The sequence below is a fragment of the Orcinus orca genome, chromosome 10 (genome assembly GCF_937001465.1).
Source record: "Orcinus orca chromosome 10, mOrcOrc1.1, whole genome shotgun sequence".
NCBI lineage: Eukaryota > Metazoa > Chordata > Mammalia > Artiodactyla > Delphinidae > Orcinus > Orcinus orca.
The window spans coordinates 84,410,272-84,482,181 of record NC_064568.1 but is presented as its reverse complement, the minus strand read 5'-3'; the positions used below and the strand labels follow the sequence as shown (position 1 = coordinate 84,482,181).

Sequence of the window (71,910 nt, the reverse complement as noted above, 5' to 3'; positions counted from 1 at the left end):
GTGACCTTCAAAGGAAGGGGTCCGAGACCTCTCCTGCCTTGTCTTTTCCAGTTAGGACAGAAATTGCTCGCCCCCCACCCCGCCCCCTCATTCCGAACTGTCGCCGCAGTCCAATTTTAATCGTTCTTTTGGAAGCATGTCAGTTTGATCCATGGAAGAGATTCCTGATTTAGATTTTAAACCTGAAAGTAAACATAGATGACTCCCCACCCCCACCCCCGCCATTTCTCGCACGTTCCCTTCATTCGAGTTCCTTCTCCCATTGGTATTTGCGACTGGAGGTTGTTTAGAGCTCACTCTAAACTCAAAGTTCCCCTTCAGCAGGTTCCCGAGAATTAGGTGTGATCGTGCGTGTCCAAGATTATCACCGGCTTTTGGACAAGCTCCAGCGTCTAAGAAGTTCGAGTCGCTTGTCTAGGAGCATTTTATTGAATTACATCACCAGCTGGCTCTTGATTTGCTCTAGATGAGCTCATTCATTCTTGAGGGAGTGGCCTGGACAGGGCTAAGAAACTTTTTGTTGCCAGACCTACTGTTGGGGAACGTGCCACATATCCACCACTAGTTTTCACTGTAGCGCACTAAACAGTCAGTAAGGTGGTAGTTGTGGCCGAGTGGTTAAGGGGCTGGACTTGAAATCCATTGAGAGTTTCCTGCACAAGTTCGAATCCTGTCGACTAAGATTTTACCAGGAACTCTGCGTGGTTAAACACGCCTGAAAGAACATTGCAGTCCCTCTTGCTACTATAAAAGCACAGTGATATTCTCCTACTGTTGATTTGTCACTATGGTCAACCAAAGGGCTGTCGGGTTTCATAAAAAGTAGCGAGACGGACCATTTTTGTTGAACACTTAAGATGTGATATAAACAAGAGCTCCATAATATTTATATCTCCATTTGGTATTTAAACTGTGTGATGGCAATAAATGTATGCAGTAAAGATAGAGTTACAGTTGCAGAGTAGAGGCGTTTTTTGCATTTTCATCTGGGAAAGAAAATTTATGTATCAATAAATACAAGAAAGATAAAGCAAACTTCAATTCTGACCAAACTAAAAGTGATCTGTGCAGTATATGAATGATGGAGCATGAAGAGTAGATTCCACATACTGTGAAGGTCGAAGGGCTGTAATGAGACCATAAGCAGTGTTTTCCCAGTACAGCATTTGCAAAAAACAAACAAACAAACAGGGGTGCATAGTGTTTCACAGTTAGTGGCACTGTGAGAGAGAAAACCAACACTCTCTGGTTTTGAACAATGAAATATGTTTACATGTGGAAGCAGGAACTTCACAGAACTCATTTATTATGAAGGAGAATCTACATATGAATGTTTGGATAAGCAACTTACACATGGGCAATGTTAAGAAGAAGCAGACAGTGAATAAGATCAGTGTATGGGGGGAGAATCTTCATTGTGAGCACACTTGGAGTTAGTGATATGTGTTGTTGTGAGAAAAAAATTTTGCTTAAAAATTCCACACACAACCTGATATCATAAAGAGACTGTGTGTGTGTGTGTGTGTGTGTGTGTGTGTGAATCTTCCCAGCCCCTAGTCCATGTGAAATGCCTGCAAATTTCTAATTCAGGAAAACAAAACAAAACAACTCACACTTCATCCAAGACAAATACTATACTAAAAAAAAAAAAAAAAAATTTCCTGAGACCTGGGCAAAACAGTACAAGAACAAATGAAGAAAGGAAAACTTATATACAAAGAATGTAATTAGTAAAGAAATCATTCATTAGCATAAGTCACTCATTTTATCTGAGAAAAAAGGATGTTTGGTGTTTTGTGCATGGCACAATGACCAGACGAATATTGCAATGAAAATATCATTATGGATTCCCCCCCAATTTTAACTTGAAGTGTGTTAAATCTGTAGATATTTTTTAAATGTAATAATGAGTGTTGCATGCCCTTTTACTTAGAGTCACCTACTTTAAGATATTCCATATTTAGATCTGCCCCCCCCCCCGCCCCACCGTGTCTGTGGTGTCTGTCTGTATTTAGTATATATAAAGCACTTATATATACTGGGTTCAGTGGCCTTGTGGGTGGGGTGGAGTGCGTCAGAAATTGTGCAGGTAGAGGTCATGGGCAGAAGAGAAATTTGCTATTAACTGTATATTATCCAATACTATTAGATTTATTTATTTCCCGTATTTGAAATATTGAACAATTTCAAATATTCTTTTTAATGTGCACAGAAAATAAACTTTATTAAAAGAGCGTTATTGCTTTTTATTAGAGTTGGTTTTCTAGTCGCAGCAGAGTGCAGGGGTTTTGTTATCTTCCACCTGTACTTAACTTACTTCTGATACTTCTTTTATTCCTTATAAAATGAATTCCATTAAACCAGAATGGAATTCCACTTCTGCCTCCTCACTCAGATACAGATATGTTTGGACTCACAGGAGCTCACAGGAGATATTAGAGGCAAAATTGATAGCGGTCTTTTAGGTGGACAGTATTTTCCGGGGGAAAACAAGTGAAACGGAAGGACGAAGCAGGTTCCACCGAGACTTGAACTCGGATCGCTGGATTCAGAATCCAGAGTGCTAACCATTACACCATGGAACCGCACACGAAGCACTTCACCTCATAATTGTCCATGATATGTCTTAGTAGCTCTACTGAAATCATTTAGCTTAAACAATCAAAATTTTTAGTCTACGTCCACTCAGGTCACTTTCGAAGAAAATCCTAGGGGATTTAATTTTATATATTTTTACTTTTCATCCTATTTTTTGCCAAGGAACCCATAGTGTCTGCCCCCTACCATTAATTCAGAAACTTGGCAATCCTAGCCCTCGCTTTCTTCATTAAGAAAAACAGAGTGAGCAGTTCTTATATACACCAGCACTGAACTGAACGTCTTATATCCATTATATGATTTAATACTTAAAAACTCGCTGAAACTTTTTTAGTCTTTATATAGACGGGAAAACTGAGCCTTAGAAATTTCAAGTCTTTTATCTGCACCTCTGCCCAATTTCAGCCATGTGATATTTTTCCCCACAGAGATTATGTAGTTATCAGGTCCATTGCCTCTAGGAAAACAAGCTTTAATGTGTTAATTTCTGGCACATTCACAGAAGAAACCTTGAGAAAAGCTATGTTTTCGAGAAAATGGAAAAGGTATGCTTGAAGAAAAAGTCTGAATTTTGTCACCTGTAGCGATCTGTAAGGGACGCGATATTTCAGGATCAGAGACATCATACTCGCCTTCATCGAGGAGAAGGTGCCCAGTGAAGGCTGCCAAATTGTACTAAAGACTTTGTGGGGTGTTTTTGTTTGTTTGTTTGTTTTACTGCTATTCCATAGACACCTTTTTCTTAGACCCAGCGCGCTTCCTTAAACACTAGGTTTCTTGGGCGGTGTCGGTGGATCCGTCCGCGTCTACGCAGCCAATAGAGCCCCTGACTCCCTTTCAGCTCGCCTGGCTTCTCGCCTCCTTTCGGCTGCACTCACCGAGGCCTCCCAGCAGCAAGTTTCTGTTGAGATTTCCACAGAGCTTTAGCCGAGTTGCGCTCTGGAATTTGTGTTGGTTGAATTCTGGGGACGCTGGCTCCTTTCCCAGCACTCGTCCCAGTGGATGTGTATATAGGCGTTCTCCTACGACTGCATAATGACTTCTAACTCCATGGAAGGACATCTGCCCCCTTAAATGAGGCGGCGCAGTGACTACCCGGGGAAAACAAATGTCCGCCCTCAGGACTGTTCTGAGAGTTCAGTGACAGAGGCCTCTGCGATGGCAGCGAGAACGTCGCCACGTACGGCCCTCTGCCTCTCACTCACAGCAGCTTCCTGCTGTCTGGTGCACTCGCCCACGCGGCGGAAGATAACAGAATGGAACTCTCCTGCTAACTGAGATGAACAAAATTGCAAAGAGGGCCCACTTCTCCTTCCAGTAGTCTCAGTGGTTACAAACAAACACACGAGGAGCTTGCAAAACATCAACCCCGTGCAAAACCCTTATAGTGCGGACCTTCTAAAGGCTATAGGAACTTGCACCAGACTCTGAGTTGTGTTCTCCCAACACAACTGCATATGATCTTCAGCGCGTGAATAAAGTATTATCCTGTAACTCACAAGAGCACAGAACAAAAACCATAGCCAAAGGAAATAATTTTAAAGGGAATGTAGAACTAACGCTTGCAGAGTCCAGAGATAAAACCTCCCCACCTTTCCTAAATAAGCCATTCTCTCAGGCCGGGTGATAGAGGATGTCACCTCTTTGGCTAGGGCTACTCTCTCTCTCTCTCTCTCTCTCTCTCTCTCTCTCTCTATATATATATATATATATATATATATATATATATGTGTGTGTGTGTGTGTGTGTGTGTGTGTGTGTATCAGAAAATCAGGAAGAAGCAATGGGATAAGAAGAAATTAGAAATGAAACAAAAAATTCAAACAGATTTTTTTAAGTTCTTATTGTGGAAAAAAGTCATTAGATTAGCACCTTTTTCAAATCATTTGTTTAGCTAGTTTTACTGAATTCCTGTGAAGGTGCTGGAGGCATAAAGATAACCAAGATAAGCGTGCAACCCCTGTCCTTGTGGAGATGCGTATCTACTAGGAAGGGAGCTCTATCAACGTGTACATAAAACAAAGCCTAGCCAGGAATAGGTTGGAGAAAGCGCTTGTAACGCAGACTAATGGCACAGGTATGATGGAAAGCTAAAATACAAATAAAATGGAATTTGGTTTGTACAAGAATTAATACTGCTACTCTGCAGAAAGTGCTGGTCCATGATCTTCCATACACAAAATGCACAATAAGAGTGCAGCACATGGATCCTAATTGTAAAAGATGGAGTGGTTTATCTTGGGCAGCAACAATATAGTAATATATAAAAGAGAAAATAAAGAATAAGCTCCATAATGGACTTAGAATTATGGCTCAGACAAGCCCCATTGCTGTTTACTTTTAGGGGGACATGCCAGCATCAGTATGTGAATGTGAAAACCAAGTAGGGCACTGCTGGTGAACAGAGGAGCTTCCGGTGGGGCTTCTATCCTTAATATATTGGTGAGCATTGGTTGCCATGAGGGAAAAAGGCATTGAGCCCATGTAGAAAAGCTGCTTGTACTAGTTAAAAAGAATTTGCTTGGGGCCTCATGGCCACCAAAAGGCATTTAATGCATTTTTCAAAATAAGAAAATTAAGTTGGCATTTTCCTCTCTCTCCCTTTAATAGATTGTGAAGTTATTAGGGAAGACTTCTAAAACCTTTGTTTGTTTAGCACCCCATGGCAAATGGAATGGAAACTTAGGCACTTTCTCACACCAAGATGAACCTAGACACAAAACACAGCACTTAGCAAACCATACCAGGGAATTCACAAAATTATTGAAGACTCTATGCCTTAGGCTAAGAGTTTCTCCTTTATATCATGTAGTCTAATTGTAACTATTAAAAAATGAAATCACTCAAGTAAAATTAGGCATAAAGCTGCTAAAGAAACATTTTTAAATTCAGGCTCCACGATTCATTAGCCCCAATATTGTAACTTACGAGGCAAAGTTGCACACACGCCTGAGGCTGAGATTCTAGTCAAACCAGTTCTGAGTGCCCCTCTCATCTCAGAGTGGTTGGTTATGGGATGTGGGTTCCTGACTATGCAGTTTTGAGAAGCCAGAGTTAGACATCTCTAGGTCAGGACCAGTGGATGGAACCAGGTTCATTTTTAAGCACAGGGTGATCAGAATCTGCACTGCAGCTTATCCTCAGTCTTTATCCAGAGTTTCCCATGAGACAAATTATGTTTGAATTACATTTTCCTCATTTCTTTTGAGGAAGGAAACACATAAATTTCTAAGAAGCAGCATGTCCCTAAAGTCTCAATGGATATTCTAAAGCTTGTATAAATTAAATATATGTTTTTCCCGAGGCTTTTCTTGTTGCAGTTGTCCAATTGGAGGGAGCACCTGGTATCTCCAAGTCCTAGCTGTTAAATAAATCATGCTCTATGCAGAATTTCTTGTTTCTGGAAGTTTAAGAAATGGAGAAGAAAATCCAGAAATTGATGGAAGTACAAAGAGAAATATAAACATCACAGTCATGGTGGGATAGTTTTGCACAATACACCTCTCTGAAAAACCAATTAAAAGCACACATGAAAAAATAGCCATAAGACAAAGGAATGCAATTCATATAATATACATACATATATAAGGAACAGTGCACATACCAACTTCTGGATTCCAACTTTTTCCAGACACACATGGAATTATCTCAAACTTGACATTTTACCAGGCCACAAAGCAAGTCTCCAAAAACATAACAGGGTTAGATACATGCTATTATTTCAGAACAATAAAATTGTGCCAAAAATCAAAACATAAAAGTTAAAATTTGTATTTGTTTACAAAATAAATATGCTTCTAAATAATTTATGGTTTAAAGACCAAATGTCAATCAAAATTAGGAACTATTTTACATAGCATTGTAAGTCAACTATACTTCAATAAAAATATTGACAAAAAAAGAAAGAAATTAAGAACCATTCTGAAATAAATGATAATAAAATAGTATATGTCAAGACATATACTGTGCAGCTAGAAGGGTACTTAGAGGGTAAGTACCCTAGATATCCTAGAACGGTACCTTAAACACATATGTATAAATAAAATAAATGCTAAGGAGTAATTAAGCATTCGTTACCTGAAATTAAGAATCAGCCACTAATTTAATTCAAATGAAACACTAGGGAAGGAAATAATGAAGCAAAGAGCAGATAGTAATGCAATAGAAAATAAATACAAAATGGACTCAGAGTGTTCATCGAAAAGAAAGCACAGCTAACACTTTTAGGAATGGAAATGGACTATGTTGAAGACAAATCATCCAGTGAGTTTGTGTTCATTAACCCAAACAACAAAGACACAAGTGGCTGTGGAGAAAGCTTTAACATTTGACTCCTAGGGACTACTCAGGCTGTAAGCTCCAGGAGCGCTCATGGAAACCCTATGGCTTTCTGAAGAAATCTTGTGACAGTCACATACTTAAGGTTTAAAATGTATGGTTGCCTTATGAGTAATGCATTTTAATGCAAAAATTAAGTAATGCATTTTGAAAATGAAAAATAGCCAACAAAACTAACAACAAAAATGGTAATCTCTTTTTGATTTTTTATTGTGACAAAATATGCGTAACATAAAATTGACCATTTTTAAGTGTACAGTTCAACGGCATTAAGCATATTCACATTGCTGTGCAACCATCATCACCATCTATCTCCATAACATTTTTCATCTTCTCAAACTGAAACTCTGTATCCATTAATTAATAACTGCCCATTTCCCCCTCTTCCCAGCCCTGGGCAGCCGCCATTCTACTTTCTATCTCTATGAATTTACTCTAAGTATCTCATATAAGCAGATTTATACAGTATTTGTCCTTTTATTACTGGCATATTTCACTTATCACAATGTCTTTTCACTCATGTTGCAGTATGCACCAGAATTTCACTCCTTTTTAAGGCTGAATAATATTTCATTGTATGTATACTTTGTATGTATGTACATTTTGTTTATCCATTCATCCATCAATGGACACTTGGATTGCTTCTGTCTTTCTGCTGTTGTGAATAATGCTGCTATGAACATGGGTATACAAATATCTGTTTGAGTCTCTGCTTTCAGTTATTTTGGGTATACCCAGAAGTGCAATTGCTGGAACATATCATAATTCTATTTTTAATTTTTGCAACTTCATTGAGATATAATTGACATATAACATTGTGTAAGTTTAAGGTGTACAACATAATGATTTGATATATGTATATATTGCGAATGATTACCACAATGAGGTTAGTTAACACTTCACCAAAAGGAGTATGAAGGTGGCAAATAACACCCAAAAGGATGTTCAGCATCATTAACCATTAGGAAATGCAAATTAAAATAACAATGAGGTATCATTACACACCTATTTAAATGGTTAAAATTAAAGATACAGACAACATCAGTGGCTGGTGAGAATGAGGAGCAACTAGAAATCTCATTCATTGCTGATAATAAAGAAAAGTACAGCCACTCTGGAAAACAGTTTGACAATTTCTTATAAAGTTATACACTTGCCATGTACCCCAGCAACTGCACTTCTAGGAATCTATCCAAGAAAAATGAAAATGTACATACGCTAATGTTAATAGCTTTTTCCCCCACAATTGCCAAAAACTGGAAACAACCCATCTGTCCTTCAATGGATAGGTGAAGAAATAAAGTGTGGTACACCCACACAATGGAATTCTATTCAACAGCAAAAAGGTACAAAATTTTGATATATGCAACAACTTGCATAAATCTCAAGGCGTGTTGTACCTTAAGTGAAAGAAGCTAATCTCAAAAAGCTAATGTTACATTTTGTATGATTCAGTTTCCATAACATTCTCAAAAAGTCAAACAAAGCAACAGAAAACGTATCTGGTTGTCCAACTGTTACGTACGGGATTAAGAGGTGACTATAAAGGGATAACACAAGGGAGGTTTATGGATTGATGGAACTGTTCTGTATCCTGATTATGGTAGTGGTTACAGGAATATATGCGTATAATTTCAAAAAGCCAATATTACTCTATGACAAAATTCTTAATAAAATAGAAATAGCTTAACACTTTCACCAACGTGTTATTTTAGGGAGGGTTTTGGGGAGAGAAAAGTCGGGCACCCTTGAGCCTTGTACAAGGATGGGAACGGGGGATTACTAAGGCTCTACTGAGGGAGTAATTTGCTCTCTGTTTTTCGCCGGAAGCACGTTTTTGCCTGGTTGGAGCAGGTGCACTCTCCGTAGGTTAAAATTTCGATCGCAGTCGGCAGGATTCGAACCTGCGCGGGGAAACCCCAATGGATTTCTAGTCCATCGCCTTAACCTCTCGGCCACGACTACTCGTACGGGAAGGGAGGGGTCTCACTATAAAACGATATGTGGTAGATATAAAGATAAGACTCCTGTGTAGATAAAAGTGTGTGCAGCGAGTTGGGCAAAAACACTAAGGTGAATGAAAGCTTGGGGAGGGAAGTCAAACTCTCTCCGGCAGCCCCGACATTTAGGAGAACTGGGATGAGAGTACTCGCTGTACAAGTATCATTGTTCAAAGTTCAGGTCAGTTCACCAATTAGCGCCTGCCTCCCTCGCGGATGAGTTGGTTTCATGCTGGGTGCTGGGGTCTCCGAAACAGGAACCAAATTTACTCAGCACCGAGGGGAAATCAGCGTAATCCTACTTTTAGGCGTGGTGGGACCAACACTTCTGCTAGAACTTCTAGCCTGCTCGATGAATGATACTGTGCACAACGGGTTTCAGGGAAGGAAATGCTCCCGCTGATTTGTGTCTAAGGTGGGAGGAGAGAAAAACGACGTTGAAAATCTCCTCTGGATTCCCTCACTCGTTGTTCCTAGGCTCCTAATTTAGGCCCAAAGTATTAATCTCACTGTGTTTGGGAAAGTGCTTTGCAGATGCAAATACGCTTTCACTTTCCACACACATTAAGAAGAGGCATTGCCGGTCCATGAGTTTCATTTTCTGTGAGATCATAGCTGCTTTCTAAAAAATGGATTACGTACGTGTTCAGTTTTTTGGGGGCAATGCAAGGGCTCGTTTTCTCTAACTGTAACTCACACTGCACGTTTCCTGTTCTCCTTTTTACATTTGTAACTCACTGGTTCCTTCAGCAGAATTTCCAGATGCTCTGCAGAAACGATTCAGAATAGAATGGTTAAATGCAGATGCTGGATCCCAAGATGCATATATAGGTCCCCATTTTATGACCAACAAACTGTTAATGTGTAAGAGGTGAGAGCTGATGAATACGATGTATCCTTGAGAAAGATGGTAGGTAATTGCTTGGATTTAATACATTATATTTAACCAGAGGTAACAAAGTGTTCTTTAAATAGAGTTCTATTCAATTCAGATATCACTGAGAAAGCCTTATGGGAGGGGTAGATCTAATTAAATATCAAATAATTTACTTTTATCTATATCCAGAAAAGATCAATAATGCCATGACTGACAGAAGAAATCTGGTCATGAGAAGCAAGTGCATCACTCACTCTGTGTGCTCATAGATTCAGAGCATTTCTAATGTGTTTTTCCATTGGCAATTTTTGGAAAATTCCCAACCATGTGCATTAAGAGATTGCCAAATATATTTAAAATCTTTATCTTCTGTCCCTGTAGGAGTATTTTTGGGGCAGACCTGTGTCATGAGGGTTCCTAAAACGTTTTTTTAAAGTTACAATTTTTTTGTTATGAAAATAAAGGCCCATAAAAGATTAGTTTATCAAAGTATGCATACAAAATAATTTAAAAAGTCTAATTAAATATTAGCAGGTGATGGGGGGGAGAGACGCCTCCATGGCTCCTACAAACTTCTAACTAGCATCAATTATTCAAGAAACAAACTCAAGGCCCACGTGATTGTGAAGGGCATTGAAAAAGACAGTTGCTCAAACCAAATACTACTGAGGTAACATTCAGTAACCTCAAAGTCCTTGAGTCTACGTTTAGAGAATTCATCTTTCTTGTGCCAAGTAAAATAAATTTCTCCTTCTTGGGAAAACTTGGGTAATGATGACTAACACACTGGGGGTCAGGGGGGCATGGAGAGAAACCAGCAACAGCAGCACTTTGGTTTATCTCTCCCTCAGTATTTTGAATGCAGAAAAATGTGGATAGTTGAAGTCATACAGGATATGAATTGTGCCAATATCTTCCAGATAGAAACCACCAGGAATACATATGCAGTTGAACAAGTTGGGCATAGAGCTCCTTGTAGCAATTGAGAACACGGCGGGGACGCATGGGTACATCCTAGTAAAAGAGTACTAAAAAGTACTCAAAGAATTTAGTCTTGTGTTGGGCGATTTGGGAAAAGAGTTAAAGAATCAGGACTTTGTTTTAGATTAAATGTTGTCTGGAAGTAAGGGGTGATTCTGTGATTAAATAGCTTAAATTTAAGATTAGGATTTAAAATCCTATCCTGAAGGAAGGAAGAATAGAGCAATGCTAAAACTATGATTGGCAAAAAACCTTAGTCATTTTTTGGCATGTGTATTTACCAAGATGAGGTTTGGGGTCATTTTTGTGGTTTGAACAATGCTTTTGTGCAAGTGTATGTGTGTGTGTGTGTGTGTGTGTGTGTGTGTGTGTGTGTGTGTTTCATGTTTGTGTTCGTGTTCAGGCATGATTACAAAGTGATCTTAATTTTGTCTTGATCAACCATGGTCATAGAATGGCCTTGTCTGACATTGGTGCTCTGTGAAATTGTTTCTGTTCAATAAAAGAACATCAAGTCCTAGCTGATAGTACCAGGTCAGCTCCCAAATGTCAAGGGCTGCTTTTATCTCTCTAAATTGTGTATTTTACTAATTTAATTGAATATTATATCAATATTTTTGCAGGAGCTTTCTAAATATTATTTCAGTGGCTTTGTAATGTTCCATTATTCAGATGAAGTAAGAATTAATGAAATATTCCCCTTTGTTGGACTGCTATGTAATTTCTGCTGTGCTACTGTTATCAATGTTTTAAAAATACCATCATTGTTTTTGTGCACCAAATGTTTTTCTTCACTTAATATTAATTTCCTAGAACAGTGTTTTACAAAACGAATTACTGATTCAAGTGTTATCAAGCTTAAAATTAGCTGAAATGACTGTATTTGGTAAGTGCTATGGTTTCAGGAACAAATAACATCTTGTGAGATTATAAAGAAGGGAATAATTACTCCTGTTACAGCAGAGGAAAAGAGAAGCTGGTGAAATTTAACTACGAATGAGAGTTTGGGAGATATGGACTTGAGAAAACTTTTCCCTTGTAATCTGAAAATGTGTTGGTATTTACTTGTGCCCTAGCAACACACTTCGATTCCCAGAATGGGGATTGGGAGTCTAAATTAACTGTCCCTGTCCTGTTTCCCAGTAGCAGGGAGCTGGCTCAAAATCCTCCTCTCATGAACCACATAATCTCTAAACCCAGAATCAACCCTATTTATAATAAAACTTAATTCTGCATAGCTTTATTTACATGTTTCTACCTGTCCTTTGAGCTTTGTGCGCGACAGAACTTCTGAGCGGGTTGGAGACCGTCCCTGAATCCTCCTTTTCAGTAAGGAAGGGAGCTGGTCAGCCCCCCACCGACTCTTAGCCAGCATTCCCCCCACGTGAGACTTCGAATAGTCCTTTGGGCCAGGGGAAGGGCAACCCAGTTTACTGTTATCAAAGTCAGTTACCGGTTAGCTGTGAAAGCAAACGCAGACGACCCCGATTCTTTCGAGTGCCCTTCATTCCGGGTCCTTCTCCCACTAGCATTTCCAAGTCTGAGGCTGCCTGGAGGTGCCACTCAGCTCCGGCCCGCGTCTCCTCAGTTCCCGAAACTTGGACTTGAACCGACACGTCCTCAAAGACAAGAGGCTGGAGTATAAACTCTGTGGTCAAGGAAGCTTGACCAGATCTACCTCCCACCTCCCCAGTCCTTAGGCTGCCGGAAGGAGCTGAGGAGCTAAGGGAGTGATGCGCGGCGTGGTCCTGGGAAGAAGCCGAGCATTGGGAGAGCAACCACGGCCCGGAGGAGAGGATGCGGGAGTGGGCTGCGGGTGTGAACGCGCAGGCCCTCAATACCCAGGCTCCTAGACTCTAGGGCTGCAAGAACTTTTTCACTCAACTCAAACTTCAGCTCTGGTCTAACACGTCCTTTTTCTGCTTTGCGTTTTTCCAGACAGTCGGTTCAGAGATCGCGTTTTGTCTTGTAATTTTCAGAACTATTTTCATTTCTGAAATAAAATGGCCTGAGCTTTCTTCTCTTCCTTCCACAACCCTCCTCCAGTTCCTCAGATCACAACCACTCGCCTGCTCCGGGTCAACAAACCTTGGACTCTCCTGCACTTGAGTTTCACCCTTAATGACCTCACCTGTAATTCATCCCTTTCTGTCTTCAAAGACATCAACCCACGTGACCGACGGTCGCTAAATGAACCAGTGCGACTGGACCATACGGTGTCACAGAAAAGCGGCAGCGAATAAAAAGGCGTCTTTTAATCTCAGCGCAGTCACCAAAAGAAAATTCCCGAGTTAGAAAACCTGCGATCTTTCCAAAGCTCCCTGGACGCATTTAAAAACTGTAGTCCTTTCCTTCAAGAGAGAGGGCGACAGTGGGATTGCGTTGCTCCATGAGCCCATTGGCAAAACAACATACGAACTCACCGTTTTCAAAAAGAACACAAGTACGAACAAGAAGGGCCCCCAGATCGAAAGAGAGGACTCCAAACTGGAGGAAAGGGAGTGGTGGGGCTGGCCACATATTTACAATATCTCCCAACGTCATTTGCTGGAAGTTCCTCAAATTCCATGTTTGCGAAGCCAACCGTCCCGAGAGTGGACTTGGAGAGACCAAATGAAACTGGACAAACTATTTCTTATTTCATGACAATGAATGACATTAGTCACTGAAAGGCTCAGAAATTCCCCTATGTTGGGCACTGCGTGTCCCTTGCACTGTCTTATTTGTTTTTGTGTTTCTTGAACTTTCACGGTGACTGGAACAGATTAAATCTCCACGAATTGTATTTATTGATAGGCAAATAAATAATCACCAGTCTTTGGGAACCAGCCAAGCCCCATGCATTGTCAGGCTCTGTGGCGCAATGGATAGCGCATTGGACTTCTAGTGTGGAAACGAGGTATTCAAAGGTTGCGGGTTCGAGTCCCGCCAGAGTCGCGGATGTTTTGTCACCAAGTGGATGCCCTTGCCAATAGTCGGTCCGTTCCTGTATGAATTGAACGTTTTCTCCACAGTCAGCGAATACCAGGTCCCTACATTTCTCACTGCCGATATTTCTACTTTCTGGTGTTTACATTTGAGGAGCTTCTTCATAAGCATTCCCACGTGTGTCAACAGTGATTTGATGAAAAAATTATATATCCTACCCATCTTTTGTGTGTATATACATGATAGCAGGAATAGAGAAAGAATCAGAAAGCCAGATATCAGGGAGAATTGTTGGAGCTTAAATTATACTTGAAATCCTATGGGAGGAAAAGTAGATTCTGTCATTCTCAAAGTTGAAAGTGTCATTCTCATTCCTTGGAGTGGCTACATATTGTAAGTAGAGCTGTTACTAGAGCCCAGGACTGCTAAACAAGAACTTTTAAGCACCCAAAATTGGGTCAGTGGATAGACAGATTGTATTGTTACTAATAAGAATGCAGTAATAAGGCAGAAGTAGAAACGGGTGTGTGCATGGGTCATTTTCTGGGTCCAAAGATAAACAGTCACATATAGGACATTCATAAGAAATGTGGTCTGTCACAATGAGAAAAAAAAAATTTTTTTTTTTTTGCTTGAATGCTTTGCTTAGTTTTGGGGAGTTCATTCTAAAAATGCCAACGTTTCAGGCCATAACTGTTTCTTATGTCACTTCTGTGCATTCCTTAGGAAACCATAATTATGAGTAAAAGTAACTGATTCATAGGAGAAGATGCTGGTGATCCTTTCCCGGAAGAAAAATGTGAGGTAACAGGATGTGAACCCAGCCGTGGAAGTAATGGTCCTGGCTTCTGTACTACGATGACAACACAATGTCTACAGTTCTGTGGCAGAAAATTGGAAAAAGAACAGAATGCTAGGAATCGCTTGGAGAAGAATGGCACCGTGCAGAATTTAGTGGGAAATCAAGAAAGGGCCAATGATGGCTCCTGCAGGAGGTCAGTCAGCATCTCCTCAGTCTGGACAAGGCACAGCTGCCCTGGGCTCTGGAATCCTGGGCTACTTTCACGACAACATCTTATCACTTGGAGAGCAGTTGTTTCTTTTTCCTTAACATACTCGAGACATTAGTATACTCTATCTGCAGAACCCCACTTGAAACCTTACTTCTCATTGTTAAGAGTATTTTGTCTCTAAGAAGTTTTACTTCAGAGCAATGCAAATTCATTTAAAATTAAATAGGCTAAAATTATGCATTTGAAAGCTAAGATGTGAATATGGCTAACTCAGCACCTGGTCACAGGGGAGGAGACTAAAATTGGCTCTGGTCTTGGATGAGAACAAAGTCTTTGATGAAGGAAAGATCATAAGTTTGGACTCTAATAACTAAAAGATTAATAATAATCCAGAGAACCAAGGGAATATAAGATCTGCACAGACTTGAAGACAGTACCAAAAATGTCTAAGTAAGTTTTAGTGACCACTCTTGCTTGGCAAAGAAGGAGCTTCTTTGGGAGGATAGGGAAAGGAGGAAGTTAGTCTATGAGAACAAGAACTAAAGTGGAGGGAAATGGCTTTGCCTAAAAAGGATTTAATAAAAAAAGTTTTTAAATGGCTTTGCCCAGTTCCGCATCTGGAATAGTGGACTGTCATTGACAAAAAAAAAAAATCCACAGACATAACCATAAAGTTCTATTTTCTGATCCATCATCCATAGACAAAATGGTCAAGACACTACCAAAAAAAAAATCAGTTTCCTTTATAAAGTGAAATGGCCACTTCAATTTTCTTTTAAAAATAAACGATCTAGACAACATTATTGTATTATAATCATCAAACTTGCTAAGAAACTAGAACTTAATTACTCAAACACTAAAAAGAAATCATAATTACTCTAAGCTAAGAAGTTAGCCTACTACAGTTTCATGGATACTGGCAGAAGATATGAGACTCCTGGATGAGAGACAAAGGACAATGTATTATTCACCACAATATCAGTAACCTGATAACATCATTTGAACTGATTCCCCAAGTATCATATCCCCACAGGGATCACTGGGAGGACATCTTGGAGGCTGGCTACCAGATATGTCTAAGTGTGGTCTTTGTATTTATCCACCTTGGTTGTAGTAGGGCTTTTTGAATATTCAGATCAATTTCCAGTTATTATCTTTTCAAATGTGGCTTCTTTCCAATCTTTTCTCTCCTTGCCTTCTTGGCTGTAACTGTCAATGTGTTATACCTTCTCAACTTCTTGATTGTGTTTTCCTTTAATAACCTTTTTATTCTGGATAATTTCACCTGACCAGTTTATTAACTCTCTTTTTGCTAATTTGTTTTAAAACCCATCCATTACATTCTTAAATTATTTTTTAAAGTTTTGTTTTAAAGTTTATATTTTCTTTTTCTATTTTCAGGTGGGTTTTTTTTGAGGCAAAATTCTTAATTTTGTGTGTCATTTCCTTTGACTATATTAAGTGCAGCTAATTTTGAATCACTTTGTTGGACTACCATTGTGTGCATTCCAGGAGGGTCGGTTTCTACTGTCGGATGTTTCTCATAGTTTTGGTCAGTTTTTTTGGTGCTTTGGAAATCTGCCATCAGAAATGAAGTGTTTTACTAAAGAATAATGGATTGCATACTTTTCTTTTAAACCTCCCCTTGCCATGGGACCACTGGTAAAGTAAAGTAAGATCACTTGAAACAATATGTACTGGTTTGAAGACTATGCTTTTAAGTCATAGTATGCTTTCCAATAGTCATCAAATTTTGGAATAACTTGAAGCATTGCTAGCTTGATTCAGTTCAACTTAAAATTTTTAGATGGGTTAGAAATTACATGGAGTTTCTATAACAAACATTATCCATATTAAATTAAGATATTGTTGAGACTGAAATTACATATTTTATTGTATGTCCTCCGAAAACTCACTGATACTATAGTAAAAAGACTTTTTAAAGCACAACTATGGAAAGAACACAAAAGAAGTGAAAAGCAAGAAACATTAAAGCCAAAAAACAGGTGGACAAATAGTAATAAACTTCACAGAAACAACCTGATTTATACCAAAGATTCTTCAAAAAGCTCTGGAACTGAGAGCGCTATGTACTGGAGGCTAAAGGGAAATTTAAGCAGATTGTCTAAAATTTGAGAAGCAATTAGATTCCTAAATTCTCTGCACTTATATATACTGACTGTTTGGTCTTCCACCGCCCAGGAAGAAATCTGGAGATTTATTCTTCAAAGAAAATAAAGAATGGGGTTAGACTCTTACAGATGAGGATCTGAGTACCATAGTGAGAACGGGAGAGGTTAAGCATTTTGGTGTATAGGAACGCTGAAGGCCGAAATGCCTAGCTCTTTTTCTTCACCTTACTCTCAGATCTCTGCCAGTTAGGGCTTTACCCTGCTGGCAGGACTGAAAAAAACAGACTTTCAAAAATGAAAGGTAAAAATACTAAGGATCTATGTATGGGGCAACCGATGTAAGTTGGGAAAGTCTAACATAACAGATAAGCATATTGAAGGCTCTCTTCACCATTACCTCAGACTTTGAGTTATTTTTATAACCTAAAAAATAAAAACAAAAAACCCTTGAGAACACTCTCCACTAAAACAGTGGAGCAATTAAACGAACAAAAAATAGATTATAAACAGGTGAGCAAAGAGAAGATTCAGATGACAGCTGTGCAGCAGGTCCACAAAGCAACCAGTTCAGACTGCAAGCAAGTAGAGGTCAACTGGAAAAACAGCTTCAAGAAAAATGTTTGAACTGATGTATTACCTGATTTGATTGATCTTGTGGAAAGCTCTACTGAAAGCTATTTGGCAGTTAAGGAAGAATTAGCAATTACCAATAGATGCGAAGGAACTTAGGCACATTAAAATTTTTCTTTTTAAAGTTTGCTTTTTTAGGCAATTATTAGCATCCAGTAAAGAATGGAAACAGAATCATAGCTCACAACAATGCTGTGTATAATACTTTCATAGGAAAATGACATAAACAATAAATGTTGAATTAAACAAAAGCTGAAATATAATTATTTTGGAAGGATAAGGAGTAGTGGGTGATGGTGGTGTAAAACAGTCAACTAATTAACATGATGGAAAGTAAGTGGATAATATCTTAATTGATTAATCAATAATAGCAGTTATACATATTATTTAGGAAAATAGAGATCTGTAAATCCAAGAAGGAAACAGTTAAAATGTTAATTTTGGTGGCATCTAGACAAGATAATTTGAGGAATTAGGGGACGTAAGACTTATGTATTTCACAATAAGACTTCTAGTAATATTGAACCTTTCAAAGCATATGCATGCTAGAGGAATTTATACTGAGACATTCAGAAAGCACTCATTTTTATTTTTAATATAAGGACTATTTATAAAGATGTATACAGTTAGAGAAAAACCACCAGGGAGGGTGTAGTTCTCCAGCACAAGTAATAGTAGGGGTATTATTACTCCTATACCTGAGGAGGCATCGAGAGAGTGTAATTACTTGAACTCGGAAGAAGAGAGCCTTGTAGAGAGGGCTACCTTGAGGTGTGGCCCCCCGTCAAGTAATGCAGCTCATCTGGTGACCTGCAGGGAGAGAGACAAGAAGTAAATACCTGCCACTCATATCTCCTCCTGGGACTCCCACTGACCTAACCCAGCTGGAAACCAAAGAGCTCGAAAACCCATACAGGCCAGGTCCAAGGGCTATATCAGCATGCAGTAGGGTGAAGAGCCACACACACACACACACACACACACACACACACACACACACAATAAAAAAATATATATATATATATGGCACAAGCACAAAAGAGAATTGACAATAAAAAAACAGCAAATGATATAGAGGATATCAGAAGAGAACAGCAAAAACAGAACTAAAATTTCAAAAAGGATTAGGTAGAAAATGATATGTAAAAAGAAAAGCAAAGAAGATTCAACATATGAATTTCTGGATTTACCAAAAAAAAAAATCAAGGTAATAAAACATATATTTAACAAATAATTTAGGTTCTGTTAGGTAGAGCCACCCTTAGGGGCAATGGGACCTGGGCAAGTTTTTCTTTCTTTCTTTCTTTCTTTCTTTCTTTCTTTCTTTCTTTCTTTCTTTCTTTCTTTCTTTCTTTCTTTCTTTCTTTCTTTCTTTCTTTCTTCTTCTCTTTCTTTCCTTCTGTCTATGAAAACAACTTGATTTAAAAATTACTCCTGGCTGAGAATCACTGTTCTACTCCTTCTGTCTCTCACACCTCTCTTACCTTATGCCATAGAATATATCAACCTCTTCATTTCACAGCCCATACCCTTAGACTAGCAAAGAGACGTGATGGGAGAAGGTATGCAAGAAAGGAAAGAGGAAGGAGAAGAAAAAAAGAGAGTCAGTTGAGGACAGTGGAGAGGGAGGGACACGCAGGAGAGCTGTGGAAGAATATTCAAAAGTTATCCTTACAGAACAGTTAAAATACTGAATATAGGAACTTATAACCATCACCTCAAATATATTTTAAGACCTGCATTTTAATACTGATATATTAGTATTATTCCATAGATATTCATAAACATGCAATTTTTATTGAAAGAAAGAAAAGGAAAAGAGGGAAGGAAGGCGGGCGTGATGAGGGAACAGACATCTAAATCGCACTGGTCTAAGAAGGGTGAAATATGGATGGTATTGGGTAAGATTTGACAACGCCTCATACGAAGGTAGTTGTGATCACTCACAGAAGGTGCAGAATTTGGGCGTGATAAGAACAGAACAACCCCATCTCAGAAGTGGGGTTCGAAACCACGCCTCCAACCAGAGACCAGAAACCCCGAGCTCAGGAAGTAGAAACCTGAGTCTGGCGCCTTGGACCGCTCGGCCATCCTGACATATTTGCTTTTAAGTGTGGTATAATCTGCTGCTGTGATTAACAACCAATGAAATTTGTATTACAACCAGAATACGTGGGGTGAAACACAAAGCTCTGAACGGATCGCAAAACGGAAGAGGCAAAAAGACAATTTTTGATAGAAGCTGGAGGCTGTTGCTATGGCACAAAATTAAGTCAGCCCCAGAGCCCGGGAGCCGGGGGTGTTGATAAGCCGCTCCCACCACACGTCCCCTTACCCCTCCCGCACCGCGCTGCCTGCCTCCCAAAGGCCCGCCAGGCCACGGCCCACGACGGTCCCCATGGTGTGGGAATTTCACAAATCATAGAAAAGCCCACAGAACAGAATTAGCGCTGGTTTCGAAGACCGCTTCAGCCTGCTTCCCGCAGTGTTCATGCTCTCGCATTCCCACAATAAAATAAAAAGTAACATAGGCAAGGAGAGAGCCCGTGAGAAGGGCTAAAACCCTCCTTTAATAAACCTATTTAAAAAAATAAACCTATTTAAACATTAGAACTGTCCGTCTAAGAGTACGAGGCAGGCGTATTTCACACTCTTCCGGTGTTTCTCCCCATAATCTTCACTTCTCCTTCCATATCTTCTCTTCACTGGCTTTTATCTCCCTCATTTCTTTTCTCCCATTAATTTCCTCCCAATGGCCTAGGGAAAGGGGATGCGATGTATTATGTGATACCGGATAATAGATACACGAGTTAAAAGGGTTGATAGCCATTACCGAGTAACAAATAGTTTCTCTCTCTCTCCACCCCAGCCCCCCAGCCCCCAGTGGTAAAGGTGAGAGGTTTTTACTCTGTTGTTTATTCTTCATTTTGTGTCAAGCTAGTTCCTACTGTCCTTGCTTCCATTTCCTATGGTTAGGGCTCCCAGCGTTGTAGACACCAAGTGTAAATCAGTTATTGCAGTCTACTTTGTATATGGACAATGGCCAAAGGGGAGTTGATTTTACTTTTGTTGTTTACCTGTCTGTAATTTTTTGTCTGACTGAGCACCTAAGATATTATTTGCTGCTTTCCTGACCTTCCCTTCCCAAGAATGTGACTTTCTGCTTTCCTATGGATAAAGCTGACTCGATTTATTTTTTATTCACTTATTTATTTATTTAACAATATTTATTTAATGTATACTCAGATTCTGTAGTTGGGTCCAAGGATACAGAAATGGAGCAGTTGGGGGCTGGGGGCAGACGGTACCCCAAGCCAATGAGTGCCAAAACACACTCCTGCCAAAGTCTGCCAGTGACACACCTGCAACTGAAAAAGCTGGTTTTACTAACTATTGCAGCAAGAGAGAATGCACACCAGGGTAACAGTGGAGTGTCTCAGTCAAAGAGTGTTAGAAAGAACTGATTATAGGATTTGGGTTTTGGTTAGGTGATTTGGGGGAGGGTTTAAGGAAGTATGGCTTTGCAGTGGTTTGTATGCTGTCAGGAGGTGGGGGTAATTCTATGGTTGGATATCTTAAATCTTATCTAAAGGGAGGGCAAACTAGAGTAAAAATAGAGCTGGAATTAGTAAAGAAGCAGCAGTCGTTTATATGAAGTGGGAGAGGGAAATGTTTGGTATTCTGTGGCTTGGACAATGTTCATGTTTTCATTTGTGTGTAGGCACTATTATGGAGTTGTCTTGTTTCTGTCTTAATTTACTAGAGAGGTCTTGTCTGATATTGATGTTCTGGGAAATTGTTTATATTCAACAAGAAAACATCAAGACATAGCTGTAAATGCCAGGTCCGCTCCTGGATGTCCAGGACTGCTTTTCTCTGTCTCATAATTAATATATACAGACAGCTAGATGGTGGTAAAACCCATAAAGAAACATTAAGCAAGGAAGAGATATGGGATGTGAGGGAGATTTTTGACATTGTTGAATAGTGTTATTATTGACGGTCTCATTGAGAAGGTGGCATTTGCTCAAAGACCTGAATGAATAAAAGGATTGACTCATGTGAATATCTGGGATAGATATTTCCAGGTAGAGGGAATAGCAAGGGCAAAGTTGATAAAATGGGATGAGGCCTGATGTTTTTGAGTAAAGGCAAAGAAACCTATCTATCTGGCAGAGAAATTGTGCAACATATAATCTCATTGCTTAACCTGTCTCCATCCTTTCCCAAATCAAGATTATCATCCCTTCCTGCCCACTCCTCCATCCCTAGACCTCACTGGAGCTCTCATCCTATTCTTTCTTCCACGTCTGATTTTTATCTTATCAATGACCTTGAGAGTCAGAAAAAGTACCTAAAATTGCATGAAGCTCAGAGATATAGAGAGGATGCTTATTTTATACATTACTTGGACATTGGGAGGAAAAATATTCTGCAGGTGTGGTGGTTTGTATTTTTTTGGTCAAGTCAAAATGACCTCTGATCACATTTAGTAATATCTAAATGTTATTCCCCAGGTATATAATTGTCACATTATATTTAATTTCTGAAATTCTGTGTGTAACTTATATAATAAAATGACATTTGCACACACATTATTTCATAATGGTTAGTATTATACGTAATAAGAGTTTTATGCATTATTTTCTTCATATTTGGTCAGGATTGCATTTGGCTTCATGTATAGAAACCACAATAAATAATGCCTTAAATAATAGAAGGATTACTGATTCAAAAATAAGTAGTCCTGGGTTAGGCAGTCCTCATGAAACTAAGCACTTCCTATCTTCCTCTTCTGCCACCTATGCTTTGGGATGTTTGTCCCCATGATCTCTCTACGGGTGCTCAAAAACTGTGTCATGAACAAATAAACATGGAATGAAACAAGAGCACTATTTCCTTAACTGCCAAGTCATTCCTGTCTTTGGAGGAGTGGGCCTCTAGATAAAATGTGGAGAAGAAAATTAGAGGACGTCTTGGATTTTTTTCCCCTAGCCCTGAAGAACCCAGACATCCCATTTCTGAAACTGAGGGGAAAATACCAAAGGGTACAACCAGATTTGATTCTCCTGCATTAGGTCCACGTTATGAACCTCATTTCTCCCCATCTTTTCATTCTTTGGAAGATTCTCCTCAGTTACTCCAGTCGTTCCTAAAAATGGTCATCTCCTCTGGGTTCCCCCACAGGTTGGTGAGGGAGCCTGTGCATCTTCTCTTCAAACATATCTGAGAAGTAAATATGGTCTCCGAGGGTCCTTCTGCCCAGATCTGTGAATCCCCTTCGGCAATAATTGACTCTAGGAATAATCTTCATTCTCCCAGCAATTAAAAAGTGTGCTTGAACGTACATGCAGAGGTTAAATGTTCTGCTTGGTGAGTAAATGATTCAAGTGGTCAAGCCACACTTTTGGAAGACCTTAGTTTTTCTGAAGCCATGGATTACTCCAGCTCTTCCTGGGCATTGAAATTGCTAATGGAATTTGGTTACTTATAGCATGAATTAAAACCCATAACAAGTGCCTTGATGGCTCAGTTGGCAGAACATCAGACTTTTAATCTGATGGCCCAGGGTTCAAGTCTCTGTTCAGGTAATGGTTCCTGTGTTTTTCTTTTTCTGTTTTTTTTTCTTTTTCTTTTTTAGGCAACGCACATTGACGTATTTTGGAGAAAAGGGGGAAGGTTTATGTAATGTACTTTAAATGACTCAGAAAAATATAATATACATAGAGGAAATAATAAAAACAAATGGAGTAAAATGTTAAGAAAAGGTGAATCTCGGTAAAGGGTGTTCCCTCTAGTATTTTTATTTTTGCAACCTCTTGTAAGTTTGAAATTATTTCCAAATAACAATTTTACAGTTAAGTATATTAGTAAATGTAATTGTATAAACATCAAGAATCACCAGACTTTGAAATTTTAAACTACAAGTTCAGCAATTTTTACAGGTTGTATATGTCCAAATTTCAAAACATCCAAGTATAAAAGAAACCAGCACACTGTATATGTTTAGGTGTACTGTATAACTTATGTTAGCTAGCACCTAATAACAACAACATTATCAGGCTTTTTTTTTTTAACCAACACAATAGGTTTTCATTTTTACATATAAAAATTAAACTACTTTAGCAAATTAGAGCTATGGAAGGTGTCAGCTCAAATGTCCATATTTTTACATGAATTGAAACATACTATCCCCGCTGCACACTTTGACACTCTGTGGTGGCTCCATGATTTGGAGAAACACAAAGTTACTTCTGTTGTTGCTACATAATGGGCAACAACAATATAACAATACCATCTATGTTAGATCACTAGTGGGTTTACTTTTTTTATAATGCTTTACAAATAGTTTAAATTTTATATTAAATACAATAAAAAATGGAATATGTTAGTAACATTGTCAGAGTAACTAATGACAGAGAAATGACCAGCGGCTCCCAAACTTTGAGGCATATTGAAATCACCTAGGTGGCGATTTTAAAAACCTACTGAAGCCTGGCTCTCACCCCCAGACATTTTAAAAGCACCCAGGTTAATCTAATGTGCATCAAAATTTGGGGACCATTGAGAGCTTTCCAAGGGCGGTTCCTGCACAAGCAACATCTCCATCACCTCAGTCAACAAATGAAAATTCCCACTGCAAGATCCTGGAATATTTCCAGAGCCAAACGCGCACATTTTGAACCGCCGCGCTGAGGGTAAATTCTTCCAGAGAGAAGGCGGCCGTGGATTCCCATCTGTAGGCCTTTGCTTGCTTGGTGGACGCATTGATAAACCAACACGCAGGAATTCGACATAAAACAAAACAACAAAAAGAGAGAAACAAAGCAGCAAGATTCCCTTTCTGTGCAGTTAAAGACTGGGAACATCGCCTCTCCGTGGGGTAATCGAACCCCGGCCCCCTGTATAACAGGAAGGGATACTCACTGCTGCGCTAACGAGGAAGACGTAACCATTGATTCAAAAGAATCTCAACTGAAGAGACATTTACGCTTTGTGTCCTGAACTCTTTCTGGGCAGTGAATTCCTGGGAGTTTCACCAATCTTTACAATAAGAATCTGTTATAAGAATCTATAAAAGGGAATTCCCCACTTATCTAAATCTGAAAACGGCCCTGCAAAGGATTGCAACATTGCTATAGTTTAATCACTAATAGCAAAGAAATGTTCTTTAATAGGCATTAAACTTTAAAGCAAACAAACAAAAATCTCCCTCTGCTCCAAAGAACTTCCTTTCTTCTTCACCTCAAGCTTTTTCCTTATTTTATAATTACCTCAAGGGTCACCTTCCCCTGGGACTTTTTTTCACACCAGTGTGATTTAGATGTGTTTCCTCTGTTTCACTTTGTCATGATAAGATCATATATAGATGTGTGAATTTCTATGTGGAATAAAGGTAAGGGTTTAGTCTTAAAATCTAGGTCTTAGATTTTTCAGGGTGGGCATTAAATGCATGTTTATTTTTGTGTAGCCTCTTGGTAGTAGAAATTCCACTGTTAGGAATAGTCCTTAGTAAAATTCCAGCTCAGTTCCATAGGTGGCTTTGCAGAGGACAGTCATTGTAGCAATTCCAGGCAGCAGAGAATTGGAGACAACTTGGATATCTAAAATGAATGTGCTACACAGAGAGAAAAACAGTAAGTTTTCTAGGGCTGCCAGAACAAATTACCACAAACTGGTTGGCTTAAAAACAACCGAAATTTACTCTCTCTCAGTTCTGAATACTAGGAGTCCAAAATTAAGATGTTGGCAGGGCCATGCTCTTTCTGAAGGTTCTCTGAAGAACTCCTTCCTTGCCTCTTCCTAGCTTCTGGTGGATCCCAGAAATCCTAGATTTTTTTTTGGCTGTAGCTGTATCATTCCAATCTTTGCCTCTGTCCTCTTATGACTTTCTTCTTTCTCTCTGCATCTGTGACCTTTCTTATAAGGATACCAGTCATTGAATTTAGGTCCCACCCTAGCCCAGTATGACCCCATCTTAATTTAACTAATTACTCCTGCAAAAACTTATTTCCAAGTAAGGTCACATTCAGAGGTTCTAGAAAGACACAAATTCCAGCTGACACTATTTAACCCACTAAAATTAAGTATGAAGGATGAAGTGTTATATGCATAAACATAGTTAACTGCACCAAAGTATGCATTAATAGCTGTAAAGGTAGTGATTAAAACTGGTTGTGATGAGAGGGAAGGGAGGTGGAGAGGAAGAGTATACAATCTATGTTATTATTGTTCAGACTAAAGAAACAAAAGAGATTCTCTAAAGAAAGACAGGCACCAAATGCCTAAAAGGCAAATCTTCATGGTTCATGTTCTTTGATTGTCTGGTGAGAGCTTCCTGGCTCATGGACCACTGTCTTCTCACTGTTGCCTCACGTGGCAGAAGGGAGAGAGAGCTTTCTAGGGTCTCCTTTGAGAGGGCACTATTTCTATTTAGGAGGGATTAACTCATGACCTAATCACGTCTCAAAGATCCCACTTCCTAATACCATCACATCTAGTCGGGTCCATCCAAATTGCTCCCCTCCACTCCCACATTAATGAATCATTTTAAGGGAACTTTAAATGGCTTACTTCTCAATAAATCTATTACTGGTTTATTATTTTTATATGATGCCCTTTTTCGATTCCTCTTAGAAACTTGGGGAAGTGTTTCTGTGAGTATTTGAGAAAGGAAAATTAATGAAAAACTAAAAGGTAAACTATTTTAGGTCAGTGCCTTTCCCTAAATTGGCTGTTAAGGTTTCCCCACTTTCAGAGGCATTTCTAAATGGGCTCTGTTACCGGAAATGGAAAAATAGTCTTTCCCGCCTGAACAGGGACTTGAACCCTGGACCCTCAGATTAAAAGTCTGATGCTCTACCGGCTGAGCTATTCAGGCTTCGTCAGTAGTTTTTTAACTCGTTATACAGATGCCTAAGAACACCGAGGTGTGCTAGTGATGTTCGTGATTTCGGAAATCACTTGGGTCTGCCAGGGGCGTTGATCGCGTACCCCCGACCCAGCGCTGCAACTGGCTTGACTGTATTGAAGATTCCATTTAACCCCCAAACTATTTCTTCGTTGCACAGACAATTATTGTGTAGCACTTATTGCAGGGGGAAAGTCGTGCTGAGAGTAGGGTGGGATCCGTTGGGGAGGGAATATTCCTGCAGTTAATGATTGCAGACAGAGCCCTTTGAGGCCGCACCCACTCATCAGAGGTGGCTTTAGAGCGGGCGCGCAGGCTCCTTCACCAGCAACGACTTCAGTAGGTGGGAAGAACTTCAGGAAAATCAAAAATTGGGTAAAGAATGAAGGTTATGTCACAAGGAGGAGGTTTATTTCCCTTTGTTTCCTCCAGTGTTTTCTTTCAGAGTTGGGGTCTCCTGGAATTTTAACGCCACAGCAAGAAACAACCTAACGCCCACTTCGAAGTGGTGCTTCCGTCCAGGAAAAGAGCTCCCTGAAAACCCACTTCTTCAAAATTTTCTTACATCTCACTTTTTCAGCACGCCCACCTTTCCGCACCTTTCCTTCACACGCCTTTTCTTCACCCTCTCCCCAGTCTCCTTCCCCCTCTACTCTTCCCTTCGTCTCTCCAACCTCCCTCTTGCCAGTGTGGGGAGGCCACATTTGTCCCTGTCCTATTCCTTTACTTTTCAACTCCACATTTTATCTTGAGCTCCACTCTCTTTAAAGACAGGAAGGACCAGGCAGGTGGAACAGCATTCGCTGCCTCTGTCACGGCAGGTCTTCATTTGTTCATGAGACTGTTACCGAAAGTGGGGTCCGGCTGTCCGCTGCTCTAATACTTGAGAGGCAAGCTTGGTGAAAAAGAAAGTTTGCTTTATTTCGGAGGCCGGCAACCAGGGGAGAGGGCGGACTCCTGTCCAAAGGCCGACTCCCCCCAATGACAATCAGTGGCCAAGAGCTTTCAAAGGCGGGTTTCAGGGGTGGATAGGCGGAGGGAGGGCGCTACATGCAGAAATAGCACTGTTAGCTCTGACAGTCATCTTGAAATTGGTCGTGGTTGGTCTGATCAGTGTCATCTTGATTGTTTTGAGTACAGCCAATCTTTAGTTCCAAGGCCGATTTTTTCCCATTTCTTTGAGGTCAGTTCTCAGAATTGTGGCAGCTTAGGTCGTGGCTACAGTCTGGTCATCAGGTAGTTAACTTCTTCCACCTGGTGGGGATTTCAGTATCTACAAGACAGCTCACAGGATGTGGCTCAGAATATTACCTATAGCCCTGAGGAGGAACTAAAGGGCATTGACTTTGCTCAATGACTAAACTATTATTATTTTGTCCTCTTTGACTGCTTTCCTTTGCTTCTGCATTTTCTCACTTCTCTGATTATACTTATTCTTTTGGCTAGTTTTTCTACAGATAAAAGGCAGGCGGGGGGCATGGGGAGGGGCGGGGAAGACCGAAGGGTCCTGCTCCGTTTCAAGTCTTGTTAACACGTCTGCATAGGCAAAAATGCAGTGACAGGGTCACTGCACACAGACGATAATTAAGATGTTGCATTGTTTCCCAATATGTTGCGAGCTTTATAAACATTGATAAAGACACATTTTTGATAGAGGTTAATTTTCATTAAGATCCAAAAGAAAACAAGAAATGTAAATCAGTAGTGTCACTGTCATGAGTCCTTGAATTTAGCTGCCTCTGCCTGGTGTTCTTATGGGAATCTTGGAGTTTGAGGATGTGAATGTGTTGGTCCAATATTGGAAAAAGAAAAGTCGTAGCAGAGGATGGTTTCGATCCATCGACCTCTGGGTTATGGGCCCAGCACGCTTCCGCTGCGCCACTCTGCTCCTTGCTTCCGGTTACTTTATTGTACCTTATCAATTTGTATACAGACTGATAGACGCTCAAGCCTGTCGATTCTTCCTTCTCCCCCTTTCCCACTAACTTCCTTCTTTCATTCTGAGTTGGCCCCACATTTCCTTCTCAAGATTGCTGCCTACGAGCAAATCTCTAAGGCTTCTGCACTTTTGCAATTTACTCAAAAACCAAAGCTCTGAAACCCTTTCTCAGGAACTTGGTATTCAACCAGTTAGGGTCTCCTACACCGATTTCTAGGGATGAATTTAGAACTCAAACTTTTTTCCCCTGCGCCTCCCACAGCTCACTCCCAGACTCTGAATTTGCGACGCCTTGGCTCTTCCCCCTCAATGGCAAGGCCGAGGACAGGGCAGGGGCACTGTACGCCCCTGGAGAAACTGAAGACGTGGCGGAAGAGAAGAAAAAGCAAATACTTCCGAGAATTGTCACTCGCAGAGCTGAGGGAGACGTGAAGCCCAAGGTGATCTACCCTAGCTGGATTATTTGTTCACACCTCAGTCCGCAGCCACCTGCTGCCTGCTTATTCAAAACCAGACTTCTCCCTTTTTATTTTCATGGTTATATGCCACATTCTTTTGTATGATTTGGATTGCTCTAATATATTTTTAAAATAAGTGTTGGACATCGAAGGTGCTACGGAGGAGGTGAAACTTTTAAGTGGATTTTTACAAAGACAGGTTATCAATACTCCAATCTCCTTAGGAACCAGAAATGATCATTTTCCAAGGGCAGAGAAAACTCGAGTTTCTTGAGATGAACCTAGCCACCAATATTCAAAATCCAGAAGGGTGATTTTTGCTGCATAAGTCTACCTCAGGAGATGATTGATTGATTCCTTTTCTGAGCTGTTCTTTCCTTCTCAATTCCCCTCTGAATTCTGCAGGGCTCCGATTCTACTTTTTTTCATTTTCTCTGCTACAGAAGCCACAGACTTTGTCTTAACCTCCTAAGACCGCAGCCATGGAATCATCACTTCCTCAGATATTTTCATCCCCAGTAACCTCCCCAGCTACATTAACAGAATAAAACTACCACCTTCAAAAAGAGAATCATTGGTCCATGGTCTTGTAAGCCAGTAACTTTTAGTCCTGAGTGCTCTTCCAGGATAAACCTTGGAAGGAAGGTTTGGAAATTCGATGAGGTATGGTTGGGGTCCAGGCCTTGGCATTATTAGTGGCCTTCTGTAAATCTCTTCAAAAGCTCAATGCAAATGTTCTTATTCCAGCAAAGTAACCTGAGTCCTTGAGGGTCACACCGTTTTTGTGGGCATTTATGTAGCTTTGGATTCTAGGGCATATAACACACACATTTCATTTCTATTGTTCATTCCTTATTGCCTCAACTTTAGCTTCAAATTTATCTTTCAATTTCTATTCATCTGCTTAAAGTTCTTATTTGAAAGGCCCATATTGCAGTCACAGTTCAGCTACAGGTTGGAGCGGCTAGAGGAGCTGCAGATGATATTTCATCACCAGAGGGACCAAGCCAGTATCTCTCCCACAAGATTCTGAATATGATTTGTTTTCCTTAAATGGGCCAGATTCATGGGCCTGAGACCCATGCAGTCACGCAGCTCACTGCCCCCAAACCCACACTCAGAAGGGTCCTGCTCTTGGGGTTTAATGCTCTGCAATTGCTCTCTTGAAATTCTTAATAGTTTTACCTTTACACACGTTTCGTGAGGTCCAATAGAACATGGAGCATGTGCAGTTGTGGGGCTTTCGTTGAAGCCTTGGCTCTCACAGGTCCCGCCACCCAGAGATGAGTTTTCAGCGGCCAATGTACCCTTCAGCTGGCAACCTGCCCTACTATCCTTCCCCACCCCCCTCTCACACCTGCCTCAGCAGTAAGCCCCCTGGGAGGTCTAGGGAAGAGGTGGTTAAGCAGCATAACCCTGGTGCCTCTCGGATGTGGCACAGTGCCTGTTGTCCCTGTCCCAGGCTGGCAGCCTGACAGTGCCAGGCTAAGTTGGGTGGGAGTCTTGGTGGGCGTGAGCCTTTAACCCAGACTCATATGGGTATATTTTCATAATTTTAACAGCACTTTCTTCCTGCTTTTTGAACAAAGGGCCCTCATTTTCATTTTTCACTGGGTCCTGTAAGTTATGTATCTGGTCCTGCTCCCCAAATTTCCATAGAGTCTGGTTCTCTTTCCTGCAAACCTCCCCCCCCTCCCCCCCAGCTTCTTTACTATCTTTCTATCACCTTGAAAAGTCAGGCCTGAATTCTCAAAGAGGGAGCCTGATGTCTTCACGGGAAGAATGCAGGATCAGCTACTCCCCACAGGACAGGCCAATAAATTGAGTGACGAGGTGTTGAGGCAAGGGGAGTGACTTTATTTGAGAAAGCTAAACAACAACAGTAAAGAAGAAAAAAGAGAAATCCAACTAACCAAGAAGATGGTGGACAAATGCCCTTAAAAAACCATCTTAATATGGTTTTTAAAGGCACAGGCTTTTAAAGGCATTGTGAGGGAGGGGCTCCAGGGTGTGTGATGAGCTTGTGCACAATTCTCAGACTGGTTGGCATCGAGGTGAAATTTTGAGCACCACACGTCTTCTGGTTTCAGTCAGTCTGGGGTCTCCATGCTTGTGGTCAGCAGTTTTCATCTGGTGGGCGTCTGCTTCCTGTAGAAAGTTAGTAATGTGTGTCCGACCTTTACGTCTATCTTTCAGGGAGCTGGGAGTTCAGTGACTCTGCTATACGGCTGGTTTATAGTCTAAATTGTTACTAGTTTCCTGGATCAACAGCTATTCTTTGTGTCTATGTCTTCACAATTCCTAATCGTTAACTCTTGAGTCAACATTTTGAGACTCAGAGGAGGCCTGGGATGTTAAAGCAAAAAGCCTCTAACCTCAAAGGACAAGAGCACAGGGTCTTGTATATGGTTTCAAACCTTCATTTTGAAATCCCACTGCTTAATGCTGCTTAATCACTCCCCTGTAGTACTCCCTCAGCAGAGTTTTTTAAATGTGGTTATCTGGATTGAATTGTACTGAATTGACCAGGAAGTGTTTCCAGGGAGGAGACAAAGTAAAAACATTTAAAGGATACCAGTGAAGAATATCTTTAGGAACTAAAGGTAGAAAAGAACTTTTAATTAAAAGGGGAAAATCCAACAATAAAGACAAAGATGACAACTGTGACTATATTAAAATCAAGAACTTTTCATTAAAAATATTGCACTTCATGGGAGGGGTGGTGGTGGGATAAATTGGGAGATTGGGATTGACATATATACACTAATATGTATAAAATAGATAACTAATAAAAAAAATCGCACATCATTCAACAGTCAAGGGATGGGGATAAATAAAAATTAGATACAAATGAAGAAAGTAAAAGTAGAAAAAATATAAGTGAATATTCCTGAGTCAATAAAACAGAGATTAATAGAAGAAAAATATGAAACACTAGTAAATAAGCATGAAAAAGGAGATTTAAAGTTCCAAACAAGAAATAGAGAAAACAGGATTAGAAGTTGCTCCTTGAGTGGAGAATCAGCCAGTGATTGGTTATATTTAGTCTGTAGATTCTGGAGTTAAGATATCACATGATGGGTAGTCTTCCTGTTAGCATGAAAAGAGAGCACCATATCTATTAAAAGAGAAAAAATGTAATCTCTCTAAAGTTAGATGTTGAAGGGAAGCAGAATATGCCACCCCAAAATATGCCTCTTTGGCATGTGAATTATTTTGAGCTGAAGTCAAGCAAGACCCAGGTGACTCAGGAAAAAAAATTTTTTTACCTCTCCCATAACTACCCAAAAGAGTTTTGATAGGGGGTCTGTACCAGAAAAAACAAACAAACAAATAAAACAACAAAAACAACAACAAAAAACTATTACCAGATGTAACTTTTCTATCTGAAAGACCTATCTGCATGGCAGGGCAAATTTCTAATAACCAAACTCCTCCTCTTCTTATCCTCCTGTGAACTACACACCTCCCCTTTGAAGCCTCAGGCCCCTATCCCATTCCTGAGCTCAGGGTGGCATAAGCCTCAATTCGCCAATTTGCCCCTGAGCCTCATATCTTTGGGGCTCCTGTATGTATGAAATTAAATCAGCTTTTCTCCTGTTAACCTCTCCTATGTCACTTTAGTTACTAGACCAGCCAAAAAAAACTAGAAGAGAAGGGAAATTGTTTCTGCATAGTACAGTCAGCTCTCCATATCCCTGCATTCACATTTGCAAATTCCACCAAATTCTGATCGAAAATATTTGAAAAAAATTTTCAGCAAGTTCCAAAAAGCAAAATTGAAATTTGCCAAGTGCTGTTAACTATTTACATAGCATTTACATTGTATTTACACACATTTACATTGTATTAGGTATTATGAGCAATCTAGAGATGATTTGAAGTATTAATATATGGAAGGGTGTGTATATGCAAATACCGTGCCATTTTATATAAGGAATGTAAGCATTCTCGGATTTTGGTATCCTTAGGGGTCCTGGAACCAATCCCCCAAGGATACTGAGGGATGACTTTATTTGCATATAACCTACACTCATCCTCCCGTATACTTTAAATCATCTCTCGATTACTTATAATACCTAATACAATGTAAATGCTATGTAAATAGCTGCTGGTGCATGGCAAATTCAAAATTTGCTTTCTGGAACTTTCTGGAACTTTCTGGAAATTTTTTCCTAATATTTTTGAACCACCGTTGTATGAATTCAAGGATTTCAGAACCTAGGGATACGGGAGGGTTGACTGTATCCCTGGGGGTGGAGCCCAGGCATCTGTGCTTTAACAATTGCTCCAGGTGATTCTTTCATATGTTAAATGTACTGAATAAGAATCTGCATTTAACCAGATCCCAAGGTGATTTGTAAGCTCATTAAAATGAGAGAAACACTGACCTACAAAACTTAAAAAAAAAAAGGCTACTGTTCCAAGATGCTTCAAGTAATATAACTTAGACTTGCAGATACTAATTCCACATTTATGTTTATTTCAGAAACTGTTCTCTTTTCAAGCCAATTTCTAACTTATTTTGAGTAAGTGAAACTCAGTTGCAGAAGTCTTTATTCCATTGATTTCTAGCTTATGAGAAAAGTCCATGACTTTGTGCAAATACTGCCATCACAGACTATCTTCCTTACGGCCTAAGCTGTCCCAGTCTGTTCAGGAGCTCTTAAAACAACCTCTTTCAAGTGCACACATACAGTTTGTGGAAAATGTATTTTTATTGCTCTTTCCCCTAAAAGACATCCTTACAAGTGAAAGCTTCAAAAAGTTCCCAGAAGGGATTAATATGGAGTTAATCAAACTGTGGAATCTCTAATGTGGTGTCTTTATTTCTCTGGTTTGCCAGATTTTGACCATTTCGATTGAGCTGCACATTGTATTGGGCTTGGGAAACAAAATTCACTTGCCTCTGGAGACCGTGCTGATTTGGAATTCCCTTCACGTTACATACACCTGATATTTTAAATAATCAACTGGGGAGGGATAGAAGAAAGATTGGAAATAAAAACAGGATAATACATTTGCTTTTATTCATCTTGGAAACACAAGAGTCCATTAGAAAGCATGTAAACTAAGGAAAGTATAAAAGATTTAAAAATGTTCCACCTGACTACAGCACTGTAATTAAATATTATACCCCCTCAGTTTTACAAATAGGTAAACTAAGACAAGAGTCAGAACTCAGGGACCTGATCAAACATGTCTCCATTTCCACTAACACTCTCCTAATTAGCTTACTGTTAGACGACTTCCATAAATTGTCATATGTGTCAGGAAAATGTGTCCAAGATTTTAAAATGAACAACAGAATTTACTGGGTCCTTGCGTTAGTGACGTACTGGGCATTAGTCTAGTAAACCATGTAGGAATTATCTGATTTTATAGGGGTGTGCATCTCTGACTGACTTTCTATTTACTAGGCTATTCTGGAACTCTATGGTGGGAGAAGTTAACTCACAGAAAATTGATAATAATGCAACTGGTTCTTGTTTACATCAACGCAAAGGATTTTGCTCAGTTGAGATACAATTTTACCCAATAGAAGAAATAAGTCCAATCTTAAGTTTTATTGCCCTACAGAATATTAACCAATTTTGCATCTGTTAGCACATTTATTTCAGCCTTTCAGATTGTGTGTTGTCTGTTCTTCATAATCTCCTTTGAAACATTTTTAACAGCTTACTCATTGATTAGTGAGATACATGAAATCTTTGACACTGTGTTCATATTATATTGGTTTGAAATTCAAGTTTTCAGCTTTTCATTGAATGATAACACCAATATGTTTGGGGGGTTCAAAAGAGGGAGAGAGAACTCCTGACTGGGATGTCGAGGGCTGAGTGACAGAGCACATGACCAAGGGGAAGGGGGAGCTGTTACGTTTGAAAGATTATTAATTGGCAGAAAAGGAGAACCCAGAGCACATTTTCTAAGTGTTTGGAAGGTAGGACACCATAGTTCAGAAAAGGCAATGGAGCAGGGAATTTGGGTTGTCGCAAAACTGTATAAATGCCAGAGGTTGTAAATAGAACCTGGAGGGTGAATGGTCTCTTCAATGACTGCTCCCTGTCACATGGCTTGCTGGGGAAAGTACCTACATAAATTCTTTTTAATCCCTCAAGAATCTTGAGGTAGGGATTTCCCTCTAAATTTACAGATGAAGGAAGTGTTCACAGATGGTCTCAATAATATAAAATATCACACATCACAGTTTTGTAAGTGATGAAGCTTGAATTCAAACATACACATCTGATTCAAGATCCTCATGTTTTCTACTCTTCCTGCATTGCCTTTAAATCTGTTTTTTAGGTTCTCTGCATGAAGACCAAAAATGAAGCAAAAGAAAACAACTCACCCCTGATCATTGTGCACACAAAATTGGATCTTTCAATAGCTGTTTTGCCAGTTCATACATATGTGTTTGGGTTGTTTTTCTGTAGGGAATGAAAAGTTTCTGAAGGCTATTAATCTGGGAGACTAACTAAAGACTACTATGGGACAGAATGGAAAGAAAACATTGGATGAACCTCTCTCTTTAACCAAAGCAGGAGGGATTTTAACAACAACAAAAACATTTTTTAAAACTCAGTAGAGATTTTAAACCAAGACCAAGACCTAATTTGAGTCCTCCATGCTCTATATTTCTCTTATTATGTGTCCTATAATAAACCACGTCCTGCTTCTTCACTTCACATCCCTTCTTTCATGCAGGTGGAAAGAATGGAAGAGGGAAGATAAATTAGAGGGAGAGAAAAATGGCAATGGAAGGAAAGGGAGGAGAGAAGAGCAGAGAGGAGAAGGGAGTGGACCCTTGCAGGAACTGTTAAGATGCTGGAAATACTATTGTACAGGGAATCTTTAAGTCCCACTCACAGGCCCAGTCTCCACTAATAGAAACTTAAGATAAAATACTGTGTGATACTGTGAGCAGCGGGGAAAGCTCCTGAAAGCCGGTAGTTGCAACATGGGCCAATAAAATCTATATCCCAAGTCCCCTACTCCTTAAGGTCGGTCTTGTAACCGTGGTCAGCAGGGGTGGAGTGAGAGAAAGAGACTCAAAGTAGGTGATGTGGGCTCCCGGTTTTCAGAGCAGCATCAGTTCTGTCGCCCAGCGCACGTCCTCACCGTAAAACTCCTCCTTTCCTGTCTTTCGGTTTTGCAGATAGTGCTTGGTTTGCTCCTGTAATTTCTAAAAACGACTGGTTCCTCTCCTTCCTGGATGGAACAGTCTTCAATCACGGACAGAATTATTACCGCTGAGTGTCTGGTGCTGCCGTGTCAGGATGGCCGAGTGGTCTAAGGCGCCAGACTCAAGCTTGTGTCTTCCTTTTCCTGGGGCTTCTGGTCTCCGCGTGGAGGCGTGGGTTCGAATCCCACTTCTGACAGGATTCAGTTTTTGTTTTCGGCAGGCACACTCACCTTTCAGCCTTTTAAAAATCTCACTCTTGCCCTTCCACCTTGGTTCCCACTGGCACTTGAGCATCATCCTCGCTTATTCCGTAGTTCGGCCCTTTCTGCCTCTAAAGACACCCCTCCACCAGCGTCTCCCGAACCTACAGTCAAGCCTTTGACAAGTGAAAATTCCCAATTAGAGAACCTGGAGTACTGGGCACATTTTAAAAATCTTAGCGCCACCGATGATGACCCTCTCTTCCCGAGAGAAGCCGGCAGTGGATTTCCAGCAGAAGGTCGTGCCTTGCTATGTCAGCCTGTTGATCTTAACGAAACCCAGGAACTTGATTCAAAAACAAACAAAACAAAACAAAAATACAAAGTAACCAGGAAGACCTCCGTTTCCCGGAGAGACCCACTAGCTGTGGGCAGGAGGAAAACGTTATACTGGCTGCCTCGCTGTTGGCAAATCAAAGGCCAATCTCCTGCATGACCACACCAGCCAGAAGGACCCAGACTTTCTCTAGTGGTAGCTCAGCTTAAGGGTCTCCCACACAAAGTCCTAGACTTTTCCAGTGCGGAAATTATTGGAAAATTCACAGCTTTTCCCCATAGAGAGGAATTGAAAGAAACAAAATAGAAACAATCATACAATTGTTAAAATCAATTTGCAGTCTTTGTATTTTTGTATTAATGAGAAAAGTATACAAAGGAGTAAGTATATACAGTTTCTGGTTTTGCCTTTTACATTTAAAAACATCACAATACCTTATTTTACCATTTCCCAAGTTAAATATTTAAGAAACGACACGTTGGGGAAAGTGGCAAGTACTCAGAACATTGTCTCCTAAGTTGTTTTTTGTTTTTTTTTGTTTTTTTTGTTTTTAAATCAAGCTCTGTAACAATTTCCTGGCTAGAAGGATCCTCAGAGCTCAGTACTCACCATCTTGAGCAGGTGTTGGGTACCTTATAAAGAGAAGTAAACATTGTAAAATTATTTTTTATTTTATCAATACTTTTTAGGTTTCTCTGTCTAGTCCAAAATACAGTAGGAATGCTTTGAAATACAAAATAAAGCCAGTAACAGGAAAATAAACAGTCCCAACTCGAAACAATGGTTGAAAAAGATGAAAATGGAGAATGGAGGAAAATAATTTAGAATTTCATGATTGCAGGGGAAATGCAGAGCAGAAAAGAGTGGTGCGTGCTTAGGAATCTGTAGAGTGTAAAAAAGTGGAATTTAATGATGGAAGGGAAAGAGAGGCTTTGGGTTCAAAAGGTAAGTTAATCACACTTGGTTGTCCAGGGCTCATTTGTGTTATTGGTCCATGAAAGGTCACTCTCAGTTCTACTTTGTTTCATGGCCTGTATCCATCCCTTTCCTCTCCCCGCAACATATAGATCCTCTCTAAAGTTGTTAATGTTCTTTAGAAAAGAAACTACCCTCAAAAAAATGCTGTTGCTTTGTGTGATTTTAATTTTCATTGGCACTGTTCATCCTGATATTTTTTCTTTTACTCAACGCAGTTTGAAAAATCTATTGTCTTGCTACATTTACATCTGCTTCTATGTACAACTACTACATAGTATGAAATTCATGGGTGACCACTGCTGTACACCTGATGGACATCTAGCTTGCCTCTAACAATCTGGTACTGCAAAATGCTACACTAGGTAAGGCCAAGCATGGAGCTGAGCTGGAATTTCACTGAGATACATTTCTAGGAGAAAAATTGCTGTGTAGTGATTTAAAAGCTATACAGGAAGAAAAACTCATTTAATGTCAAAGCTGCAGAAGTCTAAGATCTTAATTTTAAGACCAAGATCTTACTTAGCCTATGTAGAACTTCATAGAAGGCATTTTTTTACTTTATAAAATGAAAGACAAGACATCTAGATCACATCATTCTGAAAAGAAATCTCAAAATGAGCTATCAATTTACTTAATTTTAATAGTATGGACATTTTTTGGCTATTGATAACCAAAAAATGTTTTCAGCAGCGTCATAATCTTGAGGGACTTTCCCTCTTAGATTTTAGACGTGATATAAGAAGGTGACAAAGGAAACTTTTTGTTAGAACTTTATAACAGATTCCTTTCTGTGTGCAGAAAAGCAGTGAAGGTTTCAGTAATTCTTCCCACAGTAAAAACCCAAGATCCAAATGTGGATGACCGGTCAGTTGATCCACTAAGGAAAAGACCACAAGTTGTTATGGTAGTTTTTTCCTCGGAAGAGGGATCTCACAGAAGGCAGCGCTGGAAGTTGCCCCCATATAGCTCTGAAAGTATCCTAAGATTCTCAAACTGGGGAATTCTCATTTTCGAGTGCCCTTCAGGGTGGGAAATATTTGCGGTGCTGAGGGTTGAGTTATTATGAGCTATCCAAGGTGAAACTTTTGACCTGAACGTGGCAAGTGAAACAAAATAGGAATGTGTCAGAAGTGGGATTTGAACCCACGCCTCCATTCGGAGACCAGAAGCCTCAATGATGAGAAGCAGATGCTTGAGTCTGGCGCCTTAGACCACTCGGCCATCCTGACACGTTGCTTTGTTTGGAAGTGTTATACTGCAGACTCTGAGAGGTTAGCGCCTAGCTGCGTCCCAGAAGAAAGCTTCTGAAAATTTGTCGGACTAGTTCTGAGTTCAGAGACTGAGAAACAGAGAGAGGTAGGAGGTACGAGCGTTAGCGAGGACCTGAATAATTCTTTCTGCCTTGGAGACGGGGTGGCAGGGTGCTGAGCGACACTCCCTCCTCGCCCCTCCCCCTTCCCCAGTACTCCCAGCCCAGTCTCCTGCTTTCCGCTCCGCTGCCCGCCAGACCAGTGTCCCGCGCCTCACACGAATCTCCTCCTACGGCCCCGACCCCCACATGTGATCTGGACCCCAGGTCACTGTGTTCTTTGTGATTCAAACCTTTATCCAGCAGGTCCAGTTCGATGCTGCCCCAGGATCGGTGGAAACTTAAAGTGAATAAATGGTCAACCCCACTGCTCTGGACAAGAGAGGGTCAGTCCCCTTGTTCTCAACCCATCCAAACTGTGATTTTATCTCCTGAAGCCATACTTACATCATTCATTCCACCCATCACCATCTCCTGACCTTCAGGGTTGCTTGTGCTCTACAGTAATAATCCTGCCTTTCTTCTCTCTAGAGCTCTCAGATGCTTTCCAATAAATATTACCCATCTTAGGTGACCGCAGCTATTCTGAAACATAATGTTGAAAAAAATATGTTTAAGTGACTGAAAATGAAATAGCCAAAGTGGGGGGGGGACAAAAAAAAAGAGAAGAAATATCTTTGTTGCAATGATTATTCTAGGATTAAAGGAGAGAAGAAATCTGAAATTCCGACAAGTAGGAGTATCACCAAGTTTCTATAATTAGGCTGTAAAATCTAAATCTATAGGACACTTAAATTTGAGAGCTATCACTTTTTAATTTGTAATTACCTCATCTATTACCCTAAAACTAAATGGGAAGCATCTCTTTTTAAAAAATAAGTTTATTGCTTGTAGGTTTTAATCTTTTTATTGTGACTATTTTTTCACTATACTAACAGTACAATTACAAAGTATGCAAAATTGACAGTTTGTATTTTAATATATACATATGTTGAATTTTTGCACTAATGCTTCCTATACCTTGAAGCATAGGTATATTCCTATACACTCTTGAATTCTATTTGTATATTTTTTTGTAGATGAAAACGTCTGAATACAGGTTTAAAATATTTGGAATACTTGAAAATGGATATTATCAAAATATAATGTAAACATGAAATTGCAACTGAAATATGCCATAATTCAATTTTCTTTATAGACTGATTTTTGCAGGGCCCAGTACAGGCAATATTCCATGAACGGCTGGGTAGTATGTTTCCTAAGCACCTGTTTAATATTAATTTATTTTAATGTCTCAGAATTTTCATTACAAGTCCAGGGGACATTGGATAAGTGAAATCTGAGGGGATAGAGGCTTCTAAGTGGTTAGAGTTCAGTCATAAAAAACCTGTAGTAAATTGTATTTTCCAAAGATGGCCATACAGCTGTATCTCATGCCATGTGTTTTCCTTTGAATGCAATTTTGACACATTTCCTTCCAGAGGTTGCAGGGGTCTCTGTTCCCTCCCCTTGAATCTGGATAGACCTGTGACTACGATGGAAGAGATACTCTATGACTTCCAAAGCTAGATCATAAAAGGTGATAGAAGCTTCCAATAGTTTTCTCTCAAGACATCTGTCCCCAGAACCCAGCCACCACACTGTGAGGAAGCCCAAACTAAGCCGCAGGGAGGGACCACATGGAAGATAACTGAGGCCTCAGCGCACAGCCAGCAGCAGCCATACATTTGAGTAACCCATCCTTCAGATGATGTCCTGCCCCTGGTCTTAGAGTCTTCCACTTGAGTTTCCAGAAATCACGGAGCAGAGGCAAGCTGTCCTCATTGTGCTCTGCCCAAACTCTGTGAAAACCAACAAATCTGTGAGAACGAATAAATGACAGGTGATAAATTAAGCCGTTTAATTTTAGTATGATTTGTTACGTGACAATAGTTAGGTATGGATCAGTCTTGGTCCAATGAGGAGAGAGGAACAAATAACTTGGCAGGAAAAGTTGTTTATTTATTTATTTTTCCATTTTATTGAGATATATTTGACATATAACATTGTGTAAGTTTAAGGTGTACAACGTAATGATTTGACATATGTATATATTGCAAAATGATACCATAATAAGTTTAGTTAACAACTATCAGCTCACATAATTACAACGTGTTTTCCTTGTGATGAGAACTTTTGAGATCTACTCTCTTAGCAACTTTCAAATATACAATCCAGTGTTGTTAACTACAGTTGTCATGTTGTACATTACATCTCCAGAAAGTATTTCTCTTATAATGAACAGGGAAAGTTTAATACAGAGAATTATTATCTAAAGAAGGTGTTGGAGAAACAAGGAATTGGTTAGTAAAAAAGTAAAGACAACACTGACGAATAAAGGAATAGCAAATCTAAGGAGCAGTCACTACCCTTAGGGCTGAAAACAGCTTAGGAAGTGCCCCTCACCTACAGCTGAGCCAAAGCACAGAAGGAAGAGCCCTCTACCCTTCACCCCACCCCTAGCTAAGATCCAGACCTCGATGGGGAAGGCACCGACATGGCTCACTGAAGAGTGGAGAAATTGCTCTCAGGTTGTGCCAGCAGAACTTGCTTGAAATGTGCCCTCTGGAACTGGCTGGAGATCCATCTTCCAGCGTTTCTTGGAAAGCTCTTCTTGGAGAGGTCTCTCACTGAGCGCACTCCACTATAAAACACTCAAGGGGGACGCTGGCCAGGGGAAGTTGGTGGCTGCTGGTTGCTGCTGGATCATGAAGCAGGGGAAAGCCATGCCTGGTGTAGCAGCAAGGCCCTGGGGAAGCAGCAGTCCAAGTAGTGCGTGGGAACCAGGATGCAAAACCCCCTTCCTCCTGCAATGATTCTCCACCATCCTCTACCTGCAGAGTTTCAGTGCAGATTGGCAAAAGAAAACTATTTAAAGGATTCATATCCATTTCCACAAGGCAGGCAAAAAGGGTGAATTTGGGACTGAGAGACAATACATTCATGATGAGTACTGGGTAATGGACATTTTGTTACCTGAGAATGGGAACAAACCCTAAAGCATGTGACTTTGGGCCCGGGCAGCAGACAGAAACTAGAAAGACCTTGAGGAGAATGTTACTGAAAAGTCCTGAGGACAGTTTCTTCCTGTTGCCCGTCTCGCCATATTTCATCGAGGTTATACATTTCTTTAGGTGCAAGAAAACCAGAGGTGAACACTATAACCTAAATACAGGATGAAATCTGAGAAAACTGCAAACCACAGGTTTGTTGGGACTTTATGATCTCTCTTGAGCCTGCATCCCCTTCTTCTCTGATACTCAGGAGATGAAGAGGGGCTTCTGGTGACAGGCCCTTCTGCACAGGCAAGTTTAGGATTTTGGAGAATCTGAGCAAACTGGCTCCTCTGGAAGGCAGGAGGCAGACCTTGAGTCCAGAGAAGTTTAGGAAGCGCTGATGAGTAGTAGTGATAAAATTGACCTCACATTTCTTTCACTCCCCTCACTCTCAACTTCTTTAATACGCCCATTTCTTTTTTTTGCTGCGTTTCCCTATTATTTGCATTTATGACACTCCAGGTCACAAGGGCATTGTTTTGCCTGTATATGACTTTGGTGAGTGGGAGGTGGAGTGTGTTATTTTTTACCCTGGGAGACCTTTTAGAGAGCTGGCGGGCTGGCTTTTCAGAGACTGCAGCCTCTCCTCTGGATTATGGGAGAACTGTATTCCAGGTTGGGACAGATGCACAGAGACTGGATTCCCCACTTCTCCACCAATAAATCTTATTTTGCTGAGTTGTTTTAATGTTACTTGTATTTGTCAGTAGTCGAGGTGTTTTGGTTTTGCTTTTTGTTTGTAATTAAGAGCCATTGTTTCTTTATTAGCCAGCTATCAAATCCTGAAAGTAGACAGGAAAACAGTCCTTGCTTTGTTTCAGGTGCACAGGGCCTCTGACTTGGGACAGGAGACCTAGGATTTGTGGTTGAGTTTTCTTCTTTACCAGCTCTCTGTACATTATGGTTGTTGCTTGTGTGAGCTGAGCCGCCATACAGATTTTTTTTTTTTTTTTTTTGGTGACCCTCACAGCCCCTTTACCCGGGTGGAAATTAACAATTTTCTGGTATCTTTGCCACAGCTCCTTTGGACAGAACTTTTCTATTTGGATTTCAGCGACGCGCGGTGGAGGAGAAACATGGCCCTTTCTTTACGCCCCGGATTGAGGCTCCAAAACGTATTCCAGCCTCAAGGACTAGGCTACAAAAGGCAGAGCCTGTCCTCGGCTTCTGTTCCCGGGAGGTCGCTCCATTTCCTTCTTCCTGCTGGCCTCATCATTACCCTCACCCCTCAGTCTCTCTTCCGATAGCTGATATCGGGGAATTTGAGACAGATCTTGCCTGCTTTCCCCCAAGGCTCTAAGAACTGAAGTCTGGAATATCTGGGCTTCAATCGGTGCGAAAGGTACTGCAGAGCACCGGGCGTGGCTGTAACTAAAATCAAGTGGCCCAGTAGTTCTCACCCCAACCTCCGCATCTTGGCAGATGGGCTAGCTGTTTATTCCCCACTCCCGTCAACGTGCAACCTCTGACCCTCGGAGGCTCTGGATTCAAACAAAACTCTCAGAGGTGATTTAAGGGTCTTGTACTTCCTTTGACAAAAGCGAATCGAACGGGATATTAAAACTATCAGAGAGTGAGGGAATTTGTTTGACCACAGCCCAGAAAATCGAAAAGGGGATGAGGGCAGAGCGTCAAATTTTCTAGAAACCAATCAAAACAAAACCCTAAAGATCTCAGCCTATAATCTGCTTTAGGAAAAGGAGTGGAAATTTTATTAACTGGGGCTCCGTAGCTCAGGGGTTAGAGCACTGGTCTCGTAAACCAGGGGTCGTGAGTTCGAATCTCACCGGGGCCTTAGGAGCGTTAGTTTTCCATCTCGCGCAGACTTTAATTAAGAGATGTATTTCTAAGGGGTGAGTTTCAGTTATCCTTGACACCAAAACCTAGAACAAAAAATGGACCTTTTCAAGTAAAAAAGGAATTACACAACAGAAATAAAGTTGCTGTGCTATCTGAGTTCTTGATGATACCTGAAATTCAGGTATGAAAACCTTACTCGAAGTACCACCAATACAATTAATACCAATATAAGCTGATAAACCATCAGTAATTTTTATTGGGATTCAATAAATTGCAACATACAGTCCTGACTAACTTGGGTGCTATAGGCCTAAAGAGATATTGTAATTATCGATTTTATCATACTTACCTAATGGACTTTAAGCTCCCCTGAATGCAGGAGCCATATCTTGTTTGACATTGTATCTCAGAGCCTTGCAGAGTGTGGAACCTAGTGGGTGCTCAGTAACTATTGAATTAAGCCGAGCTGAAGAAATGTAACCAGAGTGTGGTGAGTTTGCAAACACCTTAGGAGGCATAAAAGTTACCTGAAAGCCAAGGAACCAAGGTCAGTTTATAGAGAAGAACAAAGAAAGTAACACAGTGCTGATGAAGATTCAACCTAAGTAGGAAGCAGCTAATCTTCCCGGTCTCAATTTATGATCTCATTATTGGAATTAGCTGTCTGCAAAAGCAAACCCCTGATCACTTCTGAATGGCTAACATAAATTGCTAAAATCAAGAATCTATATCAAAGATTAAAATGATGGAATTTCCATATACCACATTTGTATTAAATAATTAATAATATAATAATACCCCAAAGTCACAGATACATTCCTCAAAAAGTACTTTGGATTCTTGAAACAATCCAACACACTTTATATTGTATCATGTTTGAAAATTTTATTGTAAATTGCTAAAGATGCAGGACAGGCACAGATGATTCGTTTTTATTAAAATCAACCAGAGTAGTTGTCTGTTTCTTGCAACTGAGGACTCTGGTTATTCCTCAGTCTTCAGAGGTTTTTATGCTTTTCATAGCTTCATGAATACCACTCTCTCTGCTCGAAATATGCCTCCATTCCTTCTTCTAGGTAAGCCCTACTCATCTTTCAGAATTCAGCTCATGTATCACTTTACCTTCAATCTAGGTGAGAGGTGTCTTTTCATAGCACCATTTGTACACCTTTATTATAGCATATATTGGATATATCTACTAAATAATTGATGTATTTTTTTCTCTTTTTCTTCTAAAGTGACACTTATTGATAGTAGAAACCAAGCCTTGTTTAGAGCTGTATCACCACAGCAAGTTGGCATTCAAATATGTGTGAATACATTTTTAAAAAATGAATGAGTGAATGCCACATTTCCAAACCTGCATGCACTCTGTAGACAGATGACATTATCAGGAAATTATTTAGCCTGGTGTTAAAAGGAAACAATACGGAAAATTGAAACCATCTTTGTAATAACTTTACAGTGTTAATGTCTATAATATTTGCAGTTTATCCACTGAACTTCAGGGACCTTGATTTTGGCGCACACTGGTAAAAAGCTGTTAATTATGTGGCACCGTATTCAGTAATTTTAAAAACGCAACACATGGTTTCCAGTTCCTCAGGTAAACAGCTTGGAAGTCTCCGCACTGTCCTAGCAACAATTAAAAAGCTGAACAGACTAAAAACCAACAACTCTTCTTGAATCCTTAAGAGAGAGGAGAATACAGGGCAAACCCCTACTGGCAAGATTGGAGAGACAAACTGGTGAATACGAGTCACAAACCTACCAAGCAGAGACCCATGGCCAGAAACTGCTGGGGAACGAGCACTGGGAAGAAAACCTGAACTGTAATTTATGAATTTCTGGAGGCTCAATGTGGACAACTCTGAGAGTTAAAAACTCCAGGGGAACTCAGTCACAGGGGGCCCTAACAATATTGTGAGATTTACCACCAGGAGTTCAACCAAGTTCTCACAGTAAATATTGGAGAAAATTTTTTTCATAATACTGGCAGAGGAAAAAAAAAAAGAAGAACTATTTTGAAATACACCAGAAGACTCTGTCCATCTATAAAAGGCCTGCTCTCGGGAGAAACTAGTTAACCAGAGCCTAACCTGATGGGGTATTAGCAGAGCCATATTGACTTGGGGGAGGGGAAATACTCTATTTCAGTCAGTTCTAGCCTTCTATATGGGAGAAGGAAAATGCCCAACGCCAGCCCAATCTAATCATCCTATCCCATCTAAGGGCCGGGGTTGCGGTGGGGGGAGAAAAAACCAGAAATTTTGTGAAGTTCACAGTCCAGATGCATAGACTTACTAAAAGGTCACTGACCTAATCATATGACCATAGAACACTTCCCTGCCCCCCACACCTCGCCACCACATTACTAAAGGTCTATTTACAGCAGTCCCTTTTACTCAGCACATTATGTCTGGCTATCAAGAAAAAATTACAAGGCATACCAGAAGGCAAAAACCAAAAACCAAAAAAAGACACTTGAAAAGACAGAGCAAGCACCATAGCGGGAATGTTGGAATGATCAGACCAGGAATGCAAAACAACTATGATTAATATTCTAAGGGGGCCAATGCATAAAGTAAACAGCATGCAAGAACAGAAGGACAATGTAAGCAAAGAGATGGAAATTGAAAGAAAGAAAGAGAAAGAGAGAGAGAAAGGGAGGGAGGGAGGGAGGAAGGAAGGAAGAAGAGAAATGCTAGAGACCAAAAAACACTATAATGGAAATATAGAATGCCTTCAATGACTTTTAAGTAGACTGCACACAGCTGAGGAAAGAATCTCTGAGCTAGAGGATATATCAATAGAAACCTCAAAAACTGAAAGAGCAAAGAGAATAAAGGCTGAATAAAACAGAACAGAGTATTCAAGGACTGTAGGACAACTACAAAAGGTGTAACATATAAGTAATGGCAATACCAGAAAGAGAAGAGAAAAAGAAACAGAAGAAATGTTTGAAACAATAATGACTGAGGCTTTCCCTAAAATTAATGTCAGACACCAAACCACAGGTTGAGGAAGCTCAGAGAACACCAAGAATACATACAAGGAGACTACAAGTAGGTATATCATTCTTAAACTACAGAAAATCAAAGATAAAGAAGTCCTGAAAGAAGCCAGAGAATAAAACACCCTACCCATAGAGGAACAGAGATAAGAATTACATCCAACTTCTCCTCAGAAACCGTGCAAGCAAGAAGAGAATGAAGTGAAATATATAAAGTGTTGAGAGAAAACAACCCACCAACCCAGAATTCTGTACCCTGCAAAATTATCCTTCAGAAGCAAGCAAGAAAGAAAGACTTCTGGGTTTCGCTGATGGCGCAGGGGTTAAGAATCCGCTTGCCCATGCAGGTGACACAGGTTTGAGCCCTGGTCCGGGAAGATCCCACATGGCACAGAGCAACTAAGCCCGTGAGCCACAACTACTGAGCCTGTGCTCTAGAGCCCGCAAGCCACAACTAATGAGCCCATGTGCCACAACTACTGAAACCCGCGTGACTAGAGCCCGTGCTCCACAAGAGAAGCCATCACAATGAGAAGTCCGTGCACCACAGCGAAGAGTAGCCCACGCTCGCCACAACTAGAGAAAGCTCGCATGCAGCAACGAAGACAATATAGCCAATAAATTTAAAAAAGACCAACAAAAATTTAGGGGATTTGTTGCTAGTAGACTTGCCTTGCAAAAAAATGCTAAAAGAACTTCTTAAGAGAGAAGGAAAAAATATAGGTCAGAAACTCAGGTCTACATAGACAAAGAAAGAGTACTGAAGAAGGAATACATGAAGGTAAAATAAAACCCTGTATTTTTCTTATTCTTAATTGATGTGCCATATAACAGTTTGTTCAAAATAATAGTGTAAACAAAGTATTTGCTCATGTATGCTTATTTGTATATCATATGTATATGTATTTGCTTATGTATGTTTACATATATGTGACATGAATGACAGCAATGATACAAGGTACAGGAGAGACGAATTGGGATTATTTTGTTATTATAAGGTACTCACACTATTCATGATGTGGTATAGTGTTATTTGAAAGTAAACTTGGATTAGCTGCAAATGTATGTTGCAAACTCTAGGGCAACCACTAAAAAAATGTAAAAGAAGTATAACTGATATGCTGATAGGAGAGAAAATAGAATCATATAAATGCTCAATTAAAACCTCAAAAGTCAGAAAAAGTGTAAGATGACAAACGTAGGAAAAAAGAACAAGGGCAACAAATAGAAAACAATAATGAATTCGTAAATATTAATCTAACTATACCAATAATCACTCTGAATATTAATGGTCTAAATACCCCAATTAAAAGATGGAGCTATTATCAAAAAGACAAGAAATTACAAATGTTGGTGAAGATGTGAAAAAAAGGGAACCCTTCTGCACTCTTGGTGGAAATGTAAATTGGTGTAGTCACTATGGAAAACAGCATGGAGGCTTCTTAAAAAATTAAAGATAGAACTACCATATGATCCAGCAATTTCACTTCTGGTGTTTATCTGGAGCTTGAAGGAAATGTCCACTTTGATGAACGAAGTTGACCCAGAGAAAGGGATCCAGAGAAATAAATACTCCAACCTCTCTGTCTTCTCTCATTCTGGTTTCCTGCTAAGTGCTCCCACAAATGAAACTCAAAGCTGAAGTCACAGGGCAGGGGAGCCCATGCTGTGGTCCATACAGGCTGGCCTTCCATGGAAGAGTAGGCAGAGATCAGAATGTGTGTGTGTGTGTGTGTGTGTGTGTGTTAATATTAACAATTAAAAGCACTTAGCTTTCTATCAACATTTTTCTCCATTATAATGCCTATTTTGTGTTAATGAAAGTCAGTTTAATATCCAGTGACATACTGTGAGTCTTGTAAGTTTTCATCTCTTAAGAACAGTAATTCCCTAGATACTGGTTCTTCTTACCTAGATCCAGACTTGGAACACAGCACCATGAGTGCTCTTATGAGGTTTATATAAATCACTCAGAACAGTGTCTGGCCCGTGATAAGCTCGATCCAACTAGTGGCTGCTATTGTTATTTAGATGGAATGACCTCTAGAGGTTCAGGCAGATCTCGGTCTCTCTCTAGGACTGTGTGGTGGGAATGTAGGAGGAGATCGTGTGGTGAGATGGTCATTACTAAAGAGTCTATATCGCTTCTCACTGCTTCTCACTTTAAGGTGTATGTAAAGATCCCAATTCAGTAATGCAATAGACACCGAGATGTGGAAACACTTCTGCCCTCACATCCCTTCATTCGTCAGTATGGAGAAATTTGCTCACTGGTCTATTACTCTCTGTCCTGTTTGTTAAGTACTCGGTGGTCAGGAATAGACTATTCCCTTCTTTACACAATTCTCCTTTTCTCTGACAGGAATTATTCCATAAAAGCCAAAAAGCTTCATATCTCGTGTGTATGTGACAGCTGCGATTTCCCCACGCCAAAACCAAGCAAGCAAACACACAAATAAACAAAACTAGCCTTTATAATTAGATGCCCCAGGCAGGAAACGAGGATACTGGGTGGGCATTAGATCGCAGAGGCAAACTATCTGCAATGAACCTCTAAAGAAGGTCAAAACAGGTGGAGGAGCAGGGTGGGATTAGGGGTGGTGGACACCGCCTTGATTTCTGTAACACGCGCCACAAAGGAGCGGTTACCACTCTGGCTTTTCCCGCAAGAGATGCCGGACCAGCTGGCTGTATGACTTCGAATGCGGTTTTCAGGCAGGCTCGGGGAGGATTTGGGGGAACCGGGAGGCGCAGCCTGGAGGTGCTGGACAGCGAGGCGGGTAGTCCCTCCAGGAGCGCGGCGGGTGCTGGGAGACTTGCGGAGCGAGGGCTGGGCTGTCTCGGCTTCTCGGCGTCCTCCATCTGGTAGGAAGCATCACGGACCAGCCAGGCGGTGCGCGGTGATGCTCTGCCTCAGCCAAATAGCCCTTGTCTTCCATGGATATCGTTCCCTTATTGGGGTCAAGGCGAGGAAGAGCTAGAGTCCGCTCGCTCTTTCTCCTCAGTCTTCTCTCGGGGCTTCTAAAAGGAGCACCCCCGGATCCCGGGGAAATGCTGATTTCCGCTGGCGTAGAGGAAGGATCACATACACGCTTCCGCGAAAGATGAAAGCGTCTCGAACAAAGCGTGTTTTATTCGCCAGGGTAGCCGCGGTGGAGGAGGGTAGGGGTGAAGAGGGTCCCTAGCAGTGTCGCGCGCTCCAGCTCCAGCTTATCTCGGGGACCGAGCGCTCCCGTCGCTCATGACTCTGTAGAGCGCGCACCGAAAACGCAAAGAAAGCATGCTCCAGTGGCGCAATCGGTTAGCGCGCGGTACTTATACAGCAGTATATGTGCGGGTGATGCCGAGGTTGTGAGTTCGAGCCTCACCTGGAGCATGTTTTCTGCCCTTTACGATTTCAGTCTCTTTTCGTTCTACTGCTTTCTGTCCCTCTTCTTTAAAGAAAAAGCTAAAAAGAGGTTATTACATTTTCCATGGTGAGAATGCAGATATTCCATGATTAAGGAGGATATTTGGTCATTTTTCAAACATAGGAAGAAATCACAAGCCAAAAGGAGGTAAATTGAACATATTCAAGCAAATTCGATTCTCCTCAATCAGGAGAATTTAAAGTCAGGTTGTACAGCCTCAGATGAGTCTCCCTCACCCTTTCTTCGCTCCTTTTAAAAAACCATTTCTCAGATCCTTAGGGACTGAGCAAGGAGGAGGAAAACCTGGGTCTTGTGCTCTGCAATTTCGTACAGCTGTCACCCGGGGCTCACGGATTTGCGGAAGCTGCTGTCAGGCATCTTAGCTTTGAGTTCCACAAGATTTGCAGTGAGGTTGCTGAACTCCATCTTTGAAATATACATGTGCTTTGAGTCAGGCTCCACCGCCTACTTTACATAAACCAGACTGGGGAACAGAAAATAATTTCCCCCAGCAATGAAACATAGGTGGCTATGTATGTATCTCTTCCTAATTTCATCAGAAAATAAACGGCCTTGTTTGGGAAAATGACATTCATCCTGACGCTTTAGTAAGACATGTATGTACAAAAAGATTCACCCATTTTAAGTGTACAGTTTGATTAATTTTGATAATTGTATTAATTTCCTATTGCTGCTGTAACAAATTAGCACAAACTTAGTGGCTTAGCACAAAATTATTGTCTTGCAGTTCTGTAGGTCAGAAGTCCAAAATGGCTCTCACTCGACTAAAATCAAGCTGTTGGCAGGTCTGTGTTCCTCCTGAAAATTCTCACAGAGAATTCTTTTCTTGCTTTTTCTAGCTTCTAGAGGCTGCCCACATTCCTTGGTCATTGGCCCCATTCATCTTCAAAGCCAGCAACTGCATCACTCTGATCTCTGCTTCTGCTGTCACATCTTCTCTGACTCTCATCTTCTTATGCTTCTCTCTCCTATCTTTAAGGACCCTATGATTATATCAAGCCCACTTGGATAATCCGGGGTAACCTCCTTGTTTTAAGATCCTTACCTTAATCACATCTGCAAAGACCCTTTTGCCATGTAAGGAAGCACATTCACAGGTTCTGGGGACTATGGTGTGGACCTCTTTTGGGGAGCTCTCATTTGCCTACCACAATAGTTATATACCATTGTACACATAGCACTGCATTTAACATGGAGAACGGCACCTTTCCCCTAAAAAGTTTCCTCCTGCTCTTTGGTAGTCCATCATCTCCCTACACTCCTGCCTCTGGCCACCAGTGATCTGCTTTCTATCACTATAATATGTCCTTTTCTAGAATCTCATGTAAATAAAATGATACCGTTTGTAGCCATTTGTGTTAGATTTCTTTTACTTAGCTTAACACTGTGCTGATCTCTGTAGCAGAGAATCATTTTTGATTCCCGGCTTCTCCACACTCCCCATATTTTTCTGTTCCTGAGTCTTCTCAGTTCTATCTTACCTCCTTAATATCTCTCAATATTACTGTGCTCACAGTCAGTGTTCCCGAAGGCCTCCTCCTATGGCAAATACTCCTCTTCTGCCCTGAAACTTCTTTGCTCCTCCTTTTCATTTGCTTCTACTTCTTCCATTGGAGATCACTTGTCTGTCCTCAGGACGTGATGAGAGCTCCACCTCCACAGTGTGGATCTCACGCTCTCCTGTGCCAGGCACTTGATGTATTAGTTCAGTCTTATCTTAATTCACTCTCATTTATTGGGTCATAAGCTCCTTGGGGGAGACAGGGACTGCATCTTCATTGCTTGTTTATTTAGCACCCAGCTCAGCTGCTGACTGAAGAGATTGTAACTCTCACATAATTTTTCCGCCTGTGGTTTCGTGGAGGTCTCTGCTTCCTTTACAGCACTCTTTTGTCTTACCCCATTCTCACTGCTTAGGGTGAAAGTTTATTGTATTGATTTAATTTATTCATTTTGGCAAAATAAAGGTTAAATTTCAGCTCTGGGAAATGAGCAACATTAGCAAGAGAGTTTTGTTTTGTCTTGCAGTTTCTTTCACTAAAGGAATGTAAAGATCTGAGGTCAGAAAAGAGATTTGCCAGTGCAAATAAAAAAGACCTCTTAAGCTCTTTTCTCCACAAATAATGCTCATCTTCCTCTTGTCCATGTGACAGACGCCTACTCATACTTCATGGCCCAGAAAAAAAATCTGATAATTTATTTCTTCTTACTAATAGATAATTTGTAATATTAAATTCACATTTATCTCATTGTAAAAATGATGTATTTACACATACAACTGTCTTCCTACTAGTTTGCTTATCAATGATGAGAAGGAATGATGAGAAGGAAAAACAACGTGTTTCTTTTTGGTTGTTCCAGATGAAAATATTGGACATTTTGAACACTGTTACTCAAGGTTTTTCTAGAGTTGATATATGCTTCTGCCAAATAAAGGACTAAAATATATGTTTGGCTAATAATTAGAATTTGAAATGAGTTTGTTTTAGCCCCATCGTAGGGTAAATAACTACTGTAGATCTCATACTATTATGAAAAATAGTTAAATATTCTGCTTAAAATTTTTTCCTCCTCATATAAGAATACTCCAATAATTTTTTAGACTATTTATAGAATTATAGTGTCTTATATAATAGTGGAACAAGAAACTTTTCTTACCATTTTGACCTTTTGGGTTTCTTTACTATTTATTTCTCCCCAGTTTCCGTTTCCGTTGCTGATACAAGCTGAAAAGATTTGTATCCTTAAAGGGTCTCCAAGTGATTTTATCTATAACATAAATATGGCCTACTTTTGTGTCTTTGGCATGTCCAAATTATATTTCATATAACTACTTTGTTAATTTTCAAATTTTTTGTATACATAATATATTCATATGGTTCAAAATATTTTATGTATAAAGGCCCTCCCTATTCCTATCCCCAGCCAACCAGTTCCCCTCAGTACAGGCTACTCATTTATGTTATTAGTTTCTTGGAAAAATAGAATTATTCGCATTCTCTTTGCCAGATACCATTCTAGGTGAGGGTCTGGGGAGGAGCCCATCCCTTCCCATGTAGAGAAAAATTTGGCCACGCCCAAAGAGAGGTCTGGCCTTTGCCCTCAGCTTTTGGGAGGTAATCTATATCACATCTAATAGTAGTGTATTTGGAGGGCGGGGGGTGGTGGGGTTGGCCATTCTCTGTAGCCATGTCAGAAAAACCAACCATGTGATTTACAGGGAGGGCTTCAGTTCACTCAGTATCAGTCAGCCTAGAGAGTGAGTTCAAGCATGTGGGTGGTCAATCACTCATGCCTATGTAATGAAGCGCCAATAAAAATTCTGGACAAGGAAGGTTGAGTGATATTCCTGAGCTAGCAATAGTCTGTGTGTATTGTCACACATCGACATCAGGAGGGTAACTCATCCTGAGGACAAGGAAAGTCTTATATTTAGAACCCTGCCAGAATCTACACTATATGTCTCTCCTTCTGGCTGATTTTAATTTGCATCCTTTTTCTGTAATAAGTCATAGCCAGTGAGCATAATAGCTTTTGGTGAGTTCTGTGAATTCTTCTAGTGAATTATCAAACCCAAAGGTGTTTTTGGGAACCCCCTCAAACTTGCAAATAGTGTCAGAAGTGAGGACAGTCAAGGGGACTTTGTTGTTTGACTAACTCCAAGTAGAGAGCTAAATACCTCTTCCAATTTGACAATGCTTCCCATGCAATATATATATATTGTAATATATCAAATAAATTAAACTCTTTCTAGAACCTCTCTTTTTACCTCTTTTTCTAGGGCCTTCTGGGAAATCTCAAAGCCAGTTTTAGCTGCAAATGATGTACATTAGGACTTGATTTGAGGAAGAAAAATGTCAAAAGTTGTCAGATATTTTGAACATCTAATTAAACAGGATCACATATTACTGGAAAATGATACTTGGCTGCCTAGTTAATCAAAGTGACAATAAGATTTTAAAAGTAGACATAGAGGACTTCAAGTTTCTACCCCAATTGTAAAAAGTTTGGAAGTCATCACTCCCTACCTCACAACAACAGGAAAGCTAAGAAAAATTAAAAACTAACAACTCTTCTTAGATATATCAGAGAATTGAGTCACAGGGAAACATGCTGACAAAAAAACAGGAGAGACAGGCAGATCCCATGAATCACAGTTACCAGCGGATAGAAGCCCAGGAGCAAAAGCTCACAGCTGGAGCCAGTACTAGTTGGAGTATCCAGTACATAAACTCTAATTGATATGCTAAGAGGAGAGGAAAAAGAATCTATAAAATGCTCAGTTAAACCCAGAGAAGGCAGAAACAGAGTGGAAGACAAAGAATAAAACAAAGAATAGGAAAATGAATAGAAAGTAGTTACAAATATGGTAGATAGTAATCCAACAATAGCAATAGTCACATTAAATATAAATGTTCTAAATACACTAATAAAGAACAAAGACTATCAGAGTGAATAAAAAGACAAGATACAACTACATTGTTATCAGTTGAATTGTGTTTCCTCTGCTCCAAATTCATATGTTGAAGCCCTAACCTCCAGTATTTCAGAATGTGGCCTTATTTGGAAATAAGATAATTGCAGATGTAATGTGGATAAATGCAGATTAATTAAGTTAGGATGAACTTATACCGGAGAGGAGGGGAATCCTAATCCAGTAAAACCAATATGACATCTCCTTATAATAAGGGGAAATTTGGAAGCAGACATGAACACAGGGAGAATGCCTTGTGAAGAGGGAGGCAGAGATTGGAGTAGTGCATTTACAAGCCAAGGAACACCAAAGATTGCCAGCAAACCACCAGAAACTAGGGGAGCTCACAATTTATATTTATAACTAATCTAAATACTCTTTCAAATAACACTACACAACTTCATGGGTAGTGCAAATACCTCATAACAGAATTTTCCCAATTCCTTCCTCCCATCAATTATAACATTGTTGTTATTCATTTCAATTATCTATAAGTTATAATCAGTGAATACATTGTTGCTATTATTTTTAGCAAACTGTTATCTGTTAGATTGATTTTAAAAATAAAAATAAAATATTTGATTTTACCTTTATATATTCCTTCTGTGTTTTGGGTTGAACTGAGTTTCTCCAAAATATTTTGAACTAATAAAAATTAAAATACAACTTATCAAAAGTTGTGAGATGTAGAGAAAGTAGTGTTTAAAGGGAAATAGACAATGAATGCATATATGAGAAAAAAAAGAGAAATATCTAAAATCAATAAGCTTCCACCAGAGGAAACAAGAAGAGCAAAATTAAATCCAAGGGAAGAAGAAGAAAAGAAATGACTGTAAAAATTGAACTTTAGAACTGAAATTGATCAAATTGAAAACAGGAAATTAATGAAAAAAATCAACAAAACCAAAAGCTTGTTCTGTGAAAAGATCAATAAAATTGATAAACCTTTAGCCAGGTTAACAAAGAAAAAAAAAGAACACAAAATTACTAATATTAGAAGTGAAAGAGGGGCCACGAGTACTAGATAATAAAGGAATATTACATATTATTATTTATGCCCACAAATTTGATTACTTAGATTGAATGAGCTAATTCTTCAAAAGATACAGTTAAAATCCCAGCAAGTTACTTTATGTGTATTGATAAACTGATTCTAAAGTATATATGGAAAGACAAAAGATCCAGAATAGCCAACAGGATGCTGAAGAACAAGGTTGGAGGTCTGACATTATCCAACTTCAAGATTAGTTATAAAACTACAGTGATCAAGACAGTATGGTACTGGTGAAAGAATAAACAAATAGATCAATGGAACAGAATAGAGAGTCCAGATATAGATCTAAACCAATATAGTCAACTAATCTTTGACAAAGGAGCAAAGACAACTTAATAGAGAAAAGACAGTGTTTTCAACAGATGATTCAGGAACAGCTAGACATCCACATGCCAAAACAAAACAAAACAAAACAAAAAACAGTCTAGGCACAGATCCTATGTCACAAAAATTAGTTCAAGTAGATGATAGACCAGACCTAAATGTGAAATATAAAACTTCTCTAGATAACATAGGAGAAAATCTAGCAGACCTAGGGTTTGGTGATGACTTTTTGCCATGCTGCATGGCTTACGGGATCTCAGTTCCCTAACCAGGGATTGAACCTGGGCCAGGGCAGTGAAAATGCTGAATCTTAACCACTAGACAACCAGGGAACTCCCATGACAATGACTTTTTTAGATGCTACACCAAGAGTATGATCGGTGAAAGAAAAAAAGTGATAAATTGGACTCCATTAAAATTAAAATCTGCTCTGTGAAAGCCCATGCAAAGAGAATGAAAAGATAAACCACAGACTGGAGAAGATATTTGCAAAACACATGTCTGATAAAGGACCAATATCCACAATATGCAAAGAACTCTTAAAACTTAGCAATAGGTAAACAACCCAATTTTTAAATGGACAAAAGATCTGAATAGACATTTCATCAAAGAAGAACTACAGGTGGCAAGTAAACGTATGAAAAGATGTTGAACATATATATTTAAGGATTTGTAGATTAATACAACGAGATATCACTACATATCTTTTAGTAGGCTAAAACCCAAATGACTAACAACATCAAATGCTCTTGAGGCTGTGGAGACAGAGACTCACTCATTGTTAGTGGGAATGCAAAATGGCACAACCACTTTGGAAGACGTTTGACAGTTTCTTACAAAACTAAACATCGTCTTTCCAGATGATCCAACAATTGCACACCTTTATATTTACCCAAATGCATTGAAAACCTATGTCCACACAAATATCTGCACACAGACGTTTATAGCAGCTTTATTCATAATTGTCAAAATGTGGAAGCAACCGAGATGTCCTTTGTTAAGTGAATGAATAAACGGTGGTACACCCATACAATGAAATATTATTCAGCACGATAAAGAAATGAGCTATCAAACCATGCAAAAGACATGGAGGAACATTACATGTGTATAGCTAAGTGAAAGAAGTCCGTCTGAAAAAGCTACATACTGTATGATTCCAACTATTGAACATTCTGGAAAAGGCTATAGAGACAGTGAAAAAGGTTGATGGTTGCCAGGGGTTGGTGGTTTGTGTGAGGGATGAATAAATGGAGCACAGGAGATTTTTAGGGCAGTGAAACTATTCTGCATGACATTATAATGATGGATACGTGACATTATGCATTAGTCAAAATCCATAGAACTGTACAACACAAAGAGCAAACCCTACTGTAAACTATAGACTTTAGCTAGTAATAATGTACCAGTATTGGTTCATCCATTGTAACAAACGTATCACACTAATGCAAGATGTTAATAATCGGGGAAACTCCGAAGTGGGGAAAAGATGGTATATAGGAAGTCTCTGTATTTTCTGCTCAGTTTTTATGTAAACCTAAAAATTCTCTAAAGAATAGAGTCTAGTTAAAAAAGTAAACGTAGGAGGTAATGTAATTATAAATAACCTTAACTGTTTCGAAAGTGGAAAGACTTTGTTATCTTAAATAATCAAGACATAACAAAAAGAGTGTCCTAGTAGTTAAATTTTGCCATTTTAGGAGGTAATGAACTGAATTGTTATCATAATGCAAAAGCATGTAATGGTGAGGGTTGAGGGGTGGATTTTATATTTTAACCCCAAATGCCAAAGGTAAACAAAAACTGGCAACAAAACCAAACCAAAATAGTGTTCAAACAAGGAACCAAAATCAAATCCTTACCATGCTACAACTGACACATGTCTGGAGCACAGGGTCCAGGAGCTGGACTCACTGAGGGATCTCCAAATTGCCAGTCAGGAAAGGGCCACAGCAGGCGTGCGAGGACCCGGTTCCTGGATGGAAAAGATGGGTGTCTGAGGTGGGCTATGACTCATGGCAACAAACTGTCAAAGACAAAACCCAGATAAATGAGATTTATTTTATTCGGGCTATTGCATTCAGGAGAGAACTCCAGATTCAAAGATCAGTGTCTCTGCAAAGTGGTTTGCTTTAGATTTTTATAGGGAATAGTAGACGAGTTACAGGTAAAGTTATTTACATGGGGAATTGCTCGGAAATCTCAATCAGATGAATAGAAAATATTTATCTCTGGGTCTAGTTACTTTTAAGGGGATTGTACAGAAAAGGGTTAACATAGAAGCCTGAGATTGCTATTCTTAGAAAGATCAGCTTGCAAGATGGGCCCTTAGCTGGCATCTGGAAACTAAGATTTTGAAATAGTTCCCACCATTTCTTAAATGACACAAGTGGCTCACTCTGCCTAAACTGTGCAGACAATATGGTTTATCCTGAACACTTTCTTTCTGGGAGTTCTGGTACATGCTAGGCAGCTACCAATAACTATCTGCACACTGAGTCTCTAATGAATGAATTTCCCTTGTGGACATTTCCCATGTGTTGTCTTTGCACTTATATACTATATATATATATACTATATATATATATATATATATATATATATATATATATATATATATATATATATAAAACGACTCCTATTTATAGATTAGAATGTTATTGTTGTTAATGGTGCAGTAGGTACTGACTTTGGGATTTCTCATTATTCATGGTGCTCAGTTAATTAGGCTTTAATTACAACAACTAAACATTTCTAAATATTGTATTTCCATTTTCAAATAGTTATGATAGCACTTTTCTATGTAAAATGGTGTAAGAAATAATTTTATTAGGATCAGTGGGTTCTAATAATGTCCATATCAAGTATCCGAGCTCTTTCTTCTTGATAAAGACAAAGACTATGTCTTTGCTGTGGCTAACGTGGGTAGTATGCTGGGTAATGCTTTAGTTCTTTTAAGATGAGGTCCTAAATTCAAGCCCCTTAATATGAAATTTGAGTTTAACTTCTGCCTCTGAGAAAAATTACGTAGGACACGAAATCCTAAAACTCCCACTACAACAAGAAAGAAGGTGAGATGAATCACAATTACAAACATCATATTTGTAAAACATGGGAGTGTTATGGAAGCAATGAAGACTGTATGAATTGGAGTTTCAGAGAATGGTAAACCCTTCTGTGGTGAGCTTATATTAACTGGATTTTTTTCTTTTGTTTTGTAACATACTGAGATTAGCTTGTAAAAGGACTGTTCTGGAGGAAAGAGAAGCCCGAAAGGATTTCGTTGGTTAAGGGAGCTGACATGATAATTTAGAAACTACAGGAGCCCCAAATATGATTAGTTTCCCTAATGAGACACTTGATAGATTGGGGGACTATACAAGCATACTTGGGGAGTTTGGCCAAAGGCTTCTAAGGACAGAGTAAAATCTTCCATAATCATACTGTTTAAAACAGAAAGTCCAGCTAGAGACAGGCCTCTATCTTGTACACACAGCTGCTCTCCCTTTCAAGATGTTTGCTAGATTTGAAGCTGTAGGAAATAGAAGACTAAAAACTCAAAATATCTGAGGGCCAGCATGTCATCTCCTACAGTCTTCCACAGCTAAAGAGACAAACATCTGTCAGGGTAAAACAATCAAACAAACAAACAAAAAGTGCTCAGGAAATTCAAGGAACAAGAACAAACTAGACATAGTAAAGATGTGAAAATTTAAACTGCATGATTAGCCAACCTCACCAAATTGACATGTCTAAAACAATATATAGAACAGTGTTAGAATGCATATTACTTTCAAATGTACATGGAACATATATCAAAATAGACCATATAATGAGCCATGAACAAAACTCCAAAGACTTAAGTTATGTAGTTTATACTCTCACATCACAGTGGAATTAAATTATAAATCAATGAATGTATCTAGAAAATCTCCCACTGTTTGGAAATTAAGCAAAGAACACATTTCTAAATAACACTGGGGCCAAATAAGAAATCAAATGGAAAATATAAAATAGGTAGAATTGAATGATAATGAAAATATGACATTAAAAGTGCTGAGGTGTAATTAGAGCAGTGTTGAGAGGCAAATTCATGTCTTTAAATGTATATGTTAAAAAGAAAAGGTTGAAAATCAAATATTTAAGCTTTCATCAAAAGAAGCTAGATAAACAAGAGCAAATTAATTCTAAGAAAGTAAAATGAAGAAGATGCTAAAAATAAGAGGAGATATCCATTGAAATGAAAGCTAACACACAATAGAAAAAAATCAACAAAGCAAAAATACTAACATCTTTTTGCCAATGAAGTTAACGATTTAGATGAAACGATTTGTCACAGAGTGAAAAATGCAATTTGCCATAGCTGACACAAGAAGAAATAGAAAATCTAATCTGTCCTATATCAATCAGAGAAATAGAATCTCTAATATGAAATTTTCCTACAAATTAAACTTTAGGTCAATATAGCTCACTGGTGAATTCTTCCAAATATTTAAGAAAGAAATAATACGAATTGTACACAAATTCTTCCAGATAATATAAAAGGGAAGCTTCCCAGCTTACTTGATGAAGTTAGCATGATCCTGATATCAAAACTTGACTAGGACATTATAAAACTAGAAAATTTCAGGTCAATATATCTCAGGGAAATAGATGAAAAGTTCTAAATATTGGTAAATTGAATCCAGCAACATATTAAAAGAATAATCTATTATGACCACATGGAACTCATTCTGTAAATTTAAGAATATTTGATTTAGCCTGTAAAAAACAATATACATTACCACACTGAATTTTAAAGGAAAAAAATTATATGTATATCTCAATAGATGCAGAAAAATTATTTAATAAGGTTCAATCCCCATTCATAATTACAATTTATACAAACTAGGAATAAAGGTATCTTCTTTAATCTAAAAGAATATTCTGGAAAAAAAAACCCTACAACTAACCTTATGCAATTGTGAAATATTGAAAGCTTTCTTTGAGACTAGGAATAAGACAGGAGTGTCCACCATAGTAACCTCTATTCAGTATTGTACTGGATGTTCTAAACAACAGGTAAGGGGAAAAAAAAGTATAAAGACTAGAAAGAAGTAAAATCAGCATTGATCACACTGACATGATAGCATACATACAACCATGATCTACTAACAATTATCATTAATAAGTAAATCTAGCAATTTTACTGTATATAAGGTGGATATACAAAAATAAATGGCATGTCTCTATACTAACAATAAGCAATTAGAAAATGAAATCTAAGAAGAAATGCCATGTAAAATAGCATTGGTAAACATCAAATGCAGAGCAGTTAATCTTTTAAAACAACACTTCAACACTGAAAACTTCCAAACATTGTTGAGAGAAATTAAAGACTTGAATGGAGGAATCTACCATGGTCCTGGCCAGAAAAATCCAACCTTGCTAAAATATTAATTCTCCCCAAACTTACTTATAGATTTTATGCATCACCAAAAAAACAAAAACCAAAAAACAAACAAAAAACTGCTAGCAGGATTTTGGGGGAGAGTGGGAGGTGGAAATTGACAGTTGATTCTAACATTTATATTGAAATAATAATTTTTTTAAAATCCAGAATAGCTATGGCAATCCAAAGTAAAAAAAAAAACTGAGCCCCTATATTATCAGATATTATTACTTATTTTTAAGTTAAAAAAATTAAGACAGTGTAATATTGGTGTAAAGACAGACATATACCAATGGGACAGAATAGAGAGCCTGGGGAAAAAAACCCCACACATATGCAGTTCCCTGTTTGATGACAAGGAGACATTGCAATTCAGTGGGGAAAAGATTGACTTTTCAATAAATAATGCTGGGTCAATTGAAATCATATAGTAAAGAAAATGATTTCAATCCTTATCTCACACCATATATACATTGAAAATGGAATATAAACTTAAATGTTAAAAGTAAAATACTTAAACTTCTAGAAGAAAACATAGAATAGCTTCATGACTTTAGTGTAGGCAAATATTTCTGAACTAGGATGCAAAAAAGCACTAACTGTAAAGATTGGACTTCATTAAAAGTCCAATTGGACTTCGTTAAAACTGAAAAGTTCAAAATACAAAATTAGGAGAACTAAAGGTGTGCCACAAATTAGAAGATATTTGCAACACGTATACCTGACAAAGGACTTGCATTCACAATACGTAATGAACTACAAATCAATTTTGTAAAAACTGGCAATCAACCCAATTTTTTAAATGGGGAAAAGCATATGGGAAGATGCAAAATATCATAGTCATCAAAAATGCAAGTCAAGATCACAAAGACCTATCACTACATCCTGGCCTGAGTAGCTAAAATTAAAATAACAATATCCAGCAGTGGCCAGGCTGTGAAGCAACCAGAAGCCTCATACATTGTTTTCAGTAGTGAGAACTGGTACGTGCATTTTGGAAAACAGTTTAGCAGCACCTAATAAAGTTAAACATACATATATCCTATAGACCAGCAATTCCACCTATGTATCTATCTAATAAATCAGTGATTATGTTCACCTAAAACCATGCACAAGAAGGTTCAGTGCTTTTTATAATAACCCTAAATTGAAAACCAAATGTCCATCGACTTCAGAATGGGTAAGTAAATTGTAGTATATCCATAAAATGGAAGTCGATACATAGGAACAAACTGCTTTTAACTACTTTAGAAAACATAGGTGAATCTCAAAGACAGTATTGAGTGAAAGAAGCCAGACATAAGAATGCGGAGTCTACCTGATTCATTGTAGAAGTTTAAAAACAAATGACAGTAGATATAGTGAAAGAGTTCAGAACAGTGGCTTACTTTGCGGGGGTATCAAATCAGAGGGAGCAGGAGGGAGCATGCATGGTGACAAAGGGGTGTAAACTTGTAAAAATCAACACGCTGTACACTTAAGATTTGGGTACTTTACTGTATATAACTTATACCTTAATAGAATAGAAAGGAATAAAAAACGACTGAAAGAGTAAAAGATATTTAAGCGTCAAGCTAGAAATGATCCCAGATGATGTTGTCTTATGTATCTAGGAAGCTTACCATTCCAACAGGAAGCTCTGAATCACCACACCCCTATAGCTATCCAATTCGTATCCTTAAGAACAATACATAAATTTTCTTTTATCACTGTTTTTTTGTTCTTCCTATCATACTCAGGAAACTTTGAGTATGTTTCCCCATTGTCTGAGTTTTTGTTGGTACAATTATTTTTGAAATGGGAAATACGTTACATTTTCAGAAAACAAGGCAAAAATTTTTCTCTTTTCTTTCTGAAATGGAAGAGGTTGTTAAGAAAAGACTGTTTAAAGGGAGTAGCTGAGAAAAACCTAGCCAAGGGGTAGCCGAAATAGCTCAGTTGGGAGAGCGTTAGACTGAAGATCTAAAGGTCCCTGGTTCAATCCCGGGTTTCGGCACTTATTGGACACCCTTTTGTAATTGTGAACTAGGAGATACTGACCCAAAACCAAGTGTCCGTCACCTTCAAATATATTGTCCCTAGTGCCATTTATACAGTGAGGAGTTCCATACATTTACCCTTAATTTCCATGGCAAAAAGCAATTCTATGCCCATATGCATAAATTCTTCCACAGCTTCAAGTAATTCCTTGCGGTAAAGAAAAAAAAACCAAAAAAACCCCTAAAATACCCCACAAAACTTAGTGCTTTATTTAGTTTGCACCTAGATGTTATTAAAGGCATCTGTAAGAAGCAGGGCATAAGCACTTTAAATTCTCCACTTACTTACAGTAATTCTTTAGGTGTTCAAATTACTAAAACAAGCTCATTCCTTCGCGAAGGCTTTCTATGTGAACATCAGGGATCTATACACAAACTGTGGGATGTACAAGGATCTTCAAAAGCCAGAATGTGGTTGATTTTGACAAGTACAGAGGACGTGTGACTGCAGAAGAGGTGTCAGATAGATGTCTCTTCTGTGATTTTTGAGCACCTTGAAGTCTTAGCTCTTGCAACCCAAGACAAGAGCTCTTGAAGACTAGAGGAATAAAACTTAGAAGACTCTGGCGGAACTTGAGCCAGTAACGGTTGAATATTTACCACTAGAAACCCACACTTCTCTCTTGCGCCAGCGTCGGCCTAAAAATCAACAAAATCATCACTTGCTGATTCATTTAGCTTTAAATTAATATATTCGTTGAAAATTTAACTAGGGGTCAGTCAGCATGAAAGTACGAAAAGTAGAAAAGAAATGATACAACCTCATGAAATGTAAAGGGACATTTCCCGAGGCTGCAGGAGATTCCTTCAACTTCACATGTTAAAAACTATAGCCTCACCAAGGACCAAAGAGCACATCTCACTTGTTCTATCCTCTCCGACCTAGTGCTTGGATCCTCTGCTTCTCAAAATGGAAGTTGAGTGATAACAGAGAATGAACATTTGGGTGAAAATTTTAATACCGACTTGAAAAAATTAGGTCACTAAGTTGAAAGTCATTAAAGAGACGTTTGCTATTAGTGATCCAGTAGGGACATGCTTCTAAAAACCGGAGGCTCCCTTCATTCACGATTGAAAATCTCATAACAGTGCTTTCTCCACAAATAAACTAGACAGCCTCTGCATGAAAATTTCTCCGTGGATTTTCTAGTCCAAATAAGAAGAATTGAAATCGTGTAGTTTCCTCATGAAAGTCTATGAATGTGGTTTGAGGGAGCGGGGGAAAAGAAGTTCCTTTTATTTTTCAAACACAAGAAAATGTAAACGGATTTACTTTCTTAAAAGAGAGTAACTTTCAGAGTAGCAGGTTAGTTCAGTTGGTTAAACCGTGGTGCTAATAACACCAAGAGCGCGGGTTTGATTCCCGTAGCGGCCAGTCGAGGCGTGGTTTTGACCTGCTGGTGCCTGCCGAGTAGGCACTTAGAATCCAAAGTACGTATTAACTCCGAAACGCTACTGCTCAGAACAGGAAGTTCAGATATTGCCTTCTTTGTGAAACAAGAAAGCTATGTATTTTCGTTTCGCCTTGGTTGTTGTAGTTTTTCAAAGTAAAAATAACTTTAAAAGTTCAAGTTTATTGAAGAAAATTGAAGTAGTGTGGGAACGAGACGGTTGTGTTTTAGGGAAGGATTAAGGTTAAAAAGTTACGAAATGTGCCTGCTTAGTTTTTGTGAACCTTCAGGAGACAGTATTATTTTGGCGCTTTAAACGAGTTTCAATCGAGAAAAGAAAGCAAGCTCAGGGTGGCCAGCGACTGAGTTGTTTAGAGCGTGGTCCTAGTAGCAGCAAGACGCGGGGTGTGTTCCCATAACGTCTGTGCTTCGTTCTCTTTCCTTATCCCAGGCAGTTTCCAAGGTAAATGCCCGCTCCACGTGAGGTTGCACTTGGCTTTCATGGAAGATCTTCTCTCCCTTTAGCAGTAAAGAGCTGGGAACGGGATAAGAAGCTGTAAGACGCCAGTTCTCCTTTCAATCCGTTCACAGCCCAACAGACTTGGGCCCCCGGAGGCAGCACGCTAGGTGGTTCCGTTCATTTCAGCCTCAGGGGCTCCTCATAGCGCACGTCGGCAACTTCGATAAATTTACCTGCGGTGCAGAGCGAGGATACAAGCTACACCTTCGGAAATCGAGCCACATATTAAGATGCTTTTTTGGTTTAGTTTGAGAAATGTTTCCCACCCCCCACCCACCCTCCCGCCTTGGCAGTGATTTCCCCCCAGCCTCTCTATTCTGTCTCCACACAGAGAAAAGAGGCAGGTCTGTTCTTTGGAGGGGCCGCTCCAAAGCTGCCTTCCCACGTCTTCCTTACCCGCTCATCTTCTCCTGGGGGTATTTACTTTAAAAAAATAATGGGGAGTGCACTCCTCTTGGTTCTTCTGTCCACTGAGGTCCGGTTTCCCAGCTCCTGCCTACTTCCAGAAGATGGTCAGTTACGGCTGGTGAGGGAGGGGGAAGAGGGGCATTCGCCGGGCTTCAGAACTGAACCCTAATGGGCCCAACTGAGTGAGGCAAGGAGCCTCTCGCATCCCGCGTCCACAACAGCCGAACCTTTCTTGACTCAACCTTTCCCCAGGAGATGTCCCTTTTCTTTTTGCTAGTAGCCATGCGAGGAAAGAGCTGTGCAGGGTAGTCCTCTGTGAGTGAGGACTCTTCCCAATGGGAAAAAATATTGATGGAGAAGATACTGCCAGGAAATTTTTTTTCGTTTATTTTTCTTTAAAGTTTCTTTGATTTAAAACCCTCCCTTCCAGTGGTCTTTTTCAGCCAATATCTTTTCTCAAGTTCAAGAAGTGATGAAAGGAAGAAAATTTTCAGGATGGTCCTCTGATGCTTCTGAAGTCTCTTTCAGACTCAACTGACAGAAGGTGAAGGATCACTTCCACGAAAATACTTTCGAAAGACTTTAAAAATTGTTTCAGTATCCTTTTGAAAAAAGTACCTAGGAAGATGAAGGAAAAACTGAGCTTATCGAGCCAACAAGGAGTCGAACCTAGAACCTTCTGATCTGTAGTCAGACGTGTTAACCATTGCGCTACTGGCCCTTGCTGAATGAGTGTTCTCATGTTCATATTTTCATTACCATCCACGGTTTATGCCAGCTAAAAGAATGATTACTTTTTTTTTTTAATTGAGTAAGAGGTTAAAACCAGAGACTGTATGGACTTTGGGAAAGCATAATTTCTTTTGTGCTTTGGTTGCATAACATAGATTTACATAAAATGTTTTCTTTGAAAACAATGGTTAATCTTCACTTATTCTCTGACTACGCGTTGAACACTTGTTTGGTGCTTAGTATCCAGCAGCTCTCGTTGCTTGAACAAATCTCTATGAACTCAGTTATCTATTCACTTTTCCTCACTCTATTTCACATCCTTTCTTACCCAGCTTATATTACTGCCTAGTTTTGAGCTCTTCATTCCTTTTTTTTTTTTCTCAGAATATTCGTCTGCCCTCAAAATGCAATAAGGAGACAAGAATTCAACAGAAATATACATTTTAAGAATCTCATTTGAAAAATAAACTTAGAAAACAGAATAGAATTGGCTTAAAATGTACTTAGCTGTTCAAAGTAGGCAAAATAGCTGAAAATGCAAAAGTGCTTTAAGAGTGGTTTAGTACGTTAAGAAGGAGACCAAGTTTTTGAAATTCAAGGCAAAGTCAGAAGTTAAAATGTAATATATCCTCTCTGTGCCTCAATTTCCTCGTTTGTATAAAACGCTTGTCTTAAAGAGCGTGTAGCAAATATGATGGAATATTATCTTAAATTTTTATGGCTCTCACCAGCAGCCGCTGATATCAGGACAGACACTGAAGATTGCTGCCTGGGAATGCTTTAAAGAAGCATTCTTTATAATCGGCTCTCTACCATCACAAAGCGAAACGATTTTCCCAAATTCCAACGTCTCCTCTGTACAGTTTGCTGCTGTAATCTCTCTTAACAGATTTAACAACTTCATTTCATCGCAGCCAGTATTTTTGAGCGCGCTCTAAACCCGGTGAGGACAGTGGGGAGGCTGGGCTCAGGAGGCTCACAGAGCAATGAAAGGGATTGAAATCTGGCTGCCGCCCACGCTCTTTGAAAATTTGGGTTCTAAATCGGAACTGCAGCCTGAGGGATTTCTGTGAGGCGAGTTGGCACAGCAGTAAATTTTGCGGAAGCCACATCGAAAACGCTGTGAGCAGGATTTGAACCTGCGCGGGGAATCCCCATTGGATTTCGAGTCCAACGCCTTAACCACTCGGCCATCACAGCTCAGCGGCAGCGCCGCTCTTCATCAGACTAAAGACAAGTATGTATTGTTTCCATGCAAAGTGGAAGAAGAGATAAGATCACGGACTTCTAAGTGTCCCCAAGAAAAGCTTCTCCAACTCCAGGCTTGCTTATTTCACTCAGCGGCGATTTCGACTCTTCAGATATTTAGGCAAAAAAAAAAAAATGTTGGCAACATTTTTTAATACTTCAATTTTTCTTTCATTCCATGGATGTGGGGGAATTGTCTTGTTCTACCTATAAAATCTGAAAAACTTCTCACCACCCCAACTGCTACAGCCCTGCTCCAAGAAACCTTCATCTCTAACATGGAATGTTACACAAATCTCTTAGTAGGTTTCCCTTCTTCCACCTTTTTCATCCCTACAAAACATTCTATGAAAAGCAGTCTGAGAGATCTTTGTGAACCTAAAACACTTTATAGCACAGCTTTGCTCAAAACTGAACCGGCAACTCCTCATTTCATCAGAGTAGATGCCAAAGTCCTCACTGGGCCTACTGGATTGTCCGTGATCTCATTTCTCTGGTTGTACTCCTTCTTGCCTACTCTGCTGCCGTTAATCCTGACCCTCTTGTTTTACATCGTATGCATCAGGCACATTGCTGTTTCAGGGCCTTTGCACTGACTGTTCCCCCTGCTGGTAATACTCTTGCTTTGATATATGTATGACTCAGCCCCTTATCTACTTCAGGTCTTTTCTCAAATATCACCTTATCAGTGGCCATAAGTATAAACTCCCCTCATTCCAATGCTTCTCCTCCCCTCATTCCAATGCTTCTCCTCCCCTTATTCCAATGCTTTTCCTCCCCTTTATTTTTTTTCCATATCACTTATGATCATTTGACACACTTTAAAACTAGCTTGTTTATTTTGTGTATTTTCTGTCTCCTCTATGAGAGTGCAAACTCCAATGAGGGCAGAGATTTTTGTCTGTTTACTGCTAGACTCCCAGTACCTAGAGGAATGTCTGGTACATTTATTGAATGGATGACATTCAATAAATATTTGCTGAAAATGAATGAAATGGGTTTTAATATCCCATTTTGCAGATGAGGAAGTGAGATACAGAGAGGTTATTAAGTTTCTCAGGATCACAACATAATAAAACCAAGACAGAAACCCAGCATTCAGACTTCCTTCCTAAAGATCTTTCTGCTCTTCAAGAGATGCCTTAAGGGTTAAGGATGAAGTTGAGGGGAGAGGATAGGGAAGCAGTGTTGGCTGACTTGGATAAAGAGAAAGAACTACAGAGGTTGGGATGGTTCAAAACAAACAGCTTCCTCCACAAGAACCATGTATTTGACTAGAACTTCTCTGATGCTCACATTCAAAGGCAGCAATCTATATAGTGTGTCTTAGGGAACACTGTCTCAACATCAGGACCATTGTTCATACCCATTCGCTTAAATGAAAAAATTCAAGTCTCCTTTGGTTCTGAAATATTCATTTCCCTATTTCCTCCAGGGGAGCAATACCAATAACAAGCATAATGTTTGTGACAGTTATCTCTGGTTACTCTCCATATCCTCTGAGACTCTTCATATCTAGCTTTCTCTGCTTTCTCCCTAATCTGGTAAAATTGCTTTCATATTCTATGCTCAGTATCACCATCTTAATATCCATGTCTTTCTGTAGGCCCACCCTTCTTCTAGAAAACTGCAATAATGTGGAACACTTCAGCCCCAGTCAGTCATGGATGCAAATACTGGCTCCAAATTTTACAACCTGGTGATCTTGAGCACTCCTCCACGTCTGCATCTATAAAACAAGTAAATGATTGTCAATAATAACGGCACCTACCCCCTTACGCTTGCTTGTTAGTTTATATATGAAAAATCAATAACGACTTGATTTAATACCTGGTAACAAATGGTAGCTATTACTACTGTTCTAGCTCTTTCTTTCCCATTTTTAGTTTCAACAACATAACATGGGGAGGGAATCAGAATATGCCACCCCAAAATATGCCACTTTGGCATAAGGATGGTTTTGAAGGCAACGGAAAAAAAGCAAACACAGGAAGGACTCTCAGCCCTCTTCCTCTCTGCCTAAAAGCAGGTCGTTAATTTCCCTTTGTGAAGATGTTCCCCTCCCCATCTCCTGTACCAGAAGGAGGAGAACAACCCTTATCACCAGAGATGGAAAGTCAACGCCAAGATGACTGCACAACCAACCTTACTAAAATAACCCTTATCTTCTATTAGTTGCCCTATGTATTTACCTTCCCAGATTACTGCCTTTGGAAGCCCAAATCCCTCTTTTCTCTGTCTCTACTTCTCTATAATTTATTGCGCTTTGTTAAAACAGTATAAAATCTTTGAGTCTAACTGCTTCTTTGGGTTTTCGCTTCTATTCTGTGAAGTCTCTGTGCATGTAAAATTAAAATATTAACATCAATAAAATTTGTAAACGTTTTCTTTTAGTAATCTGTCCTTTGTCAGTTTAATTCATAGGTCCCAGCTATAGACCTAAGAAGGTAGGGAAAAAGTTTTTCCTCCCTTACACATGGCAGGTGCAAAGATCAGAGCTTTGCGACTTTGAAGAAAATACACCCACTTCCAATAGGATACTAAGGAATGAACAGGTAATGTGGAGCCAGGCGTACTCATGTTTGAGTCATAACACACACACTAGATCCACACTTAGGCCAGATAGGCAATCACTGCAAGACTCAGTATCTCAAATTACTGAGAGACTGAGTCTTGCAGTGAAATTAGGAAAGGAATACCTTCCTCAGAGAATCATGGTAAGGGTTCAATCTTAACACCAGTATCTACTGAGTGTCTATTTTGTATCAGGTATATGCAAGGCAGTGTGGATTCATTGATGAGCAAAACTAGACACTGCTCTTACCCTCATGCAATTTACTACATTCCAGTGAGAGAAACAGACATTAAGAAAGTTATCACACTGATAAATGTAAAATGTGCTGGGAAAGAGAATACATGATACTGTGAGTAATACAGGACGTTCACTTAGGGATTTTAAGGAAGTCTTCCCTGAGAAAGTAATAATCCAGCTGAGATCTAAGCACGAGCAAGAGATAACTAAGCAATGAGGCAAGCACAAAGTTCTTCAACTAGAGGGGACAGCACGTGCAGAAAGACTGATTACCTGAAGACCCATGAGTATGGAACACAGACTGCAAGAGACAGTGAGCTGTGACATGAGGGTGGAGAAGTACTTAAGAGTTGGTATTTGGAGCAGTTATACGTAATGTGTCATATAATATGACATCTACAACGTGTAGTGTGGTTCAGACTCTTAAAATGCTTGTTTCTGCCTCCTCTTGCCTTTATCTAGACAAAATATCCAGAATATGAGATCTGGTGTGACTTAACCTCTAAGGAAAAACCAGTTAAATTCCCCCAATAAGTTTGAAAGAATTCACCTCAAGGATCGTAAGAACCCTCCTAGAGGCTGGTAGGGGCAAATTCGGAGCCCCTGCTTCCCATTCGGAGATCTCAATCTCTGTCGCCCCCGTGTGGTCACTTCGTGCAGGCACGGATGTTAACTGAGTTGAACGCTTGCAAGATGAAATAATTTCCCTGAAAGTGGGTCTGGAAAGCGGAAGCACCCTCCTTCCTGTGTTATGTCCATTCCAAAAGAAAAACTGTCCTCCTTAATGGTTTTTAGCAAAATATATCATAAAATATACACAAACAAGTCACCAAACTTCTCAACCCTTTCTTATTTCCGGGAAATCCCTCAAACTGCCCGAATACCTAACTGATTTCAGAAATGGTCAGGATCCTTCCTTTCATCCGGGACGGTCTCCGCCTGAGCTGGATGCCAGATGCTGAGTTTTAGGAAAACGTTGCGTTGATTTCGCTGAAGAAAAGCAATCAACGACAAGCGAGGGCCCCGAGTCCGCCCTGAGCCTGGGGGTGGCGTGGGGGGAGGGGGCAGATCCGGCATTTCCCCCTGCGGGGGGACACCCACTGGAGTTGAATAGCCTAACATCAAGCCCCGCTGAGAAGCAGACCCAGAGGATCTCCCTGGGGTGGTGGGAACGGAGGGGAAGGGGCGGTCCCGAAAATGCGGGGAAGAGTCGCATTTCTCCAGTACAGATACCCAGGGTGTTTTTGAGGGCAGGGGTCTTCTCTTACTCAAACCCCCCGCCCCTACTCCTCCCCACAACTCTTCTTCCCCATCTACGCCTGA

The 71,910-nt window shown here is 39.7% G+C and overlaps 13 non-coding genes across 13 annotated transcripts; 6 read left to right on the top strand and 7 right to left on the bottom strand.

The window, feature by feature from the left end:
* Window positions 1-2,513: 2,513 nt before the first annotated feature.
* TRNAQ-CUG (transfer RNA glutamine (anticodon CUG)) lies at window positions 2,514-2,585 on the bottom strand. The gene has a single exon. It is a non-coding gene; the product is annotated as a tRNA-Gln (tRNA).
* A 6,234-nt stretch (window positions 2,586-8,819) lies between these two features.
* Window positions 8,820-8,901, bottom strand: TRNAS-AGA (transfer RNA serine (anticodon AGA)). Its single transcript has one exon. It is a non-coding gene; the product is annotated as a tRNA-Ser (tRNA).
* A 4,742-nt stretch (window positions 8,902-13,643) lies between these two features.
* Window positions 13,644-13,731, top strand: TRNAR-UCU (transfer RNA arginine (anticodon UCU)). Its single transcript is given in 2 exon segments — window positions 13,644-13,680; window positions 13,696-13,731. It is a non-coding gene; the product is annotated as a tRNA-Arg (tRNA).
* A 9,284-nt stretch (window positions 13,732-23,015) lies between these two features.
* Window positions 23,016-23,088, top strand: TRNAK-UUU (transfer RNA lysine (anticodon UUU)). Its single transcript has one exon. It is a non-coding gene; the product is annotated as a tRNA-Lys (tRNA).
* Window positions 23,089-26,305: 3,217 nt separating this feature from the next.
* TRNAK-UUU (transfer RNA lysine (anticodon UUU)) lies at window positions 26,306-26,378 on the bottom strand. The gene has a single exon. It is a non-coding gene; the product is annotated as a tRNA-Lys (tRNA).
* A 1,846-nt stretch (window positions 26,379-28,224) lies between these two features.
* Window positions 28,225-28,296, bottom strand: TRNAM-CAU (transfer RNA methionine (anticodon CAU)). Its single transcript has one exon. It is a non-coding gene; the product is annotated as a tRNA-Met (tRNA).
* A 7,786-nt stretch (window positions 28,297-36,082) lies between these two features.
* On the top strand, window positions 36,083-36,190 carry TRNAL-CAA (transfer RNA leucine (anticodon CAA)). The gene is made up of 2 exons: window positions 36,083-36,120; window positions 36,145-36,190. It is a non-coding gene; the product is annotated as a tRNA-Leu (tRNA).
* A 2,441-nt stretch (window positions 36,191-38,631) lies between these two features.
* Window positions 38,632-38,738, bottom strand: TRNAL-CAA (transfer RNA leucine (anticodon CAA)). The gene is made up of 2 exons: window positions 38,701-38,738; window positions 38,632-38,677 (listed from the first exon to the last, which is right to left on the bottom strand). It is a non-coding gene; the product is annotated as a tRNA-Leu (tRNA).
* A 4,897-nt stretch (window positions 38,739-43,635) lies between these two features.
* Window positions 43,636-43,708, top strand: TRNAT-CGU (transfer RNA threonine (anticodon CGU)). The gene has a single exon. It is a non-coding gene; the product is annotated as a tRNA-Thr (tRNA).
* Window positions 43,709-50,008: 6,300 nt separating this feature from the next.
* TRNAI-UAU (transfer RNA isoleucine (anticodon UAU)) lies at window positions 50,009-50,102 on the top strand. The gene is made up of 2 exons: window positions 50,009-50,046; window positions 50,067-50,102. It is a non-coding gene; the product is annotated as a tRNA-Ile (tRNA).
* A 13,258-nt stretch (window positions 50,103-63,360) lies between these two features.
* TRNAF-GAA (transfer RNA phenylalanine (anticodon GAA)) lies at window positions 63,361-63,433 on the top strand. The gene has a single exon. It is a non-coding gene; the product is annotated as a tRNA-Phe (tRNA).
* A 3,010-nt stretch (window positions 63,434-66,443) lies between these two features.
* Window positions 66,444-66,516, bottom strand: TRNAC-ACA (transfer RNA cysteine (anticodon ACA)). Its single transcript has one exon. It is a non-coding gene; the product is annotated as a tRNA-Cys (tRNA).
* A 1,129-nt stretch (window positions 66,517-67,645) lies between these two features.
* TRNAS-CGA (transfer RNA serine (anticodon CGA)) lies at window positions 67,646-67,727 on the bottom strand. Its single transcript has one exon. It is a non-coding gene; the product is annotated as a tRNA-Ser (tRNA).
* Between the last annotated feature and the right edge of the window lie 4,183 nt (window positions 67,728-71,910).